The 70107-nt window shown below is 36.9% G+C and overlaps 9 protein-coding genes and 1 pseudogene across 13 annotated transcripts; 8 read left to right on the forward strand and 2 right to left on the reverse strand.

Annotated features, from left to right (window-relative positions):
- Positions 1-4872: 4872 nt before the first annotated feature.
- Positions 4873-7319, forward strand: LOC121261431 (annotated as a pseudogene).
- A 3319-nt stretch (positions 7320-10638) lies between these two features.
- Positions 10639-14639, reverse strand: LOC121261432 (isocitrate dehydrogenase [NAD] regulatory subunit 3, mitochondrial). Of its 3 annotated transcripts, XR_005939899.1 has the most exons (5): positions 14012-14639; positions 13314-13553; positions 12477-12555; positions 11669-11790; positions 11031-11116 (listed from the first exon to the last, which is right to left on the reverse strand). XR_005939899.1 is itself a non-coding variant. In XM_041163786.1 (4 exons), exons 1-4 carry the CDS (start codon positions 14543-14545, stop codon positions 10839-10841), a joined length of 1119 nt encoding a protein of 372 aa, XP_041019720.1. In that variant the 5' UTR covers positions 14546-14639; the 3' UTR covers positions 10639-10838. The 3 variants fall into 3 exon arrangements, 2 of the variants coding, with proteins under 2 accessions (XP_041019720.1, XP_041019719.1); XM_041163786.1 differs by lacking the exon at positions 11669-11790 and having other exon boundaries at positions 10639-11116; positions 13314-13541; XM_041163785.1 differs by lacking the exon at positions 11669-11790 and having other exon boundaries at positions 10639-11116.
- A 2463-nt stretch (positions 14640-17102) lies between these two features.
- On the forward strand, positions 17103-26106 carry LOC121261429 (pentatricopeptide repeat-containing protein At2g17670). Of its 2 annotated transcripts, none has more exons than XM_041163784.1 (2): positions 17103-18642; positions 25372-25524. In XM_041163784.1, the coding sequence occupies exon 1, from the start codon at positions 17239-17241 to the stop codon at positions 18637-18639; it is 1401 nt and encodes a 466-aa protein (XP_041019718.1). In that variant the 5' UTR covers positions 17103-17238; the 3' UTR covers positions 18640-18642; positions 25372-25524. The 2 variants fall into 2 exon arrangements, with proteins under 2 accessions (XP_041019718.1, XP_041019716.1); XM_041163782.1 differs by lacking the exon at positions 25372-25524 and adding an exon at positions 25548-26106 and having other exon boundaries at positions 17107-18642.
- Positions 26107-27930: 1824 nt separating this feature from the next.
- Positions 27931-28898, forward strand: LOC121259547. Its single transcript, XM_041161174.1, has one exon. The coding sequence runs from the start codon at positions 27931-27933 to the stop codon at positions 28849-28851; it is 921 nt and encodes a 306-aa protein (XP_041017108.1). The 3' UTR covers positions 28852-28898.
- An 887-nt stretch (positions 28899-29785) lies between these two features.
- Positions 29786-31472, forward strand: LOC121261434. Its single transcript, XM_041163790.1, is given in 2 exon segments — positions 29786-30762; positions 30765-31472. Coding segments are annotated over 2 exon segments (882 nt in total). The 5' UTR covers positions 29786-30470; the 3' UTR covers positions 31355-31472.
- Positions 31473-36866: 5394 nt separating this feature from the next.
- LOC121261436 lies at positions 36867-38305 on the forward strand. The gene has a single exon (XM_041163792.1). The coding sequence runs from the start codon at positions 37171-37173 to the stop codon at positions 38128-38130; it is 960 nt and encodes a 319-aa protein (XP_041019726.1). The 5' UTR covers positions 36867-37170; the 3' UTR covers positions 38131-38305.
- Positions 38306-39178: 873 nt separating this feature from the next.
- On the forward strand, positions 39179-43920 carry LOC121261435. Its single transcript, XM_041163791.1, has 7 exons — positions 39179-39429; positions 39669-39801; positions 42150-42253; positions 42332-42503; positions 42664-42804; positions 42907-42995; positions 43109-43920. The coding sequence occupies exons 1-7, from the start codon at positions 39206-39208 to the stop codon at positions 43713-43715; spliced, it is 1470 nt and encodes a 489-aa protein (XP_041019725.1). The 5' UTR covers positions 39179-39205; the 3' UTR covers positions 43716-43920.
- Positions 43921-44598: 678 nt separating this feature from the next.
- On the forward strand, positions 44599-47994 carry LOC121261437 (lysine histidine transporter-like 8). The gene is made up of 5 exons (XM_041163793.1): positions 44599-45151; positions 45248-45384; positions 45639-46063; positions 46831-46962; positions 47248-47994. Exons 1-5 carry the CDS (start codon positions 44736-44738, stop codon positions 47734-47736), a joined length of 1599 nt encoding a protein of 532 aa, XP_041019727.1. The 5' UTR covers positions 44599-44735; the 3' UTR covers positions 47737-47994.
- A 1783-nt stretch (positions 47995-49777) lies between these two features.
- Positions 49778-55867, reverse strand: LOC121261438 (protein S-acyltransferase 10-like). 2 transcript variants are annotated; one of them, XM_041163794.1, is made up of 11 exons: positions 55497-55867; positions 55219-55333; positions 54160-54234; positions 53964-54035; positions 53706-53843; positions 53262-53295; positions 52470-52579; positions 51665-51751; positions 51323-51406; positions 50429-50494; positions 49778-50193 (listed from the first exon to the last, which is right to left on the reverse strand). In XM_041163794.1, exons 1-11 carry the CDS (start codon positions 55594-55596, stop codon positions 50019-50021), a joined length of 1056 nt encoding a protein of 351 aa, XP_041019728.1. In that variant the 5' UTR covers positions 55597-55867; the 3' UTR covers positions 49778-50018. The 2 variants fall into 2 exon arrangements, with proteins under 2 accessions (XP_041019728.1, XP_041019729.1); XM_041163795.1 differs by lacking the exon at positions 49778-50193 and adding an exon at positions 50205-50348 and having other exon boundaries at positions 50415-50494; positions 55497-55866.
- Positions 55868-62276: 6409 nt separating this feature from the next.
- On the forward strand, positions 62277-68252 carry LOC121259552 (anther-specific proline-rich protein APG-like). Its single transcript, XM_041161180.1, has 5 exons — positions 62277-62656; positions 62746-62897; positions 64328-64552; positions 64778-65039; positions 68059-68252. Exons 1-5 carry the CDS (start codon positions 62290-62292, stop codon positions 68250-68252), a joined length of 1200 nt encoding a protein of 399 aa, XP_041017114.1. The 5' UTR covers positions 62277-62289.
- The last annotated feature ends 1855 nt before the right edge of the window (positions 68253-70107 follow it).

Genomic DNA, 70107 nt, shown 5'->3' on the forward strand with positions numbered 1-70107 from the left:
AACTTTTAACTCAACCAAAAGAAAGAAAGAAGTACCTTTGAGATTTTTATAGATAATTTATTTCTTTCAACATATGGCATCTGTTAGTGAAAGAAAGTTGTTATTAAGGACTAGTTAATACCGGCAGGAGTTATTTAAAAATTCATGCTTTGCAATGCTAAGGAGAAGTATTGCATAGCTCAATGAAGCACATCCATTAGACATAATAAAAGACGTACATCATGTTAACTGATTACATACATTAAGCATTCCACAAAACTACTACATGTTTCCATCAGTAATAACAAAGACACCTCTAAAAACCCTTATCAGTTGCTAAACAAGAACAGACTGAATCATGATACTTGTGCCCCATCATAAACTCTTAGGTTAGGGACGATTCACATAAAAAATAATATTTGCCTTCTCCTACTCATACGAAGCCTATCCCATAAGAAGTCATAGGCAATATCTATTATCCAAATCTGGAATAGTCTAAAAATTTAAACTTTTGGTTTTTTAGAGTCTTCAACCTAAAGCAAAAAACAATAATTGACCACCTTGGAGTCATTCCTTTTAAATTCAAAACAAGAAGTTAGCATTGTAAGGGCAGTATATTATCGATAGCAAACAATATTTTGACAGAAAACATGCAACAATCATCACCACAACAAAGGAGGGCCCATAGTCATGAAGACTTACCATCATTTACAGCACTACAAGCAATGACATGCAACGGCTAATTCTCTACTTTAGCATTTGTACTAGATGTAATAAACACTATATAATTAAATTGAAGACTCTGATCAATACACTCACGGCGAAAGGAACATTTTATCAAATAGTTTGTACTCTTACCTTCTTTATATATCTCATTACAAGACCAACAAAAAGGAATTATTAAAGACCCTATCGATTCAAAAAGGAATTGCACACCTGCTCTAGACTGAAATTATTGGGCAGTGAACTATCGATTTATTCATAAAACATGAAGACACTAATTAAAAACGATAATGCTTGAATATAACAAGAAATATTACAATATCCTTCAAACTAAATAGCAAAAACCATTAGGTCAAGAAACACAAGACTACTAGCCAATCACAACAGTCCCATGATAATAAAAATCTCTAATTCAATAAAAAATCAATAAATGATAAAAAAAAATCGAAATAAAAACAACCCTACAGATAACACCCAAATCCTCTTCTTGTAATAGAACCCATAAACTTTAATTTTTAAATTTCGAACAAGAAATCTCAACCACATGCAAAATCAACCTTCAAGTCTCGACTCACCACAAGAAATTTAAGTTTTATAGCATTAAAAACGAAATTGAGAGGGGGAGAGTGAGAGAAACGGACGAAGAGAGGGAGAGAACTTGCTAGACATCGGCGTCACGACAGTGGGGCAGCGACTCATCGACTAGACAGAGTGAGCGAGACGAGTGCGAGGCGGCGACGGACGGAGAGAGTGTGTAGGATGAGTGTGTGAGAGAGACAAAGGTGGGAGAAGAGGCGGCAGAAAACTCCAAGGGAAGAGAGAGAGTATCGGGCTGGGAAGATAAAGGGGAACAAAAATTCTGTATACAATCGCCGCGTCCCCATTGCGGCATCGCCATCCAACATGGCAAAAATTGAAAACGGCGTTGTTTCCAACCGTTTCAAGCACGACAAAATTTTCTCCTTTCAGTTGGTCTCCCTCTCTGATTTTGCCTAACATTTTCTCTCTCTCTCTCTCTCTTCTCCCTTCGTCTTCTCCTTTCGCATAGGCTGCCCTCTCTAGTTTTGCCCAACATTTTCTCTCTCTCATTTGGTCTTCTCCCTTCGTCTTCTCCTTTCAGAAGGTTGTCCTATCTGGTTTTGCCCAAAATTTTCTCTCTCTCTCTCTCTCTCTCTCTCTCTTCTTCTTCTCCCTTCGTCTTCTTCTTTCGAGAAAGCTGCAGCGACACCCCAAAATCCCCTTCCCAGAGCCCCAAAACCCTAACGCACGACCTGCGTCCCCGTTGCGTGAAATCCCCTTCCTTCCCACAGAGTCCTGAAACCCTAACCCTAACCCGAACCTGAACCCTAACCCTAACCCGAAACCCACGCACGACCTAACCCGTGCCCTTCCTAAGTTCAAAACTTCAAACACACACCATACCCTAACGCACGAAGACAGGTTGTCCCAGGTAAGGTTCCATGTCCGTTGTCCTATTTTTTTCTCCTTTTTGGCGCACATATTTTTTTCAAACAACCCTTAGCTAACCTTAAATTTTTTTTTCAATTCTTTGAATAGCTCGGATATATGTTCAGTGGAATCATAGTCTTTGAACAGCTTAGTTATATGTCCCGATAGAGGTGGAATTGAATTTTTTTTTTTTTTTTTTATAATTCGGTGGAATCATAGTTGCTGCAGATAATTATTCATTTGCTTGTTTCTTTGTTGATAGCTATGAGCTAAGTTCTATGAATAATTTGTCTTTTGATTAGTTGGGTGCCATAGCTATTAGGTTGTACTGATGTTTCAAGATGCACTCAGATATATGTTCAATTTGGATGTGTTAGATTGATTGGTGAACTCCTTGATAATTTTTAATATTTCGAAGAGATTTTTCATACTTATACACACTACACTCTTATATCATTTTTCATTATTTAATCTCTGATTGGTGAACATATATCTGAGTGCATCTTGTTTCTCTATTAGTTCTATGAATAATTTGTCTTATGATTAGTTGGGTGCCATAGCTATTAGGTTGTACTAATGTTTCAAGATGCACTCAGATATATGTTCAATTTGGATGTGTCGACTGATTGGTGAGCTCCTTTATGATTTATGACCTACATGGAATCTTGATGGTTTCTGATGTGTAAAGGAAAATGATGGTTTCTTATTTGTAAGTTGTATACATAGAGAATCAATCCATACAGAATTATTTGTGAATATGTGATTGTTTCTGCCTTTGCTGATTAAGTTGGTTGGCTTGTGTAGATTATTTTTTACACAAAAAAATTAATTTAGGGATTGTAGCAATATTTTGATAAGGTGTCTACTGCCAAGAGTTTGAAGCTTATAAAGAACATAAAAACAACTTCCAGGTTTCATGTCATGTTTCAAAGAACCTTAAGCTTTAGTTATCAAGAAGTTCATTTTTTTGTAAGTATCAACGCAAAAGGAAAACCCATTAATTCATAATGTTTTGCAAACTGAGTTTGGCTTGCATCTAGGGCAAAAAATTACAAGATGAATGCATTCTAAATTTTTCAAGCACTACAGAATTTTGATTAGCAAATGATTTCAATTTTTTTCAGCTTCTTTTAATAGTGTGTTCTGGGTCCCTTTTAATGCATTATAAATTTTTCAAAACCATTATAGAAATCTGCTATCTCCATTAATGCTATAAAAGTAACAATATGATAACTTGTTATTACCTAGTGCTTCGAATGATTTTTACTGAGATAATGGCCTGAAGCAGATCCGCCCACGAACTCTGCAGTGCTTGTGTCAAAGTACCCAACAACCTGTTCAATACAAAAGCCATCATTGACAAAAATTTTAAAACGAAAAATATCAATGTCTAAAGAAATTTTTGTTGATGAAATTCACCAAGAATGTTCGGAGGAGGACTGGGTCTCAACCGAATGTACTTGGTTTCGCTCTTTGCATTCGCTATACAGCAGGGTGCAAAATCTCAAAAATAAATCTCAACTGAATCAAGCAGCTCTTTTTTGTAGGATGTGATGCGAGAGGAACGACGGCGACCAAAGACGCACGACAGTGAAGACAGATCCAACGCACGACGGCCCAACCCATTGGTTTCACATGAAGACAGGTTTCCCTCTCTGGTTTCGAACGAAGACAGGTTCCCTCTCTGGTTTCGCACGAAGACAGGTTTCCCTCTCTTGTTTCGCACGACCTCTCTGCTTTCCCTCTCTGGTTTTGATCTACAACATTCAACCCAACGCAACTTTTTGGATTTGATTTCACTCCAACGCACTACGGCACTGCAAGTCGCATCCAATGCACGACGGGATCTCTTTCAGTTTCTTCCTCTCTCTGGTTTTAACAAACAGCAAGCGTTCGTTTTCGTTCTCTCCCTCTCTGCTTTCTTTCTATTTTTGGTTTTCCCTCATTTCTTCTGCATTTTTTTTCTTTTTTTCTTTTTAATATTACACGAGACTGTAATTTCAGCCGGTTCTGCACGCGGGTGTAAAACCCTGTTATATCTAGAATTATTTAAAGGGAAAGATTAATTAGGTCTTATATCGCTTGTTTTTGCGACGGTTTAACTTTGCTGCAAATTGAAAATGCATCGCGGCAAAAAGCCTTTTCATTTTACTACTCTAATATAAATTATTTTATTAACATTTAATCAAATTTTAAAGATGCACTGGCTGCCAGTGCTTTTAATACATACTTCTAGACAAATGGTTAATCTATCCTTTTTAATTTTGAGAATACAAAGGCGATGATTTTAGGGCCCTGTCCATCACGACCAGGCTGATGCATGCTTCGTTCCTAGCTAATTATTCGTAGATATTTTTTTTTTTGATAAATAATTAGAACAATTTTACGCATCAGCACCTAATCGCAACACATCACATAAATTTTTTTTTGTTTTTTCACCGTATGCTGCGTCTATGGATTGATACGAATAAATTTTCAAATAATTATTCGTAGTTAGTGTGGATAGAGTTGCAGTCGTAGATTGCCAGATACTCCTGTAGAAATAAATTCATATATTCTATTATAATAAGTAATATGTGTACATCTTATCATTTAATTATATTTTCATTCAATTATGGTCATCTTAATTCGAATGTGACACGTTATTATTATTAAATGATAAAAAATTGTAATAAATAATTATTTAATAGTTATTATAATATTATATAATACAATGCTCAGTAACCAATGTCAATGGCTCTATTTCTGGCCTCAAATGGCTCCCTCGAACTGATAATAATCCGCCATATCTGCTCCCTCTCTCTCTCTGTAACCGAGTAGCCGAACTCACTCCCCAGTCCCAATCATGGCCGATTCGAAGAACCCCCACTCAGCTTCACGAACCAAGGCTTCTAGCAGCGAAAAAGAAAACTCATGGTCTTTCACGGTTTTTATGGCGGTATTGCTCCCCATTTTTGCTGCCATAGTTCTTTATCAACTGGACTCGTTCGACCCGGCTCCTCTACCCCCGGACCTGCTGACTCGGTACGTTATTGCCGTGCCAGCAAGTAACAATCGTATGCTCCGAGGATCGGAGCCCTTGGGTGCGGGCTATTTGTTGGGACCGGAAGATGTCGCTTACGATCCCATCTCCGGAGTCATCTACACGGGCTGCGCAGATGGGTGGATCAGCCGGGTCACGGTGAACGACTCGACGGTGCAGAAATGGATAAACACCGGTGGCAGGCCTTTGGGAATCGCTGTTGTACGTGACGACGAAGTTTGGGTTGCTGATTCCGAAAAGGTAAACAACTAAACACTGACCAGTCGTTTACCGTTGCGAACTGCAGATCAGGTTATGGCTGCTTGCCGGTGGACACCTGCAGCCACGTCACTCCAGTCTTTGACCTACAAAATCTACATAGATTCCATGCCTCGAAAAGAAATTGGGTTAATTTCCATTACTAATAATAAGCTGTATTTTTTGTTTGTGTATTTTATTATGAAAAGTGTAAAAAATTTATTTATTTTAATGAAATATAATTTTTTACAAAAAATATGCAATATTTAAAATTTATCCATAACATTACTATTACGTATAATACATGTTTAATAACTTTTTTTTAAAAATAATTGGCATATATAAATATATCTAAATCATATCACATCATCAACTGATCAACACCTACAATATATCAAGAAATAATAATTAAAACGAAGAGTACTGTTATTAATTGTTTCACTTTATTTTTTATATTAATGAAATCTGGCTATATATGAATATGTAATTTGCAGGGCCTCCTGAAGGTGAAGGCTGCAGATGGGACAGTGGAGCTGTTGACAGATGAGGCTGAGGGACAGAAATTCGGAACGACAGACGCAGTAGATGTAGCAGATAATGGCATGGTTTATTTTACAGATGCTTCGTATAAATATAGATTGCATGAGTTCATTTGGGATATATTGGAGGGTAAGCCCCACGGTAGACTTCTGAGTTATGATCCAGCGACCAAGAGAACATAGGTGCTGGTTCGCAATCTCTACTTTGCTAATGGAGTGGCAGTCTCGCCTGATCAAAATTATGTCATCTTTTGCGAAACCTTTGCGTATGTACTAATTAATTGCTAATAATTTCCAGTACTCTTGCTTTAATTTCATGTTAGTTAGTCCTTAATTAAGTACAAGGCAATAATGCGCGCAGGAGTAGGTGTAGGAAATATCATTTACAAGGCACAGAAAAAGGAAAAGTCACCGAGTTTATTGATCATCTACCAGGCATGCCAGATAATATCCGATATGATGGAGAAGGCCACTACTGGATTGCATTTGCAACGGTACTATATATAAGTAATTCTTCGTATAGTTGTGAAGTGCATAAATATTATGTAATCGTTTTGAAAAAAAGAAGGATTCATCGTTAAAAACTTAATTTTTTTATGTGGATCTTATGTTTTATTTATTTTTTTCAAAATGATTACGTAGCGGTTACACAATTCACGATTGTAAATATATTTTCTCAATATATATATATCGGTTGATCTAATTAGTTTACATTTAATAATTAATAATAGCTCTGTTTTTTCATGAAGTAGTGTTTGTTTCTTGAAAAACAATATTAGGAGGATCATCGATCATGAGAAACACACATGAAGTTTTTGTAAATAGCATGTACCTGAGTATCGATAATCTTTTGGTTTTACTGTGGTTTTATCGATAAAATCCTTTTTTCTGGGTACGTATGATCGATCGTGCATGAATTTTAGTAATCAGGTGGTACGTATATGCATGGTTCTCATCATGATCGTGTATTTTGGGGTAATATAACATGCAGGGGCCCACACTTTCATGGCATTTAGCATACAGATACCCTTTCGTCCGGAAGTGTATAGCAATGATGGAGAAGTACATTGGGCGACCAAATATGGAGAAGAATGGAGGGGCTCTTGCCGTTGATATGGAAGGAAAACCAACTGCTCATTACTATGATCCTGGACTGTCAATGGTTTCAAGTGCGATCAAGATCGGACATCATTTGTACTGTGGATCCCCTGTTGCCCCCAACATTATCCGCCTCAATTTGAGACAATATCCTGCCACATAGCAACATCCCCCCCTAACAGAAGAATTACCGTTGCAATAATTGGCTAGATAATCTATTCTCTTGATAAACAGGATCTCGTTCTAGCTCTAGATCATCTGTGCTGTGTGTGTACCTGGTAGGCCTGTGCAGGAAATCCGATAACCCGAACCCCCTGATTGACCCGACCCTCCCAACCCGATACTATCGGGTTAAAATCAGAAGCGGGTCGCAACATCTGTTTAGCGGGCGAAATACTCCATCGCCCGATAACCCACTCCCTTCTTCTTCAGGCAAAAAGGACCTAGCATCGCAACATCTGTTTAGCTCAGCTTTGGGTCCAGCAAGCAGTTTAGCCAAGCAGTTGAGCTAAACTATGAAACAAGCCCGAGAAACTCTCCATCTTTGCAAAAGCAGAAACTCGTTCCGGACATACACGCCCTGTATGCAATAGGGAATTTTGCCTGAAACCGATAACGAGTGCTGGACGGGTTGCTCTGTTACTGGAGCGAAATTGCCGGCAATTTGGACTCTGGGATCGGCGGTTTTGGGAAGTGGGTGTTGGCGCTCATGCGAGACTAAAGCAGCCTTCAAGGCCATGGCCGCAGTTTTCTGTAAAAGGTTCCATTGATGGGGCACAGACTTATTGGCTGTCGAAGATGGAGGAGGAGTTGAAGAGTTAGCTGCGTCTTTTGGATGGGCAATGTTGGGAGCGGCAATATTATTCGAGGGTAAACGCTGCTTGGGAAATTGGAGTGTTTGAAGAGAGCAACATACGTTAGGCCTTTTGATGGGCCTCATCAAGGAGACGGTGGTTGAAGGAGAGCCCAATTCAAGGAATGATTAAGGGGTAGAAGAACCAAATCTATGCTTAAAAGATATGCATGAAGATGTTGCTGCTGAAGGTGAAGCCATGGTTACCTATTAAGGGGAAGTGGAAAGGGGCACTTCTAATACTAGTAGAAGAAGGTTTTGGATTGGTTTGTGTGGGATTTGAGAGCTGCTTGTCTACCTTTTTTTTGTTGGTTTGGTTTGGGAATAAAGAGAGCTTTGAGAGTTTGATGTGAATGTGAGGAGAGAAGTGCGAGTGAAGGTTGAGGAGAGAGATGGGGGAAGTGGTCACCAAGCGTTCGTCCGAATTCCTCTGAATTGGCTTTTACTTTGGCAATTCCTTTGAATTGTCTTTCCCGTTGGGCTTCTTTCCAATTATTACCTCTTATTTTTTGTCATATCTCATATATGGTCAACCATAATAGGGAAGAGTCAATCCGAAGGTAAATTTATTGTTCTTTGAGTTGAGTGTTTCCAAATTGCTTTGCTTTGTACCAGCAGGTTTTGACCGTTTCGTGCTTCATTTTCTTGTTCAACAAACTGTACAAATGCTACATGAAGGGGAAAAAAAAAAAAAAAAAAATCTGTTATTTCTGGATTTCTGGATGTGTTAGGGGTTTACAAGATTGGGCGTCTACTGTACAAATGGGGGGTTAAAAATAAATAAATAATAATTTAAAAAACCGCTTATTTTACCCGACCCGAAACCATTCGGGTCGTATCGGTTCATATTTGCCCTGTTGCGGGTTATGACGGGTCGGGCCAATGCACAGGCCTAGTACCTGGTGCTCAGGTGGAAGCTTGCATGGGGTATATGATATATCTAATTAATGAATCTATGAACCTAATTTATTTTGGCATCACTAGAGACGTATAAAGAATGAAAAATAACATTCAGTTGAAGACTTTGTATAAAAGTAATGTTACATATAATAATTATGGATTATATAAATATTGTGATTTATTTTTAAAAGAATAGAATTCATTATTAAAAAATTAATTTTCTTTTATATAAATCACATATGTATTCATTTTTAAAAAAAAATAAAAAATCTGCAACTTGCATATTCTATTAATGCAAATTTCATCTCTATTTAGTAGGAGTAGGCAGTGGGGGAAGCATTTTTTCTTAATGATTAAGAAAATAACTATTAGTAAATTTGTATTTTTTTTTTCTTAACGGTTAAGGATGTTTAAAAAATGCTTAAAAGAAAAAAAACCATTTGTATTGATATGCACATTTGGTGTGCACCCTGACATTTTATGATGTGCACCCTAACATTGTCCATAAACTAAGTATGACAGAGAATGAGTACTTATATTACCATAGATATGTTAAAATATTATAAATATGTTGTATCCTAAGTATGGTAATATTCTAACATCTTTTCAAACTTAGGATGATAATGAAGACGTTATCTTGAATTTGAAAATAAGACTATGTTGCCCACGGCTAGATGGATGGGGATCCGATTGACGACCCAATAGAATGTCTTTGTGGTGCGTGCCGTAAATGGATGGTGGGTTTAAAACTTTAGGCAGTACGTGGAGGGCGTGAAAGAAAGTCGATATAAGAGATTAATGATGATGAAAATGAGGGCAACAATCCTTTTTAGTGCGTAGAAAGTCTCTGGAGGACGTGTGGTAAACATAAAAGAACATCAAATAACACGTTAAATTTGAGACTCATTGCGAACAAAAAAAAAAATATTGTGAGAGATAACGGTGTGGAAGCAAACCAATTATGTGATTGATGATGAAAAAGAGATAAACAATTTGTTAACTGTCTAGAAAGTCTCTGAAAGACGTGTGGTGAAGGGAAAAGAACACCAAATAATACATTGAATATAAAACTTATTACAAATGAGAAACAAATGCTACGAGAGAAGAGACATGGAAGTAGGTGGCTTTGGTGCCAAAGGCAGACGACAACTTGTACGTTTGATTGGTGATTTGATAGGAGAAATACCGGATAAAAAAATGAACACAACTAGTGTGTAAAGAATCATACCTGTCAAGTGCTAAAAGGTTATTAAACTAACAGTGTGCTATGTAAATAGCAAAGTGAAAGAACATGCCTGCTAACAAGAAGATCAAGTAGGAATACAAACGATTCTATGAGAGATACCAAGATCGGGTATGTTCTAACTTCTAATACCAAATGAAAATAAACTATAATAGAAAATGAGATGGAAAAGAGAGAAGGAGGTGAGAAAATTTGAGAGTTACATCTTTGAGGGAAGAGAAATGGCCTCGTTTGGATTGAGAAGTGATTTCAACTCATCTCATATCAAATTATCTCATCATTACAATTTTCCTAAATTTTTTCATAAAATATAATAAACAATTTAACTTTTTTAAATTCTAAAATAATAATAATATTAAAAAATAACATTCTAATAATATTTTATTCAATTTTTAACTTTCATATCATCTTTTCTTAACTCTCTATCCAAACGACACCTTGTCATTGAATATAAGACACATCTCTCTATTTATCAGTGAATGTCTATTTATCTTGCCACAACTTTTATTTGCATTAGAATAAAATGTGGATTTCATCGCAGCAGAGAGAGCAAAGCTTACGGTCACTTCACTGATTTTTCTAACTTAAATCTCATCACTACCCCTTTTTGAGTGATGTTATTTATAATTTCAAAGGTGTCAGAGGAAAATAAATCACCAATGTTTATAGATTGAAAAGGGGGAAAAAAAAGGAATATAGGGAGATAAGAACTCCATGGAAAGTCACAAAATTGTACTTAGTCAGGAAAGGCAATGGTAATGAGTATGTATGTCCTCAGTCAGTCAAGGTGGCAATAACTGCATCGGCAACTTCTTCAGTCGAGCTGTGTCCACCAAGGTCTCTTGTCCGGTACTTGCCTTCAAATATGACTTGTTTGACAGCAGTTTCTAGTCGATCAGCAAATGAAGGAAACTGGAGATGTCTCAGCATCATGGCTGACGAGAGAAGCAGGGCTACTGGATTTGCTTTCTTTTGCTCCACAAGGTTCTCATTGCCCACGTTTCCTGCTGATGCGCCTTGCTCAAAGATTGCATGATCAGCGCCAACATTGCCTGCAACATTACCCATTCGTGGAACATAAGCAGCAAAATATATTTCAAACGCACGGGGGGAGTCCATTGCTTCTGGAGGAAGATCATTGTACGTTATCGCAACACCAGAGACAATCACCTACCTCAAAAGAATATACCCAAAAAGAAGAATCAATCCTCATCATATCTTGCCATGAGATGTAAAGTATATTCTCTCTAAAAAGAATTGGAAGTATATTTTCAAATAAAATGGGGAAGCTCACTGGATGAAGCTACATAAGAAAGCACAATAAATTCCTTTCTACTAAAAAACCCCAACTAAAATTTTCGTTTGTTGAAACTGGAAATCAAGATGAGTGCACAAATTCTCTTCTTTTCAGATCAGATGTAGTACCCAGGAAACAGTTTTTCCAAACTGTCAGCATTAATTTTGCTACATGCCCAAACAGCCTACTCCAAACATGTACTTCTCTTGATCAGAAATGTTTGTTACACTTAACCTTTAAACTTTATCTACATTTCTAGGATCCTTGCTCGCTTACTATACATACTGTATTCTAACATATACTATACCCGTTGAACTGGACTCAGGTGCAGTTGTCTGACACTCAATCTTCACACATATAGGGACTCCAATCTATTTGATGCAGAAAACTTTCACATTAATCTGCAAGCAGTCTAATAATGATATTTTCCTGTATTGCAAAAGAAGTCATGCATCACAAACTAAAGGCTTTATGGGACCTTACACTGCAGAAAAGGTTTCACTACCCATAATCAGGCAATAGGTTCCACCTAGCTAGGAGATCTAGGCACAAGTGTGCAGACACAAATGGAATAATTTTGCAGCCATTTTTTCGCTCCTTACATTTTATACAAATGTGCGCACACACGCACACACAGATATATATATATCTGTATATATATATATATGTACAGATATATATATATATCTGTACATATATCATATATGAGGCCATCCATGTGTGTCAAATAAGATCTTTTTCTAAAGTGCTTTGGAATGAATTTACAACTTTTTTAGAATTAGCTTAGCAAGACCAGGTTGTTGGAGGTTTCTAATTCTCATATGTTTGTAACAATTTGGTTGACCAGATACATCAAGGATAAGAAGAAGAATATATATATCTGTACATATATCATATATGAGGCCATCCATGTGTGTCAAATAAGATCTTTTACTAAAGTGCTTCGGAATGATTTTACTACTTTTTTAGAATTAGCTTAGCAAGACCAGGTTGTTGGAGGTTTCAAATTCTCATATGTTTGTAACAATTTGGTTGACCAGATACATCAAGGACAAGAAAGAAGAAGACAACTTATAGGAGAATAAGAGCTCTGAAATTAAAATATGTGGACATACCTCCCGGCATGACTCCTGTGCCACCGGCAATACCAGCGGCTGTGTTTGCAACTAGATTACCGTAAAGATTTGGTGTTACCTGCAAAATGTAAACCAGCCAGCATTCACAACAGAAACCATTTTGCTATTTGATAAGATAACTACTCACATGATACTTGGTTTAAAAAAAAAGAGAGATAAAATGACCAAAAGTTACTTATACCATTCTCCAATCCATGCAAAACTAAGTTACTAACTGAGACTAGCCCTGGTATCAATGAATAATACGCCATCCTCAACGAACAACCAAGCCCCCCCCCCCCCCCCCCCCTCCCCCCCCAAAAAAAAAGAGAGAACGAAAAAAAAATCATCTCGCTCAGGCATAAAAACTCTCCACAATTAATCCCCTTTGTCAAGATATTATCAGAACATAAGAAAGAAAACACCTTCCATTTTCTGATTTCAGCATTTGAGTACCTCTATATTCCTTAGGATTGAAAAAAGAAAATAAAACTCATCATCAATTTCTCTCAAGTCTCTCTAGTGTATGCCCCGTGAACTAGGGCTATTATTATTATTCTCGTTTATATAACCTTTTATTACTTATAAAAAAAAATCTCTAGCTCAAGACTTCTGCCAGGACCCAGGAATTACTTAGGCTAATGATTTGACCAAATTCTTGGCCTGCCCACCAAGAATCAAATTACAGTAGGTCATCAATTAGCAATCTTCAACAAACACATAAAACCAAAAAGGCTGACGTAGTGCACACTATTCCATCAGTACGACTAACAAAAACTAGACAGCAAGCAGCCAAGCTACAGCATTGTTTGACGAAAAACAAGAAAAATCACTTACCATGACATCAAATTGCTCCGGCTTTGAAACAAGTTGCATGCAGCAGTTGTCGACAATAATCTCATTGTACTGGATCCCGGGATATTTAGTTGCAACCTCTCTACAGGATTCTAAGAACAGACCATCTGCAAGCTTCATAATGTTTGCTTTGTGAACGGCAGTCACTTTCTTTCTGTTGTTTAAGTAAGCATACTCGAATGCGTACTTTGCGATTCGCTCCGAACAGAACTTTGTTATCACCTAACAAAAAATTTAGCACGATGTACAAACATAACATAACTTCCAACCACACCAAATATCAAACAATCACAATCACGCAGAAGTTTAAAATTTAAAAAATATAAAGTCAACATGTAATATCAAAATTTAATGCCAGTTTAGGGGGGAAAAAAATCAAAATTTACTGCCAGTTTAGGGAAAAAAAATCAAAATTTAATACCAGCTTAGGAAAAAAAACAAATTTAATACCAGGCGAATACTCGATGCGGATACCCATAAAATCCAGTAATTATAATGAAACAAACAAATAAATTTTAATTGATTGATTCCAATTTGGCTATTTTATCATACAATCTAGTGACCACTAATGAATTATGGAAAAATCACATATCAAAATCTGAAATTTTAATTCAACTAAAACAATAACTAGGATTTTTCTGCCAGGAGATAATAGAAAAAAATTACAGAAGAGAGAATACCTTAAGGCTTTCGACGACGCCAGGAACGACCTCGTGCTCGAGGCCCGAGTACTCGCCCTCGGTATTCTCCCTAATGACCACGATATCCACGTTCTCGTGGCGCGTGGGGAGCCCCGGGAGATTGAAGCAATGGACGAGCGAAGCGTAGAGATCGAGCTCCTTTCTGAGCTGCATGTTGAGCGAGCTCACGCCGCCTCCCATGGGCGTGGCCAACCCGCCCTTGAGGCAAACCTTGTTCTTCTTGATCGACTCGATCACCTCCTCCGGAACCTTCTTCATGTCCCCATGCACCTCGTAGCGCTCGAAGTACACAGGTGCGTGCATCGCCTCCATCACCCGCTCGACCGCGCCGGTCACCAGAGGTCCAATCCCGTCACCAGGGATCAAGGTCACGCCCCGTGGAGTGCCGTCTCCGGGTCGAGGCATGTAAGTTACCGACCGGGTCTGGCTGAGGAGCCATGGACACGGCGGTGGCGGCCGCGATCTCAGATTTGAGAGGACCCTGTTTAGGGCCGGTATCGATCTTTTCGCCATGGAGCTCTGAGATATTTCGGGTCGGATTTTTAGGAATCTCCGGTTGGGTGTTTTCTAGGGACTACGGTCGATTATGGAGCAATCACACGGGTAAGTGAAGCGCTGCGTAGTGCTTTTAAAAAACAAGAAAAATGAAAAGCGAGCGTGGTGGAGCTGGAATACATTCGAATGCTACGTGTTAGGGTTTCATTGGTGGGGTGGAGGACGGTCCAATTTTTGTTTATGGAAAATGATAAATGCAGGTGAATTGGTGCCGGAAGTTGCGCACGAAAAAATAGTGGCATCTACGCATAAAATGATACGGTGCATTTCAGTGAGATTTTTAGACGGTGCTTTTCCACTTACTCCCTCTTCTCCATCTCCTTTCTCCATCTCCGAAGCTTCCCGCCACTTGAGATGGATTTTTGAACATATCAAAACCCTGCATAAATCTGATACCCTCTTTGATGGATTAAAACATTGAGTAAGTCAGCAAGTTTTGAAATTTTTTTGAGAGTTCTTTGAGTTTTTGGTCAATTTGAAAACCTAGTTGGGAACTTAATGGTGGTGGTGTACTTGAACAGTTCTAGTAATTTATCTTGTTTATGTTTCATGAGTATAATCCATTTGATCAATTCTGGAAAATAATAAACCTTCCTACTGGAGGATGCCTTTGAATTTTGTATATTAGGTGAAATTTTCTTGTGGTTTGTTTTACCCAAAAGTGTCTAAAAAATTAAGAGGCAAAGATGTCGGATATTGCTTTGTTGGTGGCGGAGGAGTATGAAAGGAGGGTGAAGAATGCAAGGCAGCTGGTGGTGCTGAAAGTGGGTTTGAGATTGACCTGGCTTCTTGTGCTTTTGTCTTGGCTCGGAGCCTCAAGATAAAGATTGCTGGACTGGAGAAATTGGAGCTTCTTGATTGGGTTCGGGAGCCCAAATCCCAAATTTGTCTTGCTGCTTCTACTGGTTTCTTCTCTACTTAAAATTCCATTGCTTTTGAAAAAAATGTCTTTTTCTCAAAGATCATATGTACATAAATTTCAATTTCCTTGCCTCTGTACATCTTTATATTATAATCGAAGCCTGAAAAAGAGTCGTTGTTAATGATGTGTTGAGTTTATAATCTTGTGTTTTAAGAATGAAAATGGATAATTAAATTCATGGAATAGGGGGTCTAGAATTCACAAGGCATGGCTAAGATTTACATTTTGGGTGGGTGCAGGTTGAATCGATCTACAACTATGAATCAAATTTAGTTTTGGATTTATTTAATCGGAATCGACATTTCTTATAATTCGTGTATGAGGATTGACGTGGGTCAGAAATGGGTTGTGAAAATCAATGTGAGGGAGACGAACGGAACTCTCCTCAAATGGTCTAGTTTTGCAGCTTTTGTTCGTGTTTTCATCTTCCATTTTCTTTTTCTTTTTTTATTTATTAATTATAGCTGACATGGCAGGCGTGCGCAACTTTCTGCGGCAACTCTCCTACTCGTAGCGGTATTATTAAATATTTTTTAAAAATATTAAAATATTATCAAAAACTACTTCTTTAGTATAAAAAAACACTTATCGGAATCCACTCTTGCACAAACTCCCGGTGAGTTTAGTATTTTTCTTTTTAATTGTAATTGATAAAAGAAATCATTTTTAATATAATTTTCTAAAAGGATGGTGCCAACAGGCTGTTGAGTAATTATCGCTGGACGTATTGTTAGTATATTTTAAAATTTGTTCTTTTATATTTTTCAATATTATTTTAACGTACTTAATCAATAAAAAAAATATATAATTTTATTAATAGTCATATATTTAATCATTAAGTAAAAAAATAAAATACTGATAACTTTAAAGGATTACACTAATATTTTCCTTTATATTATATTTCACAACAATATTTATTGACAATATATATATATATAAAATAAGTAAAATAATGGTGATGAGTTTTTAAATCTGTGATTGGGGATGGGGAGGAGAGACTGGGATTTCTTATGACCGAAAGTACTTTTCGGATTAACTTAATTTTCTATCCCAACCAATCTAAAATCACATTAAAAACTAAAAAGTATCAATTTTTTTACAATCATCCTCTCAAAATTACCAAATCAATTTCAGTTTACTCATTTTCTCCGTGAAAGTAATGAACTATCCTAAAATTCTCAAAAATGAAAAATATATTTTTGGAGAAGCCAAAGTTAAATTTTTTTTAATTTTAATTTTTTTTTATAAATGATATTTATGTCTTATTTTTTATTTTATTTTTATTTTTTATGGAGGAAGTACCTAATAATTTTTTAATAGTTTGAGAGGCGGGTTTATTAAAACCAGTAATTAGAGATTTGGTTAAAGGGCTTTTATATTTTTACCAAAAACAATGAAACTTTTTGAAAAAACTGATTTTTATTAATCAATACTTATAAGAAGATTTTACGTTAATCAAAGAGATTAATGGGTCGGCCTCCTCTCAAGGCCGGCTTCAGTTGCTTCTTTTATGAACCAAAGCAGGCCATGAGAGGAGCCAGGAGGGGAAAAAAGGCCCAAACAAACGGAAAGGAGCCCGCAACCCGACCGAAATGGGGTCGGAGCTTCCATGTTCTTCTGAATAGCTCACTTGTGTGCACCAAAATCTGAAACCCTGCAAAACCCCTATAGAACTCTGATCAGCACCGAACTGAATCAGCAAAGCATTTGAAAGAAGAAGAAACCGGAAATGGGAAAGGTTCCACCATCGCTGCGTTCGGCAATTTCAACCACGCTCATGAAAAACCAATCTTCGCTCGTTCCCGTAGAGTCCCCAGTCCAACCTCCCAAACCCCATCACTTTCCCAAAAAACCTACCAGAAAAACCCCATCACAACTCTCCCGGAAAACCCACGAGGATATCCCAATAGCCCTCTTCAAAACCCCGAACCTCTCGGACGCCAAGAAGCTCTTCAACTCCGTCATCTCCACAACCAAAGCCCCAGTCGACCTTCGATTCCACAACTCTCTACTCCAATCCTACGCCTCAATCTCCACCCTCCAAGACTCCATCTCTCTCCTCCGTCACATGATTAAGTCCAATCCTTCCTTCTCACCCGACCGATCCACTTATCACATCTTGCTCACACAGTCCTGCAAAGCACCCGATGCCACGCTCGCCTCCGTGCACCAGACCCTCAATCTTATGCTCACCAATGGGCTCAGTCCTGATAAGTTCACCGCTGATATTGCAGTCCGGTCGCTTAGCTTGGCTGGTCGAATGGAGCATGCGATCGAATTGGTAAAGGAATTATCGTCAAAAGACACTAAGCCTGATACTTATACGTATAACTTTCTCGTTAAACATCTCTGTAAGTCGAGGTCATTGAGTATGGTTTACGATTTTATTGACGAAATGCGAAACAATTTCGATTTGAAGCCTGATCTTGTTACTTACACAGTCCTGATTGATAATGTATGTAATACCAAGAATCTCCGCGAGGCACTGAGGTTGGTGGGTGTGCTTAATGAGGAGGGTTTTAAACCTGATTGCTTCGTATACAACACTATTATGAAGGGTTACTGTATGTTGAGTAGGGGGAATGAGGCAATTGGGGTTTATAATAAAATGAAGGAGGAAGGTGTGGAGCCTGATATTGTTACTTATAACACTTTGATTTTTGGGTTATCAAAGTCTGGGCGGGTTAGGGAAGCTAGGAAGTTTTTGGGTATTATGGAGGAAAAGGGTCATCTCCCAGATGCTGTGACGTACACTTCATTGATGAATGGGATGTGTCGGGAGGGAGATGCATTGGGTGCGTTGGCATTGTTAGGAGGGATGGAAGCAAAGGGCTGTAGTCCAAATTCGTGCACTTATAGCACATTGCTTCATGGATTGTGTAAGTCAAGACTGTTGGAAAAGGCACTTGAACTTTATGCGGTGATGAAATCAGGGGATATGAAGCTTGAGACGGCGGCTTATGCTACCTTTGTGCGGGCACTTTGTAGGGAAGGGAGGATAGCAGAAGCTTATGAGGTGTTTGATTATGTGGTTGAGAGTAAGAGTTTAACAGATGTTGCTGCTTACACAGCCTTGGAAAGTACACTTAAATGGGTAAAGAAAGCTAAAGAACAAGGACATGCTATCTAACTGGTAAGTCTTTGAATTCTTTAAAAAAATGTTTCTTTTTTTTTTTGTGTTATGAGAAGGATTCGGGTTCAAATGAGATACCACAAGAATGAGATTGAACAAATGTGATTACTAATTGATAAATGAATTGGTTCAAATGCATTTCTAATCGATGCATATTATGATCCTATACTGAGATTGCTAATACCTTAAAAAGGAGTTTTTTTGTTTTCTTTTGGGTATTTTGGAACTTATAGTTAAATGAGTTGATCTGGAGATTTGACGATGGTTAAGAGTAGTGCACTTATTACCTCTTGACGTCCATGTTTTGAGTGAGTGAAGCTTGGATGCCATCCCTTTTATGTTTAATGCTATTCCTTGTTACTAGATGACCATTTACCACACTACTTTTTGTTTCCTCACCTAGGAAATCTTTATTGGATTTTGCAGTATAGTTTTCTATACATCATAAGCAGAAGCGGCAGAGCATATTCAAAGGAGTCAAATAAAAAAAAAAAAAAGCCTATCAATATGTAGAGACCTAAGTGGTTAAGTAAATCATCTAACCTCCAATCCAACAATTGGGAGAGAATCAATAGATTACTGACAAAAATTTGTGTCACTTCATAACTTTGTTTTGATTTTTGTAATGGTCGTTATTCTCTTATATAAGTTGACTTATGATTGTGGAAGCATGGTTCCTCCACCATAAGCGAGGACAATTAATAGAGCTGGGGGTACCATCCCTTTTCTCTAAAAAAAAAATTGAGGAGCATGTACATTATTTTGGTAAAGTAGAGATGCAAACCTCATTAAGGGCAAAATTGTTTTGTTTTTGTTTTTCACATCCATATTTTTTGTAATGAAAAAAAAAAAGTGACTTGAGAGAAAGTTTTAGAGAGAGAAAATTCTCTCCGTACACATTCTTTCTCATTATTCTTTTTCGAGTGAAATTAGTTTAGGATGGTGTTCATGATTGGGTGAAAGTTTGAGCTGTGATTGGTTGGAAGGAGAAATGGTTTATGGGAAAACCATTGTCATTGAACTAAAAGCCTTTGAGATTTCTAGGGAGGGTCGATGGCTGATTCTTACAGAGAGAGGGTGGAAGTTTGTGAAAAGCATGAAAATGGAGTTAGCAACAGCACGGTGGTTCTGCAGAGTCCTGGAGGATGGCGTGAATGCAAGGAGAAAGGGGTTTTATGCTAGCCATCGTGAAGGGGAGAGGGGCTTCATTGTGCAGAGGTGCTCAAATGTTCAAGGTGCATTCATGGCACTAGAAGAGCACCGAGGAGGTGGGTGGGCGTCGTAACTGTATTTTTGTCCCAGATGACAGAGATGGGAGGGGATGGAGGAAACTTGCTAAGGTCCTAAGGGAGGCTGCTCGTTTCGGTGGGCAGGCACCACCAACGACGGCTGAGAAACCACCTCAGTCGTATAAGGAGGCTCTCCAAATATCAAGGCCTATGGACACATCTCATCAGTTCGATAGGAGGGTGGCTAGTGGGGATGACAGTAGCATTGTTTTGGTAGGTACTCAGGGAGGTGAGGAGGTTGGCAGGAGATTTGCTGGTCTTCAAAAGGAAACTATCATGCGGGTTTTGTCTGATATGCAAACGCAGATGGGGAACTGCAAGGTAATATTATATGGCTGAAACGATGCGTAGAGGATCAAGGGTGGGATATGAGTTTTGGGTCGGGCAATGGGCCTGTTATTGGGCAGTTAAAGGGCCAAGAACTCAAGGGTCAGCCGAAGGGTAACGAGTCCAAGGCACTCCTATGTGGGCCTAAAGGTGATCCCTCTTCTGGGCCTGCTAAGGGTAAGGGCCCATCCAATGGGCCCAGGCCCTCTAGATTAGCATCTAGACCCACGGGGCCTGTGTGGAGGAGGCGCGGGGTTTCCCTTCCACCCGTAGCTGTGGCTTGCGTCTAGGGCGGCGGGGGCCTTGCTCCGGTGTTGGCAAAGGCTCAGGGGTCTCTGGCGAAGGTAGTGGCATCTCCGTCGGAGGGTGTTCAAAGGGGTGGCTCAAGCGATGCGACTGGCAGAAACGCTGAAGGTGGTGTGATCTCTTGCCATGACATGGAGGTGCTGGGTCATGCACAGACTTGGTCGACTGAGGCTATTGGGCCTTCGATGGTTGTCGCACCCCTTGTTCAACCGTCGGTGACTATATTAGCCTGATTGTTGGAGATGCCAAAACTGGTGTGAATTTATGCACCACCTCACGTGGCTTTGCCATGCTGGGTCATGCACAGACTTGGTCGACCAAGGCCGCTGGGCTTTCTACGGCAGTCGTGGCACCCTTTCCACCGCCGACGACCAGTCTATTTCCTCTTGAGGCGCTGTGTGAAGTAGTTTCTCTGTTTTTCCCCAACAAAACACACCAATGGAGCCACAAAATAGGTTAGGTGAGTTCTCATCGGTAGTAGTAGCCTTATCTCCTCCGTAGGTGGCTGTCTTACTTTCTGAAGGGGTGCCGATAGACATGAAAACTCACTTTCAGCCTCAGCCGTGGGATCAAGACTCGGCTTTGGTAGTGACCAGTCTAGACAATGGGCCTTCTGTTGAGGGGATGGAGGAACCAGCTCCTCTATGCACAATTTCCCCTAACCTGGATTTATCTGCATTGGATTGGGTGTTTGAGTAGGTGAAGGAGATGATTTTGCTCTTGGTATTTCTTGTGTAAGCTATGAGGATCAATTTAAAGCCCTTCTCATTGCTATTGAAAATAGCTGTTCGAAGTCGATCTCGAAGCGAAATAGGGAGCTTAGAAGGCTTTCTTGCACTGTCAACTATGAAGCTAAAGAAGGGGGGGGGGGGGGTGGAAGAGATAGACCGAAAGGGAGGGGCACTCTTTGTAACTATGAAGCCTAAGTTATTATCATGGAACGTGAGGGGGCCGAATGACTGCAATAAACGTCTTCGTATAAGATCTTTATTGAGGTCATGGAAAGTGGACGTACTGTGCTTTCAAGAAACTAAGTTGAGGGTAGTCGATAGAAGAATAATACGTAGCTTGTGGGGGTGTCCATATGTAGGGTGATCTTACTTGGCATAGATGGGTGTGTCGGGGGGGGGGGGGGGGGGTTCTTTTAATGTGGGACAAAAGAGTGGTGGAGTCAGTTGAGGAATGTGTTGGGAATTTTTCAGTTGCTAGTCGCTTTAGAAATACGATTGATGAATGGGAATGGGCCTTTGTAGGTTCTTATGGTCCAAATTTGGATAATGAGAGGAGGCGACTATGGGAGGAGTTAGCGGGTCTTATTTATTTATGTGAGGTGCCGTGATGCATGGAGGGAGATTTTAATATTGTTCGCTTTCCCAGTGAGCGTTCGGGGACTCACCGCCACTCGACAGCTATGGAGGAGTTCTCGGAGTTTGTATTTGATTTAGATCTTATAGATCTCCCTCTTCTCGGGGGCGAGTTCACATGGTCTAATGGTTGGGGATGTTCGAGATTGGATAGGTTCCTTGTCTTCCCGTTGTGGGAGGCTTACTTTCTTGAACTTTCTCAGAAATGGTTGCCCCATGTGTGCTCCGACCATTTTCCTATTGTCTTGGACTGTGGAGGTATTATTGGTAAACCCAGACCATTCAAGTTTGAAAATATGTGGTTAGCTGCGGAGGGTTTTGTAGAGAAGGTGCATTCTTGGTGGTCCTCTTATATGTTTACAGGGAACCCCAGTTTCATTCTTGCTTGTAAGCTCAAAGCTTTGAAGCAAGATCTAAAGAAGTGGAATTTGGAAGTGTTTGGTAGCATTGATAATCAAAAGAATACTCTTATGGAGGAACTACAAGATTTGGAGAACAGAGAATTGATGGGAGACCTCTCGGAGGAGGCCCTTGCTAGAAAAAGAGCGGTTGTAACTAATCTGGAGAAGGTGCTATTGATGGAAGAGATTTCGTGGCGACAAAAATCCAAGGCCCTTTGGCTAAAAAAGGGTGATAAATGTACGAAATTCTTCCATAAAGTGGCGAATTCACATCGACGCATTAACACTATTGAGTCACTCCACTCAACTACCCAAGTGCTTTCATCCATTGATGATTTGGAAAATCATATTGTGCAGCATTTTGAGAACCTACTCTCGGAACCGGTATGCTTGAGGCCAAAACTTGATGGCTTGTCATTTGAGTATATTGATTCACAAAGTGCTAATGGGTTGGAAAGGGCATTTGAGGAAGATGAGGTGTGTAAGGTTATTAGTAGCATGACGAAGGACAAGGCACCGGGCCCAGATGGTTTCTCGATGGGTTTCTTCCAGGCTTGTTGGGATGTAGTAAAATGTGATATTATGCAGGTTTTTGCAGAATTCCACTCTTTCCATAAATTTGAGAAAAGCCTAAATGCGACGTTCATTGCTCTTATTCCAAAGAAACATGGGGTTAAGGTAGTTGAAGATTTTTGCCCCATAAGCCTGGTGAGTGGAGTTTACAAAATTATCTCCAAGGTCCTGGCAAATAGGCTTAGCTCAATGATGGAACATATTATTTCTAAGCCTCAAAATGCCTTCATTAGGGGGAGACAGATTCTGGATTCGGTGCTTATTGCCAATGAGTGCTTGGATCATAGATTGCGGGAAGGCGTCCCAGGTATTCTTTGCAAGCTTGACATGGAAAAGGTTCATGACTATGTGAAATTAGATTTCCTTCTTTACTTGCTTGGTAGGTGTGGTTTTGGTGACAGGTGGATTTCTTGGATCCTTGTTGTATATCTACCGTTTGTTTTTTAGTATTAGTTAATGGTACTCCTGCTGGGTTCTTTAACAGCTCACGTGGTTTGAGGCAGTGGATTTCTTGTCTCCCCTATTGTTTGTCATTTTTATGGAGGCATTGGGGTGGTTGGTGAAGGCTGCTATTGGTGGAGGTTTTTTATCCGGTTTTTTGGTGGGTAATGGCACAAATGGTCCTACTTCACTCTCTCATCTCTTATTTACAGATGATACCCTCTTATTTTATGATGCGGATACTTGTCAGATTCAATCTCTGCAAGCTCTCTTGCTATGCTTTGAAACAGTGTCGGGGCTTAAGGTTAATCTTAGTAAATCCAAGATGGTTGCGGTGGGTGCGGTGCCTAATATTAACAACTTGGCGTGGTTGTTGGATTTCAAGGTGTTGTCCTTGCCTATGAAATATTTGGGTCTTCCGTTGGGGGCCAATTTTAAGGCTCGAGCCATTTGGGATGGGGTGGTAGAGAAAGTAGCGAGGAAGCTTGCTGGGTGGGAACGGATGTATCTATCGAAAGGGGGTTGACTTACCTTAATTAAGAGTTCATTAACCAATCTTTCCACTTTTTTCCTTTGACTCTTTCCTTTGCTTGCAGGGTGACGACTAGAATTGAGAGATTATTACGGTCTTTTTTGTGGGGGTGAGGGGGAATGGGGAGGAAACCAATTCCATTTAGTTAACTGGAACAAGGTTTGTTCTCCTATTCCGAATGGAGGCTTGGGGATATGCAATTTGCAAACGTTCAATAAAGCTTTATTAGGCAAATGGTTAAGGAGGTACCACTTAGAGGGGAACACACTATGGAAGGAGATTATTGATTCTAGACATGGGAATGTTGGGGAGGATGATGCTCTAAGGAAGTAAGAGAGAGACATGGTGTGGGCTTATGGAAATTTATTAGGAAGGGTTGGCAGGGCTTCGAAAGTCACATACGAGTCGTGGTGGGAGATGGTTCTAGCATCAGGTTTTGGCATGATGTTTGGTGTGGAGAGTGCGCTTTATACAGGGCATTTCCAGCACTCTATAGTATTGTAGCTAACAGAGAGGCCTCTGTTGCAGATATGAGCGTATTCTCCCATGGATCTTATCAGTGGAATATTTTTTTTAATAGAAATATTCATGATTGGGAACTGTAGGCTGTATCTGATTTCCTTAGGTTGCTTATTTTATGGGAAATATTACGGCTCAAGAGGATAGGTTGCAATGGTGCAAAAAATAGGGAGAGTCTGTTGATCATTTACTTTTGCATTGTGAGGTCACAAGGGTGTTTTGGAATGAGATCTTTCGAAGAATGGATATTACTTGGGTAATGCCTCCGCGGGTGGTGGATCTATTGGCTTGTTGGAAGGAGCTTCAAGGCTGTCCCTAAGTGGCGGCAGTGTGGAAGATGTTCCCGTTATGTATCATGTGGTGCACATGGTCTGAGAGGAATGAGAGATGTTTTGAGGATAGGGAACGCACAATGGAGGAGTTTCAGAATTTTTTTATGCGCACCTTAATACTATGGTTTTCAGCCATTGTACTTGATGGAAACAATGTCCATGACTTTCTTTCCTTAGCTAGAATGTAATTAGGTGTTTTCTTGTGTATACCTCCTGTGTACACGGGCTATGCCTATTTCACTCATATGAACAAAATTTTTATTACTTATCAATTTTTTTTTTTTTTTTTTGTAATGACCTTGGTTCAATCTAAGTCCTAGCTTGCCTTTTTCTTTTTGTTTCTCAAATTTTGTTAGTGCCACTGTGTATTTTAGTTTCCCTACTCTTTATTCATTCCACTAGTTAATCTTTATTGTTCATCTTCTAAGGAAAGTCCAAGCCATGTCTTTGCCTATATTCCAAAATCTTGGTTACAATTGAAGTTATTTGGAATAATTATAAGTGCAAGAACTTCTATCTCCTAAGTAACATGGGATCGCATTTAATACATTCCTGTACTCAATCTGGGGTGTTACACCTTCTTTACTTCTCATGCTAATTCTTAGCAAAACTTAGACATGATTGTGGATTTGTACCCTATTGCAGTGACTGCTTTGAGGTTAAATTTTAGCAAAGTAACACCAGTGTATGTTGATGCACGTTGCCAATTTCCATCTCTGTTGTGCTTCAAGGAGAGCTGTTGCATGTTTCTCTTCCTGATAAAAAATTATTGAAATGTCCTCTTCCTCTAATTCTTGGCTGTCATGCTGAGGCTGTTGTAGGTTCTTTTGTTGATTTGAGTTGTCATGAGCATTTCTTGTCAAAAGAAGAAGAATGCATCTGTTTTACATTAGCATATATTCATGCTGTCTGTGGTGGAGCCCAATTCCTCTTTCAGCAATATTACACCTGGTACCTGTGGAAATAAATGCCCTCATTGGAAGTTACCGAGCTTGAAGCTGTTGTCCAGCGGATCTATGGTACTATCCCCTTGTGGAGAGGACTTGCAGCAGTATGGTTTAATGAATTGAGAGAGCAATTTGGCCAACTTGATCGCATGGTGCACAAGGAGACATTGCAAAGGTGGAGGGTCACCCTCTACAATTCACGTTACTGAATATGAACGGAAAACTTGATTCTTGACTTTGACCAAAAAGAGCCGGTGGTGTACATTTCTTTGGCTTCATTTGTCCAACTCCACCACAAGTGATTAAAGACTGTCTGTGTTCAATCGGTTCACACATTAGCATTTTATGGATACAGAAGTATCGTAGTAGATGCCATGCCAAGGTGGCGTTCCTGTACAATAGGCTTAATTTATGATAATTATAAGCTTTCTTAGGGATGAGAATTAAGAATATATATAACAATAAGAGAAATTAGCTTTGTCTTCAATCCAATAAACAAAAGCATTCCTGTCTCCCCGTAATTCCTTATGGTACACAGGTCTATATATACGGATTTCACTACCTATTATAAAACGGCTTTCGTTTTTCTTATACTTGTCATGGCAAACCTAGATTCTTGGTTCTAAGGTCTAGTCCTGTTATTTGCTAAATCTTGTCTAAGCCTTGTCGTTTTTCATTTTCTATAGTTATTTAAAATCACACAATCATGCATTGCCAGCCTTGGGTGTTCGTAAATAATTTTGGTCAACCGTATAATTGGGGAGGCAATGAGGCATACTCTGTCACAATGTATACGTGTCTAACTATTTGAGGACCATAACCTGGAATATATGGGACCCTTAGATGTGGCCAATTTCATTACCATAAGATCAAGGAAACGTTTAGTAGCAGGTTTTCGGCCGGAATGTTTACAGCATCTTTCATAAGGTAGAGAACAAAGGTGATCCAGATTTCCATCACATGCATAGGCTCAATTTTATTAACCAACCTTCGATCACTTGTGGCGTGTAAGAACATTATTATTCAAACAAGAAAAACCCAAAAATCAAGGTGTCAAAATAAAATCCTATATATGTCTAAAACAAGCAGCAAGACGAAACGCAAAAGACAGAATTAATTCACACTTTCGTTTGCATTGAATTTGAGGAGCGTCTTTGTATAGTAATTTTTGGGTATGCAGTAGAGGATGCTATCTTGACTCAAATGGCAGCAAGATCTTGTGAATTGATATCCTGCCTTTCTGTCTGCCAAGGAGAATGAATTCCATGTACTTTCAAGCGCAATCAACTGCTTGTTTTTAACTTGTTTTCATACAGAAATTTGTAGGGGACAAGGAGAATCATCAAGTCATGGATATAGAATGAGCATCTGAGGCGCCGGCTATCGTGCGTTTTAGTATGAAGTTTTGCGCCTCGATGATCCCACATATCTTCCAAACAAGCTAGCTGCAAACCCTACATATTTTCTGCAGTAGTTGTTTGTATTAGGCCAACATCAATTTCAAGGTATAAAATATATCTACTGCCTAATGCTTCCACGTCTCCCAAGGACACCAACAATACTGTTATTAGGACTAGATTCTTGGCCGAAGATAGACTCATAGTAATATGGCATCTTATTTCGAGCTAGCTAGAAAATATTTTTTAGTGGATGGCTGTCTGCGGTTCAATGTAATAAGACATGAGTTACAGACTTCTGCTATGAAAATTGAACTTCTTTCTTACAAATGCAAATATCAAAGGATAAATAATACTAAATCTTATTAAAGAGAATGGTTCGATCTGGTGATGATTGGGGAGGCAAGGGGGCAAACAGCATGAGATTATTTATTTCCAATGACGATTCCAATAATCAGCACTAAGTTATGTTTGAGAGAATGGTGGTGGTGATGATTGGTGAGGCAAGGAAGCACACAGCACCAATGCATGCCTACATTTTCAGAAAGAAAACCAAATTCTAACCAAAGTCATATTATGACCGTCTCATGACCATGCAGATTGTTGCCTGTTTCATGACCATACGCCATTAAAGAATGAATTGTGGGTCGCAGATTGTTGGCCGAAAACGTTACAGCAGTATCTGAGAGGTAGGGTGACCCACATTGCTAGCACATGCATGCGCCCTCTGGTTGCTGCATTTCAAATCGGAGCCTATCTAGCCATAGCTTCCTTCATTCTCTTCTTATAAATAGAGGTTCAATGTACAATGATAGTCTTTCAAGCATCGGGATTTGCCTGCATTTGAACACAAGTGAGATATGGCAGCCTCATCTGAACTGCATGGTGTGCATCAGCCTATTAGGTCAATTAGCTTGCCCTCTAGACTACACCCTTGTTCTGTTAGACTCGAATCAATACGAGACCGCCTAAAGTCCTGTCAAATTTCGTCATCTTCAACGACGATCCCATTCAAAACTGAGACTATTCAACCTAGTCTAGCTGGCCTTGCTGAGTTGTTTAGTTGTCTGGAGGAAGTCATTCACTCTCCTCTCACTCAACAAGCTCTTCTGCGCCATGAAAATGGAAAGTTGGTGGAAGAAGTTCTAGACGGTTCACTCACATTGCTGGACACATGCGACACCTCAAGGAATATTGTCTATACAATGAAGGAACATGTCCAATCCCTGCAGTCGGCTTTACGTAGAAAGGGTGTAGATTCAAGAATTGAAAGTGACATTCATGCTTACATGCGCTTTAGAAAGAACGTGAAAAAGGACATTGCTAAGTGCCTTAAAGCATCGAAGCGAATGGGAAACACAGTTGATTCCGCTCCAGTACTCTTACATTTTGATCACCATCTATCAATGGTGGTCAGAGTTCTAAAAGAGGCAAGCGCAATCTCCCTCTCCATTTTCCAATCTCTTTTACTGTTCCTGTCCGTTCCCAGGATGAAGACAGATGGACGGTGTTCGTTGACTTCAAGATTAAAGTGCCTGAGATTCTTGCCTTCCGAGAAAGAACAGAAGATTATCAATGTGGCGGGATGTGTTGACCTTGCTCTTTCTTCCCTCCATGGGCATCTAAGACATAATGATGACGCCAAGGCTGACGTTCAACTAGCGCAAAGGAAGTTGGAGACACTCCATCTTAGTCTTGACGACATTGAGGACGGATTAGATTGTATATTTAGGAGTTTAGTCCGAAATAGAGTGTCTTTCTTGAACATCCTTGCTCATTAAGGAGGCTATCAATTTTTTTGTAAATATCTCAGAATGGCCATATTCATTGTTCCACACTTCCCAAACCCAACTTCTATGAGAAATTACAGTAATAGAGAAGTATTTGGAGAACAAATTACTCTATTTTCATTCAATTTTTCGCATTTCTCTTTCTTATTTTTACATTTGTTACTGCTGCATGTGCAAGATCTGCATAAATTCAAAACTATCATCTTTAGCATCCAATCATAGCAAGTATTTATGGAAGTTAGAAGTATGAAAATCTGTCGAGGAATGAAAATTTCCCATATTCTGATGGCTGTGCGCAAAATGTTTTATAATACTGTGTAATCACTTTCTGGGAGATGGTAATAGGGACACCTTCAAAATGATCCAAAATAGTTGTTGTAATTGTGTCATAGGTACTACGCCTCAGAGCCGTCAAGGAAATGAGATTTGCTTTGGCAAGCTGTCTTACTACATTACTGTTAAGACCCTGATAGAACTTGATGCACCAAGAATTATGGAAGAGCAGCAAAAGTACATTCATGCTTGCAGACTCTGTTGATGCCCATGAAAGAATAAATGCCCACAGCAATATATTATGTTTCAGCCATTACCAAGATGAGTTCCATAAATGTTTTGTCTTTGCCATTCAAAAAAATAGATTTAAAGATATTATCTTTCAGCCATTAATGCTTCAAGTTCATGATTCTCTGCATAAAAAGCCAAAATGGGTGTCTCTTTGCATGCTTCAACTCTGCATGCCTCATCATATTTTTGTTTGTTCTGTAAATCTGCCACAATGTCCCAGCAGTCACATGCCAAATCATGGTGCTCTAATTCCCATAATATCCAAAGATTATCAGTACCACACGCGTAACCATATCCAGTATGATACGTGTCCTACCTTTGCTTAACTTTTGATTACTGAGAACAACGAAGACAAGAAATAAAATCATGTGAACTTTTCGATAAATCAAAGAGCATTAGCCAAAGACAATGGAGGCAAAAGCACTACATGCCACTCGTGTATACACAATATAGAATAGAAAGTTCTGTACTGATGATTGACCTATGATATATTATATTATATGCCGATCTTGGAAGACTAATCATTATCCATAAAACCATCAATTTTACATTTTCTTAATCTCCACAGATCTGGATCTCGATTTCCCTAAAGCTTTTCTTTAATACATTGTCAGAGCAAAGTTCTTCCAGTCGAGACAGCCCAGACAAGGCACATCTTTGGAGGTGAGGCAGCTTCAATTTTTGTACTTTAAACATGGAGTGCAATGTGGCTGCAGGGGAGGCAGAGTGGGTGATGAGTTATGCTTCTTTCTTGCATCACAAACACAAAATGACAAAATAGTAGTTCAACTCATTGCCCATTTCACAACTTTGGTGGCCTAAATAATGAACAAATTATTGAAGCCATGTTGGCCAAAGCTGCGACAGGCAACCGAATACAATGGGAAAAGCCCACTCTGGCACCACATGCTGATCACATTGAAGTGAACAGTCCTATCTCTTTCTAATCTCTGTGCACTTTCCTATATATAGAGAGAATCATAGAATTGGTAGAAGCACCTCAAAGTTGAGCTTTAATTCACTGCAAAACATTAACAAGAGCAGCCATGGCTGGTAAATATCATGTTCGATCTATTAGCTTGCCTTCCATATCTCATCCCTGCACTCTCAGACTCGAGGAAGAGCTGAACAAGCTCAGAATATGGGAGGCAACATCTCCATCAACATCCGAGTCGATTTCACATGGTCTTGTTGGTCTATACGATTTGTACAATTGCATGGATGATCTTCTCAAAATGACATCGACCCAACAAGTCCTTTTCCAACATCAACATGAGAAATACGTCGAGGAATTGTTGGATGGATCTGTAAGGCTTTTGGATATCTATGGCATTACAAGGAGGCCACATTGCAAATTAGAGAACTCGTTCAAGCTCTTCAATCTGCACTCCGGAGAAGAAAGGGAGATTCAAGCATTGAAAGCAGCATCAACAACTACACTTGTTTCAGGAAGAAAATGAAGAAGGATGCCAAGAAACTGATCACTGCTTTAAAGCAAATGGAAAACAAATTTGGGGCATCACCTGCCTTGGATCTAGATCATCCCCTGTCTGTGGTGATTCGGGTTCTTGGACAAGTTTGTGCAATGAATGTTTCTATCTTTCAATCCCTCTTGCTCTTCTTGGCAACGCCAGTGTCAAAGCCAAAGCCAACTGGGTGGTCACTGGTCTCAAAGATGATGCACAAAGGTGCAATAGCATGCGAAGAGAAGCAAGAGAAAGTGAGTCAGATGCAAGTTGTTGATGCTGCAGTAGGCACCCTACGCAGAGATGCTTCGAGTAAAGAGTCTGATGCTGAGAAGACACAAAGTGCACACAGAAGGTTGGAGGTTTTGGTGATTAGCATTGAAGATTTGGAGAATGGTTTGGAGTGTGTGTTTAGGCGTTTGATCAAAACAAGAGCCTCTCTTCTGAACATAATTTCTCAATAGAGCATTATCAAAATTTCATTTTTCATCCTCCAAATCCTGGAAGGCGTCCAATTTTTAAGAGGACCGCCAAAGGATTCACATTTTCCTATTCAACAACTATGTGTACATGTGTATCGATTGTTATTACGGATATTCAAATGGGTACCCGGGTATACCCAGCCTGGAATCCGGGTTTCCAATATGGATTGGTTTCTGGCCTAGATATACCCCCGAGCCGGAACTCGGATTAATCCGAATTTTTACAACTCGGAAAATCTGGGTTCTGGACTATAACCTGTTTATTATTATTATTATTATTAATTTATTTATTTATTTTTATAAAAGTCCATATTTCAGATTAAAAGCCTTTTTTTTTTTAAATGCCTATATTATATTAAAGACTTTTTAAGAAAAATCCATGTTGAAGAGTATAATTCCCTTTATGTAAAAGCCTAAAAGCCTATATTTATTAAAAAAAATGTTGAAAATCATAATTTTTTTATAAAAGCCTATATTTTTTGAAAATTTTTTCTAAGTCAAGTTAAAAAGCATAATACTGACATTGTCTAGAATAATAAAAATATATAAAAATGAAAACTAAAATACATGCAATTCACTATATATTACATTATTTGTTATTTATACATTACATTACAAAATACAAAATTATAAGATATGAATTACAAAATCATTAGCATGGTCTTCCATCAATGATTTAATCTCACACCGAGTAGTAACTTCAAGTGATCTGACTGACTGAAAGATATACTGCAAAAAAACAAAAGTTTTGAATACCTGGAAAAGCTATGTAGTATTTTAATCTCACACCAAAATTGTAATGCCAAAATTGTTGATGAGAACAAAACTCACATTGAGATAAATTCCAATTCTTCTCTTTATGGAACAGCAAGATAAATTACATTTCCAAGCTATGTTCCTCACAGTTCATAACAAAAAGAATGACAAGTCAACAACTTGTCCCAACACTTCATCAGAAACACTAGATAACAAAAGGAAGACACTCAAATAATAAACCAAAGATGTCAGATCCAAAGCTTTTGGAAAGAAAAATGCTACCACCAAACAATACATTTGATCTCTCATAGCATGCTTAAAAAGGAAATCCAAGTCACCACACTTGGACATGTTTATGTCAAATAAACAAAGTTTCCCCTTCAAGTTCAAGGTGCTATTGCATTCCATATCATATAAGCAATGGAGTACCAAGGAAATTTTTGAGCTTATTAGAGCATAAAGCAATGAGTATCAAGCATAAAGCATAAAACAAAGCAGAAGTTATATAAATTAATAGAAGAGAATCGACAATGGAGCCAAGGAAAAGAGCCAAACTCTGTAAAAGCTAAAAAGTTTCTTTAAACTTAAAAGCTTACAGTCCCAGTTGAAAGGAGATAGTGTCATAACCAGATCTAACCCATAAAAATACTCCTCAAACATTGTCATCAAAACAGGGAAACATCAAGCATCTATTTATATCATAACTCATTGCTAAACCAATAATCTGTTTCTATAATGTAAAAAGAGTAGACTGAGAGTGCATGTGATACCCCATATGATATGGATAAGGATAGATGGTGTATGGGACCCCACATTACTTGGGAATGAGAAGTTCTTACTCTTTATAAGATTCCAATGGGACTCTAATTGTATCATTGACTAGTCCTATTAGAGTATAGGTTATGTAGTTTGGGCCATTTATTAGGGCGTTACAAATGGTAATAGAGCCAGTCCCAACCAGAAATGTGGGACTTGAGCCGTACCAGCTACAACGAATAGGCCTGACGAGGACATCGAGAATTTAAGGGGGTAGATTGAAATACTCCATATGATAATGATAAGGATAGGTGGTGTATGAGATTCCACATTGCTTGGGAATGAGAAGTTATTGCTCTTTATAAGGTTCTAATGAAGCTCCAATTGTATCATTGACTAGTCTTTTTTGGAGTATAGGTCATGTGGTTTGAGTCTTCTATTAGGGCTTTACAAATGGCATCTAATGCCCTAATGGAAGACCCAAACCACATGGCCTATACTCCAATAGGATTAGTTAATGATACAATTGGAGCTCTATTGGAATCTTATAAAGAGCAAGAACTTCTCATTCCCAAGCAATGTTGGATTCCATACACCACCTACCCTTATCCATATCATATGGAGTATCACAATCTACCCCCTTAAATTTCTGACGTCCTCGTTGGGCCTATCCATTGTAGGTGGCATGACTCAAATCCCACATTTTTGGTTGGGATAGGCTCTGATACCATAAATGTAAGACTTAAGCCGTGCCACCTACAATGAGAAGTTCTTTTGTATGGGATCCCACATTACTTGAGAATGAGAAGTTCTTGCTCTTTATAAGGTTTAAATGAGGCTCTAATTGTATCATTGACTAATCTTTTTGGAGTATAAGCCATATGGTTTGGGCCTTCCATTTGGGCGTTATAGTACATACTAGAAACGTCGGCAGATAATGAGAAACAGAAGAACCAAAACGTAAACCCTAAAAAACTTAAAAATAAAACCCATGTTTTACAAAAAAGGGCACATCGAGCAAAAGAACTAAGTATTACTTATACCCGCATAAGATTTGTTCAAAACCCGTATCATGTGAGAACTGGAAAGAATGGAAACATAGTTCCAACTATAATATGAGAAGAATATAAACATAGATCCAACCAGAAATTTTTTTTTTTTAAAAAACACAAATTTATGATGAACAAAATCTTACCCAAAAGCCATGTCTTACCTAAAGAATAGGAAGGCTGAGTTGTGGGAGGCTAGGGTCTCCCCATTCCATATATGGATTCTGCATTTATTTTTCCATAACTCTTATTAAGCTTTGTTTGTTTTGATTGAAAAATATAACAAAAATGAACGAGAAAGAAAACACATAATATATTGACCATGCCTTATCCCCCTTTGGCACACTAGACATTGGGGATCTTCAAAGATCGAACACCATACCACTCCGTAAGACTAGCTTTTCCTAAAATCAAGGCCCCGACCCTTTTCAAGCGGTCGACCACGCGGGCATACCCATGACCCTACGTACCTTGGATCCCAGCAACGCGTACAACCTAGTCGCATTGTTGAAGGCAGCTAAAGCTTGATCAATAGTTTCTCTTCAAAACTCGAATGGGGCTTAGGAGAGAGAGAGAGAGGGGCGGAAACAATGGGTATTTGAGAAAGAGAGGGTTTTAAAATATAGGATTTTGTTTTGTCAATCTGGGTATCGGGTTTTAAACTACCCGGATTACATAACGGGTACCTAGACCGAATAGGTCTGGGTTTTGCAATCCAGGTTCAGGCCCGGATCAACAGTCCTAATTGTTATAGAAGGAATACAAACAGAAAACTTAAGCTCTAATTAGAAATCAAGTTCATAGCAATTGATTTTGCTTCTGGCTTTGATATCCTTCTTATTTATTTTTTTATTTCATTTTTTTTTTTTATCTCAAATCAGTCATATTTTATTTAATTACTTACTTTGGGAAATCAGGAAAGGCTACAATATGTAAATCCCCTGGTCCTATGTCCCATGAACATGGTCCTCAACTAAAGAGTCCACGGGCTCTTTATATCATCTTTTGGACCTCGAGAAGACAGCAGATAGATCAGGTTGAGTGTATGTATTTCTCTTCATACATCAAATACAGGTGGAACTTTAACCTTCATTAAAAAATCATGTGTGAAAGAATTAAAAGAGAGCAATGCTACAGAACTAACACCAGCCCAAAAAAAGAAGAAGCCAAAGGATAAATAAAAAGCCTCCAAAAATAAAGAACAACTTGGCAATACATTTAATATCACTCACAAAATGGTGCAAGATGGATATATTGAGAGAGAGAGAGACACACACATCAATGATTAAAATGAGTGAATGTAGAAACGAAAAGACATGCACTTGAATGCTCCAGATTAATTGAACATGAGCAACTTGTGTTTACATTCCAAAGATTTGCACTTTATATGTGCCTTTTATGAAATGCTAATAAGGTTGTCCCATTTCTTCGAGATGATATGATGTTTAGTAGTCTAGTGAAAAGACTAGCCTGTTTGATTTCCCATGAGCAATTCTACTTCAAAATTATCCTATTTTTTTCACTTTATTTATTTATTTATTTTACCAACTAAGAAAATAGGTAACATGGATTAGTGCACACCTTTGTCATTTATATATCCTTAATGACATAATGAATTAATAATTGGCCTATGGCATTCATTAATCGATTAAGTTGAAGTGAGTTGAGTTGAGTTGATAAAATATTATTAAAATATTATTTATTATTATTATTATTATTATTTTAAAATTTAAAAAAATTGAATTTTTTATTATATTTTGTGTTAAAATTTAAAAAAATTATAATAATGAATTGAGATGAGTTGAGATAAATTGTGTTTCTAAACGAAATCTAAAGATTTATTAATGAACACGACATAGCTTAAGCTTAAAGTCTCAATTAATTTTTTTTTTTTAATTTTTAAAAAAATTCTCAATTATTTTTTATTTTAGTGTACGGTTTTTCGAAAATCTCCATAGGTTTGTCCACCTCCACGTGTAGCCAGTCAGCCAGAAGGAAACATGGAACAGGCTATTAAGAAAATTACACGTATGTCGACCAGAGTTATGTTTAAAACTCAATTATTATTATTATTATTTTGTAAAACTCAATTATTATTATTATTATTATTATTTCTTGATTATCCTTTACGTACGGCATCATCAGATTCTATCAGATCTTGTGCCGAAAATTAACAAAGTCGTTTTTTATATATGCTATATATAAGTAATAATAGTTAAATTTATTTTATATTCTGTGTAATTAAATCAGTATTTTTTATATTAATCTGTAAAGCTTGGGATGTGTATCTCAATCATCTGACTTAGAAGTGCTTAAAGATTAGCTAAAGTGCAATATATATATATATATATATATATTTTTTTTTTTTTGAGGAATGGAGAGCGGGTTAAACTCAGAGGAATGATTATTAAAATAAGTTTTTTTTCTGGGTTAATTTTAATAAATATTGAATATTGTGAAAATATAAATTATTATTCGTATTATTTTTATTAATGAGAGAAATCAGTACTGTACCTCTAAAATAGAGCACTACTACTCTGTATCCTAAATTTTAATGACAAAATTCAGATGAAAAGCATCGATTCTGTACAAATTTCGAGTAAAACATGTGATGTGTAACTGATAATGGCAATATCAAGTACTAAACAGATATCTTACATTGGCAGGTTGCAAGCCTCGAGGGGAACATGCCACTCGTGCACCTATATTTTAATAACATATAAATTTCTCGTTTAAACCACCAACCATAAGTTTCAGGATCTTTCAAGATCTTGATTTCTGCAGGCCCAAAGTTCTGATCCCTATCCCTATTCAGATAACTTTGGCCGGCTGGCTGAGCTTCTTTAATGGCCACCAACTTCCATGAATATTGAACCGTGGTGATGTGGTGACGGTGGCGGTGGTAGGGATCAGATGAGATGGCGGAGGAAAAGCTCAATGAATCTAGTCCTCGGTGCAAAGCAAAACCCCCCAATGATGAGATGCACCGCACCCAGATGACCCCAAATGTTTTGTATTAAAAAAGGAGTGTTTTTTTTTTTGATTGAAAGACGTGACAGCATAACCTACGCCATCGAGAAAGCCCAACAATGCCTCCACATGTTGATCACATTGTCATTACAGGATCTAAGATTCGTTTGCCCATTCCCAAATTCCCTAAATGACTTGGTATAAATACCTGATTATGAATCATAGGACTCCTTAAATCCAACTTTAAATTGCAACGTTTTCTGTGAGATGAAGAGAGCAACCATGGCTGCAGCTTTCTCCCCCAAGCCATCTAAACGCTATAGTGTTCGATCTATTAGCTTGCCGGCTAGATCTCATCCCAGCACACTCAGGGTTGAAGAAGAGCTAAACAAGCTTAAATCTTGGGAAACATCAAGTACTACATCGTCGTCATCATCAAAGGTAGAAACAACCATATGCCTTAATGGTCTATCCCTTCTAAGTGAGTTGTACAGATGCATAGAGGATCTTCTTAATTTGCCATTGACCCAACAAGCTCTTGCCCAAAATCAGCACCAGAAATTTGTCAATAACTCGTTGGAAAGCTGCTTGGGATACTTGGATGTATGTGGCAACACCAGGGATGCCATTCTATTAATGCAAGCTTCCATTCGAGAACTTCAATCTGCTCTTCGCAGAAGAAAGGTGGGAGATCACTTGAGCATTGAAAGTATTTTCACTGCTTATAGTTGCTCGAGAAGAAAGATGAAAAAGAAGATTGCAAACTCTCTAGCATCCAACTTGAAGCCATTAATGGATAACCAATTCGAGGACTCTCCCATGTTAGCTCTAGATGATCACCTCGCGGCAGTAGTTAGAGTGCTTAGAGAAACAAGTTTGACTACTGTTTCGATCTTTCACTCCCTCTTTGTATTACTTTCTCAGCCAGTGTTGAAACCAAAGCCTAGCAGGTGGAAATTGGTTTCCAAACTGGTGCAGAAAGGTGAAGCTTTACGTAAAGAGCAACCGGCCACGAATGAATTGGAAAGCACGGATATAGCACTCGGCAACCTCTTGTTGCAAAATTCAAGCGAAGATATGATCATCAAGGCACAAAAGATTCAATCTGCACAGATTAGGTTGGATGCCTTAGATGTTGGCATGGAAGGCATTGAGCAAGGTTTGGAATGCTTGTTCAGGCACTTGATCCGAACAAGAGTCTTGCTCCTGAATATAATTTCTCACTAGATCCCGTACAGAAATTTGTTTCATCCACAGAGGGTTTTCACCTTTCCATTTTCCATTGTGTAATGTAATTAGAATGTATAGTACATTGTTCCATATTTCACCAATTGCTCATTGGGACCTGAAAATCTATTGGGAAATTTTTGGGAAAAAATGTGCAGTGTCTCTTGCACACTTTAACAGTCTACAGTCTAGAGTCTAGACTGCATCTGCATACACCTTTTGTGCCTCCAAGTGGCATGTTTATGTGGCCGACAATTCGACCTTATTACAACATCTGTTGTGCAGTGTGGGTCGAGTGTTCAGTTTTGTAGGTTTTTGGATTTTGTCGGTCAGTTGGGCTTATTTTGTTTCGGAACCTGTTTGGGCCTATTAGTCAGGTTAACCCAATCAAGTTAAGACTCAATCCGATCTGTTGACAAATATTATTGGGCTAAATATAATAGATAAGAGGTATATAGAAAAGAGAAATGATATTTACGATCATAAAGTATATAAGTATTGTGTATTTCTTTTATAAAAAGTGAATAAATATATGATTCACATAAAAAAATTAAATTTTTAATGATAGATTTTACTATTTTTAAAAAAGAGTGTGCGATGCTTGTATAGCTCATAACTATTTGAGATTTATTATGCATCATCTACCATTCACTCTCATATTTCACACTATAATTTTTTTATAGGATGTAGATGTATTTTTTATAAGATAGAGAAGTATTTTTAATAAGATATAAAATATAAAATTGTGAATAGTAACTGATAAAAAAAAATTTCTAAAATATTTATATAACCTTCTCTCCCTTAAAAGATGCTCCTTTCGCATTCCTTTGTAAAACCTTTTATCTTTATTGATGACATCGGATTCTGGCTCAGGAATCAGGATCGTCGGCTCCTTCACTCTTCTCGCACAAGCGAAGTCAAATCTCCCAACGGCTATATGTATATTGCCTTGCCTTTTACACCAACCAGATACTTACCCATACCATACCATAGATGTTCCATAACTCAGGAAAATCAAACCTTAATTAATTAAAATTTAAAAAGCGTAGTCGGTGCCTTCAGTGGGCCACTCCGAATGGGACCATCTGATCAAGAACCCCATTTAGATACTTCCCCAACTCAGGCGACCGTTGCCTCTTCTTCAAAAGGCTTCAAAATAAAACACCATTGTCTGGCTCGAAAAGGCTCTCACTCTGTCTCACACGCTATGACCGTCGCAAGTGTAGCCACGACCCACGCCAGGAATCTCATGAAGCTCAGCCTCTCTCTCTTCCGCCGGGGCTTCAACTCCTCCAAATGGTACTTTCCTCTTTCTCTTACCCCTTCTGCTTTTCTTTTCTGGCTTTCTTTCCCCTGTTGATCGCACTCTTTTGTTTGGCTGCCAAGCAAATGTACACAAGTTTTTTTCTTTTCTGTGATTAATTCTGGGTAATGAGTCTCTTGGCAACCGAATGGAGCAGAGGGTAGTATTTTCAGTCTTTCTTCTTTCTTTTTCCTTTGGAATAAAATGGAAAGTGAATGTGGGGGGTTATAAACAGCAAGACAGCGGCGAAGATGGCGGTGGCGAGGATCAAGCTGCTGAGGAACAAGAGACAGGTGGTGGTGAAGCAGATGCGGCGAGACATTGCGCTGCTTCTACAGTCTGGTCAAGATGCCACTGCTCGCATCCGGGTAATTTTTCATCTTTACTTTCTATTTTGGGCATGACATTGAACTTCGAAATGAAACAAACCGATTGTTTTAAACAGTGTTTTAAACATACATTTGTGGATAACTATTTGTGGGTTTTTCCAATGTAGTGCGCATTGATGTTATTTTGGCTTTGGGGTTTCGTAGTATCTTGTTTATCGTGTATTGTTGAATTGAGGTTGGTGCTATCATATTGCTGGTGAATTTATGATCACGTTCCCTTGGGCCGCTGTCAACATTGTAATTTATGGATGCTGAAGCTGTGAATCTGAAACATAATGAGAGAGCCATTTGAGAATTAACATTTGTCTTTTAAGCTTTGAAAAAGGGATCGAGCTATTGTTGGGCATTGCCTAGTTTCATTCTATTCAATAAAGATACTTATTTACTTATAAAAAAAAAAAAAAAAAAAGCTTTGAAAAAGGAATCGAGCTATTGTTGAATTTCTCTCCTTGGCCCTGTCTTGGCTTGTTTGGGTCAAACTCTCTTATAGTGTTTGGGAATTTGGTTTGTACTAGCTGGTGATTTTTGGAATTGGATATGAATTGAGCCTGCTGCCTTTGTTGGTTTGACATAACAACATCTTTGTAAGGTAGTAAGTGAAGCAAAATGGATCCTGTTTCTTTTCTAGAATTACCTTTTCACTTTAATGTGTTCAGAGTGACTGTGTCTTTGATGCCCTTCTATCAATGCCTTGAAACAGATATCACAGAAATTGTTGGTAGGAGGATGGGCTTCCCCAAATTAAGTTGCATAACTAAACATGTCATCAAATTCGACGTGTTTTAACTCCTACAATCAAACTTCTTTGATTTGCTGTTTTGAAAACAGAATGTGTATCAAGCTCACCTTATTGCTAACTCTAAGTTATGCTTTCCCTTACCAAATTTGTTTTCTATTACATCTGCCACGAATTTCGTCAATGGCATATTGGATTGTGTCGGTTATATAGTATAGCTTATGCTTTGCTGTCTTTGCAAACATTGGAAGTTCATATTTAAATAGACAGTTTGTTTTGCTTTTTATATCATATAAAGAGATCCTAACTAACACCCCAGGTCTGCATTTACAGAGTAATGAGGCTTATAGGGATTTCAATTTTTCCAATTGGTACATGATTGGGTGGTTAACTCTGTATCTTCTTTTTTCAATGCTTTATATTATGTTCAGAGAAGTTGTGGAATTCAAGATTAGTTTTTTTTGGGTCCCCTCGAAGAGATGATCTTTTGAGGTTAAATCATTTTCATTGATTACTGCTTCCTAAAGTTGACTTTGCTTTCCCTTGGAAGAGCAATTGGAGGTCTAAAGCTCCAACGGGGGTCGCTGGACTGCATCCTTACAAAAAATCCTTACTTGGTAAAATCAGCGCAAGCATCATATTGTAGTGATAGACTGATGTCTTATGTATAAGAGAAATGGGGAAACTGCTGATCATGTAAGTCTCCATTGTGATATTGCAACAGATTTTTGGTGTTTGGTTCTTAAGATGTTTGGAGTTGACTGGGTTATGCCCATATGGGTGGGTGACGGAGCTTTTGACATGTTGGAAATGAAAGTTTGGTTGGAATGATCTTAATGCTATTTGGAGACTGGCCTCCTCCCATGTTTATTGTGATGCAGTTGGAGTGAATAAAATGCCAAAATTTCAAGGACTGAGAAGACGAGTTTGGGTTTACAACTTTGCTTTCTGAAGTCACTTTTTGGCTGATGTTTTATTAATGCTTGATGTTTATACTTTTGCATATTTTTGTGCTCTATTTTTGTTTTTTTACTGGTAAACAAAATTTTATTGGTAATAAGGATGGGCAATAACCCTTGTACACAATAGCACAAAATTTAATTGTGCTCAATTTTTGTTATCTCTAGTTTTTGTATGGTTGCTTTCTCTTGTACACATCATGTATACTCGGTTGCCCCTTGCGCTTGCCTTTACCAATCCAACAAATTAGCTATTTGTCGATATGCTATTCTTATGTTCTGTTTTTAAAATTTTATGTTATTGTTTTCTGTGTACTTGGTATACACCTTTCATATTTATTAATAAAATTTCCAATTACTCAAGTCCAAAAAATGAAAAAATCATGTTATTGAAGGCTTGGAACCCTCCTTCAATGTCCTTCTTTTTCGCCCATTTGCTACTACCTTCTTCAATGGTGGAATCCAAATTTTTTGGCTCATAATTGTGAATCGTGATTAAATATGGAATTTGTAATTAAGGATTTGGCATCCAAGAATAGAATATAATAAATTTCAATGTCAAGTGTAATTATATTTTCCGCACAATGGGACAATAAATTTTCAAGTACCAATGACTTTTTGTTGTTTTGTAGGTTGAGCATGTCATCAGAGAACAGAATGTTCTTGCTGCAAATGAGGTCATTGAACTCTTCTGTGAATTAGTTGTGGCCAGACTTACCATCATTGCAAAGCAAAGGTGAAAGAATTGATAAATATTTATTACTTTGTTAGGCTTGAATACATGTAATTCTGATCTGGTTCCCAATTATTCCAGGCAATGCCCAGCAGATCTGAAAGAAGGGATTGCTAGCTTAATATTTGCTGCTCCAAGGTGCTCAGAAATTCCAGAACTATTGGCAATTAGGAATATTTTTGAGAAAAAATATGGGAAAGATTTTGTATCTGCAGCTACTGATCTGCGACCTGACGGTGGTGTAAACCGCATGGTAACTACCGTCTTCCTTTTATTAGCCAGATCTTATACAACAAGATCTATATATTGCCTCATTGAATGGCTTATATGTGAGTCAGATACTAGTTTTCTTTTCTCTCAAAAGTCTGATTGTTATGTACTCTAATAACTTCTGTTTTTCCAATTTCTTATAGTTAATTGACAAGCTCTCTGTAAGAACCCCTACTGGTGAAGCAAAGTTGAAAGTCATGAAGGAAATAGCGAAGGAATACCAGATTCAGTGGGATACAACAGAATCCGAGTTGGAGCTTCTCAAGCCTTTGGAAGAGCGTATAGTAAGTTGCTCTCACTCTCTCTCTGACATAGACTGACACAATTTTTGACAGCCAAGAATATTTTTGTCCTCTTCAAAATCCGTGTTTTCTTTCACTGATCAGGAAGGACCAAACACTTTCGTTAGTGCTACCAGTCTACCTGTGAAGCCTGGACCAACTCAGTCTGCTGAGCCAAATAAGACAATTACCAGGTAAGTCATCCAATCTATTCAGCTCCAATTCACCATAAAAGACTTGAGTTAAACTGTTGTTTATTCATTTTTTTGATATTTTCTTCTGGTTATTTACCTGGATCAACATGTAGCCGCCAAAATGGCAATATGCATTATGAGGACACTGCATCAGCTGCTGAAGCAGCTGCAGAATCTGCCAAGAAAGCAATTGCTGCTGCACAAGCTGCTGTATATTTGGCGGACAGAGACTTCAATCAAGCTACTCAAGCATCTGGTCTTGATAATAAGTTGAATACTTCAGACCATGGATTTGACATCCTTTCAGGCAAATCTACTGGTTACTTCATGCCGAATGACCTTTCCACAGTCAATTCACAGAATATGGGTCATCAGCTAACTCACATATATGATTCTCAGTGGTTCGGAAGGTCACATTATATAAGCCGTGAGGGAACACGGGCTACCAATGTGAATGGTGGCAATGTTTATAGGAGGCATAGCCACAATACACCTTCTGTCCATTCAGACATGAAGTTTGATGAATCCGACTGTGACGAAGAAATAGAGACAGAAGAACCTCCTAGTGGCATTTATCCGCCACCCAAGCAGCCCCCACCGCCAGATCCATCATATCATGATAAACAAGTTTCAGCTCATCGTATTCATCCCAAATTACCAGATTACGATACACTCGCCGCTCACTTCGAAGCACTGAAGAATCGCAAATCACTACCTTAAACGCAGATTGCTTGGCTCTATCAATTTTGTTGGCTTTTATAATTCATATGCATACATATGGTCTATGCATGTTATCATCCTATCGTATAGAAACAAACGCCTATGCCCGGATTATTTTACGTATACACTGCCTTGGGTAAAGAGAATGTGTCATTTTGTCAACTTTAGTGTCATATAAAATGCAAATATTATGTTATTCTTTTAATTTTGTTGTGCTGTGTAATAATATTATGCGATTCTTTGACAGAGAAACCTCAACAACCCCCTAACCCAACAACCCAACAACCAATTGGAAAAAAAGAAAAGAGAATCTCTCTGTGATCGCTCATTTTTTGTCTTTTGAAGAGGACTGAAATTTAGTAGGAAACCTGAAACCAACTTGATGCCCCACAGCCTTGGACTCAACTCCACCTTATCCTGTTTAGTTGACACCCCATATATATATATATATATATATATATATATATATATGTATGTATGTGTGTGTGTGTGTTATGTCGTTTAAACGAGGATTACAACGTTATGACGAAAAACTAGAGTTTGTCAGAATTCATCGCTTTTACATTGGCCTTGTTTTTCTACCTCCCAAGTTCCAACGTTAGTGTTACGTTCCGATAGCTGACCAGACTCATCACTTTTGGAATCATGAAAACAGAACACACATATAATATGAACTTAACACATGCCACATAGCTTTAAAAAAAATTCCAACCCACGAGGAACTTTCTGATATTTTTCCAATAGTTCAGACAAATAGCCAGCCACAATTTTCCGTCAAACAATACCTTAAATATTTTAGTTACAGTTTCTCTCAACCGGGTCCTCAAAAGCGATCTGAAACGAACCTCTCTTTACACACCTATACATTACTGTTGATCACAAAGTCCATCTACTTTTACTTTCCTTGAACCCCACCTACCTATATATATATATATATATATATATATATATATAACGTATTAGGCCGAGTAGTTTTTAGTGCAAGATCGAGGGAGAGAGCCGAAAGGAGGGACAGGCAAGATGAGCGAGCAGAATGAGATTAGATCGGCACCATTAACGCCGAGACCACGATCAGTTGCCCCAACACCCCCGCTTGTGTCGACGCCGCCTGTATCATGTCCACCCTCTCAGTTCCACTCACCTTCTTTGTCAAGGTCGCCGCTGCTTCATGAGGAGCATGCAGCAGAGGCGCCTCGAAACAAGACACCCAAAACGCCAAGGACCCCCAGGCTATCTTTGACTCCAAGGTTTATTACTCCCCTTGGAAGCCCAATGAGGAAGGCTCTCAGGATGACCAAGCTTGATCCTCAGGACGCTTGGCTACCAATCACTGAGTCAAGAAATGGTAATCAATACTATGCTGCTTTTCACACTCTTTGTTCTGGGATTGGAGTCCAGGCTCTTGTGCTTCCTGTGGCCTTCACAATCCTCGGCTGGTAAACCACTAAAACCTCAAAAATAGAACTGAACTCTCATTGGCTTCTTATTCAATATTGGTTTTCAACTATGTATTTTTGTGATTGCTTTTTCAGGACATGGGGAATAATAGGTTTGACTCTAGCATTTGTCTGGCAGCTTTACACCCTATGGTTACTCGTCCAGCTCCATGAATCGACTGAAACTGGGATGCGCTACTGCCGATACCTCCAACTTTCTTGTGTCACCTTCGGTATGCATAAATGTTCTTACATCGCTCGTTAAGGGGTATTTAGGACCATCACTTTAAGCCTTTTGCCACACACCACACAGAAGCTTAAGCCTAGGAGATAATATCATCTTAACCTCCCACTCTTGTTGTTTCCAGTTGACATGATATTCTAGCACACCTAAAAGCTCCAATAATTGCTCTATGTTTTCTTTTCTCTGATTATTAGTCTAGATGTATTAACTATTGGTACTTTTGCAATATATCCAATTAAACAGGGGACAAGCTAGGAAAGTTGCTGGCTATGTTTCCAATCATGTATCTCTCTGGTGGTACATGTGTGGCTTTAATCATTATTGGTGGATCAACCTCTAAACAATTCTACCAGATTGTGTGCGGGCCAACATGCTCGCAGCCGCTAACCAGCGTCGAATGGTACTTGGTGTTTACGTGCGCAGCCGTGTTGCTATCACAGCTGCCGAACTTGAACTCCATAGCTGGAGTGTCATTGATCGGGGCCGTCACTGCAGTCGCATATTGCACGATGATATGGGTTGTATCCGTGGCAGAGGGCAGGCTTCCTGGGGTGTCCTATAATCCTGTTAGGGGAAAAACCCAGATCGAACATATTTTTGATGTGCTTAATGCACTTGGGATCATTGCTTTTGCTTTCAGGGGCCACAATCTTATCCTTGAGATTCAGGTACGTACATGGTTAATTCCCTGATCATATATATGCATGCTATTTTAAGTTTTGGAGATAAGTACGAAGACTAAAATGACAAGGGATTTAATACTGAGCTTAATTAGCGCATACACTCACAAAGTTGCTACCCACTTTGCTCAAAACTTGGCTCTAGAATTCTCAAAAGTTTTTCATGATACTAGCTTGTGTGTAAAGTATAGACAGGTCTATGCTTTTTGTTGTCAGAAAAGGCTTTCCTACCTATTCCGTCCTCGTTTGTCTGATAGCGGGCAATGAAGTTAACAGTCTACGTAGTACGTTTCACATTTTACTTTCTCTTATTTATTTTTCTTTGAAAGAAAGCGACTGTTAACTAGAATGGAAAAAGAAGAAGAGGCATGTGGTCATCTTGACCCTTAGTTTGTCTGATAGCAGCCAATTAAATGAAGTGATGATCAGTCTTCAAGTTTTCACATTCACTCTCTATACTCTTATTTATTTTTCTTCGAAAGATAGGAAATTGTGATTAGGATGGAAAAAGAAGAGGCACGTAGTCATCTTGACCTACCACAAAATCCTTTATCTGATCATTTGTCGCTCTGTATACAGTACTTCCCCAAATTGTCAAATTTTTAGGTAGATCTTTGTCATTGGCTTGGTCTTTGATAACATGAGATCAGTAAAAGACATTTGCTCTTGTAGCCCCTTAACAATAGGTGCTATTTTCGCACTTGCATGTTACTGTATGCTCACATAATTAAAATCTCGATATTGGTGTGTTGCAGGCCACTATGCCATCAGATGAGAAGCATCCCTCTAGGGTACCAATGTGGAAAGGAGTCAAGGTTTCCTATACAATGATAGCTGCCTGCTTGTTTCCTCTTGCAATTGGTGGCTATTGGGCTTATGGCCAGAAGGTATATAAGCACATCTCATAAACCAAAATGACTAAGGAGAATGCTACACATTGCTCATACCTCACTCTTTATCCTATTGTGTTGATGTTAACTATTGAATTCGCTTATTATGAGATGTTTTAATGATTGGTAGACAATGTTTCATCAGCACAAGGTGATAGAAGTGGGATAAAGTATGGTGTATAGAGGAACTTCTAAAGTTAAAGCATCATAAATCCATTAACGTAAATTGTTTCAGATTACATGTTATATGTATTTAAAGAAAGAGAATTTGTTTCTGAACAGATCCCAGAAAATGGAGGAATGCTGACAGCACTCTACACATTCCACTCAAAAGATGTGTCACAGTCTGTGCTAGGCCTAACAAGCCTGTTTGTCATAGTGAATGCAGTAAGCTCATTCCAAATCTATGCCATGCCAATGTTTGATGACATGGAGTCCAAGTACACAATTAGAAAGAAGGAGCCATGCCCATGGTGGCTACGTGCAGTTTTCCGGGCAATGTTTGGGTATGGGTGCTTCTTCGTGGCGGTGGCGATTCCATTCTTGGGAAGCCTTGCCGGATTGATTGGAGGCCTAGCACTGCCCGTGACATTGGCGTACCCATGCTTCATGTGGCTCAAGATAAAGAAGCCTAAAAAGTACAGCGGAATGTGGTGGTTGAATTGGGTACTAGGGGTGTTGGGTATGGGTCTAAGTGGTATATTGATTGCTGCTGGGGTTTATGTTGTGATTGACACTGGTATTGAAGCCAGTTTCTTCAAGCCTCACTAATAAGCTAGCGTTTCAAATCCCCTAGAGAATCCCAATCATCAAGGCGATCGAAGCCAGACACATATAGCTATTTAATTGTTTTCTTCTTCTTTCTTGTTTGGGGTATTGTATATGTAAGTTGTGATTCGATGTTGTATGGCTGCATACCTTCAAGGAAATGGTGACATGACGTCATTTCTTTTTGTGTCTTATGAAAATATAGAATTCTCAAGGCGTTTGTAATGACACTCAATTTGTAAGCACTAGAACTCTTACCTACATCTCTCTCTCTCTCTCTCTCTCTCAATTGTCCGAATTTTTCAAGAAGTTTAATCTCTCAATTAATAGCCCAATCCTAAGCAGCCATCCGGTGTTAGGCTTGAGGCTCTCATTTATGATTGAAGGTAGGGAGATCTTAATAGATTGTAGAGTTGTGTAGTACATGCAATGGACCACAAAGGCTAAAAATGCACCGAAATGCCTTGATGACATTGACGTGCCTCTAACTTAAGTACTGTACATTTGCTTCTTAAAGTCGTGAGTTGGACAGTTCGTATTGGATGCCAGCAGCTCTTCGGGGAACCCTATTTTTGAATAGCATCAAAAAAATCTGACTTCTGACCTTCAAACCACAATGATTCTAACCTTTTCTTTGTAATCAATGAAAGGGATCACTTCTTAACGTGATTTTCTTTTCCTTCTTCTTTTAAAGGGAAAAAAAATAATTATATTCAGTATAGCTTAATTTCTAATTTACTAGGATTAATAATTTGATGTCTTAGACTATTGTAATTACTCATACAAACATGAAACATGTATATATTTATCACAATCTTTTTTTTTAATATATATAAATAGAATCTTTATTAAAAGACCCTCGCTAAGACGGATGAATAACTATATACAAGCAAGCAAGCCACTAGAGTTTATTTACGTAAATAAGACATTTCCAAATAATCCATTCGCAAGAGGCCCCGTAATCTTCCAATCCCAATGTCATCCCCGTATATATTTATTACAATCTCAATAATGAAATGTGAAGATTTCTTGTTGTAATTTACTCCTCTTGTGAAATTTTCATATGGTATCAAAGTCAAGTCTTGAATTCGAATCCTGACTCTACACTTTACTTCATTTAATTAAATATTACACTTGTTTGGCTCATTCATTAAGGGAGAGTCTGATCTATATGTGAGGAGGAGTGTTAAGACATAAAATAAATCTATATATTTCTATCAATTTAAACTTTTGGAATAAATATTAGATCTTGATGGAATAATTAAATGAATTATTTTAGAATACCCTTGATGCAAATTTAAAAAAAATTATATATTTACCCACGTGGCCACCGAAAACCCTTTGTCCACTAACGTATTAGATCTTGATGGAATATTTATTATTTAGAATACCCGTGATGCAAGATTAACAAATTATTATATATTTACGTGGTCACGATAAACCCTTGGGTGGCCCAGGTGGTGGCCACTGGCAAACAACATCTCTCTTTTTTTTTTTTTTTTTAATGATTAAGAAAGTATTTTTAATGATATTATGAATTTTTTTATTTATTTTTAAATATTTATGATGATTAAAAAAATACATAAAAAAAATAAAAAATAAAAAATAAAACATTTAAATATACTATTCGGTAACTCTATTCGAAACACTATTTCGATGACTGGAGCACCCTCAGAAAAGAAAAAGTGTTTTTCATTCTTATAATTGCTTCATTAGAACAATGAATGTACTATTTTACCCTCCGTTTTTTCATTTATATATGCTTTTTATCTGTGCATGTATCACGACGCTTAACGCTTTATTTGACTTGTTCACCAAATTATATAGTGAAGGCATTATTAGGATTTCGAATCACGTGAAAAAAGCTGTAAATTATTGATTTTGATAGTTAAACACCCATAACGACGTGTCAAACGAGAGAAAGGAAGACATGATTCAGGCATCGGCATTAAACGTCTTTGACAATCATCTTTTCTAGTTGGAGAAAATAGGGGTCTTTGACTAGAAATTTCACTTGACAAAAACATGGGGATGGTTTTCAACCTTTTTCATGTGGAATCATGTCGACTGTTTAATTGGGATTTAGATAAAGAGTGAATATCATTCATGATCATCTCCAACCATATCACCTCAAAATACCCCTCTACTACAAGCCTACAAACCCGGCAAAAAAGTGCAAATCTAAAATCCAACAAACAAACAGCTTGAGAATCAAACAAATGGATATGCAATCATATTTCTTAATCAAAGTAAATAAATCTGCAGGGGATGAATGTAAGCAAAGGTCAGCAGCAACGACAGGTCACAACATCGTAGCACGTGTAGGGCCTTGACTTTTCTTCAATCTCCTGCGGTGTGGGTAGCGATTCCTTGATGAATATGCTGCTTCGAACGCAGCAGAAGCCATACAAATTTCTACAAATTCCTTTGCTAAAAGGATAAACTCTTTCAGGAATACCCCTGTGCAGATTATTAACACAAACTATCAAGTACTGAGCAAGCCAAGAAATTGAAGATGTGTAACAAATGTCTTATTATCTGCCTTTGATGTCTACAACCTGTAACCACATACTTATTTGCCTTTTATTTATCTTGTTCTAGCATCTAAAACCACAGACTAGCAAAACCAAAAAAAAAAAAACAAAAATTGTCGAGTTACAATCTTCACTTGAGATTGAAAAAGGAATCAACCAACCTTAGATATGGGATGCGTCTACGTCTCACGAGTTCGTAGGTAGTCTGATTTGTCAAAATAAGATAACTGCATCAAATCAAAGTCCAAACCAGAAGACTTGAGCTACCAATCATTATGGGTGTTTAATATCATCACCACCTACAGCTACTCATCATTGCAAAAGAATACAGTACTTTTAAAATTTCACAGATATATACATATTCATCCATGTACTCTGGCCAAGATTTCTGGAAATTGCCTTCTCTGACACCTCAGGTTTGTCTCAACAAACAACACTTCAAATCAATTTACACTAATCATGGAAGTAACACAACAAGCCAACTGTATTGGACTCAGGACTAATGGCTTGGTCAGTAATTAGTTGCATTGGTTCATTTTCTTTGAAAGCCAGTAGGGGCTGGGGAAAAGATGCTCGTCCTTTGCATCTAATTCTCAGGTCACAGATTGCCTAGCCTGCACAATGTTTTCATAAACAAAGCATCTTTTGGTCCTGGATTATGTTCAGTAAGTCGGCTTCCTCAATGTTTCCAATCTTTTTTCTTTATTGGGGGAACAAAGTCCCAAATAATCCAGGGGGAGCACAGGCCCTCAGCAAAACATAAGTATCGCAAAATATGGAACCAGTCCAACTTCACAAAAAAATGTAGGATGTGATCGTTTTCTTCTATATTATGAATGATGAAACCTAACGCCAAGTCTACAAAAGCAAAACTAAACTTATGAAAGCATCTCAATGAAAGGCATTAGATTAAAAACAAAAAGGTTAAAGAATTATAAATTTAAAAGAATCACCTACTCTAGATTGTAACCATGGGCAGGCACAGGAGGCAAAGTCATGAACATAAGAAATTTGATGCAGAAATAACTATGATAGTATACATACTCAACTCTTACCTGTGAAATAGTAGTAGGAGAAGCAGAAAGATGAGGGAGATTGACAAAGTAATCAACAGCACTATCATGATTGCATCCTTCCACCTGAAAAATACACCCTTCAACATAATTACTCAAAGGAACTAAATGCTGACTACTGCTGTCTGACTAAATTGTCACAACAACAAACACCAGCACCACCACTGTCACAACTAACTGACCAATTTCTCCACTTCCTGTTTTCCTCTCTTGGTGGATTCTTAACAGTACAACACCATAGATATTAATTCCATCAAGAGTTGGAGACCAACCAAACCCAAACTTTATCATCAAATAAGAACCCCAAAACAAAAATATGCATACCAAGCCCTTGATATATTAGCCTTCAGGTAGGTAATGTACAAAATGCCAGTCCAGAGGCAAAGTGCTGTCTCTTCGCAAATGTACCACCTAAGGTTTTCAGACAAAAAGCAGAGAGGCTCTTAGCTAGGAAACCATATTAGATATGCATGTAAACAAAATTGAGTAAAGCAGAGAGGTTCTTAGCTTGCAAAAATATATTTCATAGGCACCTAAACAAAATTGAGTAAGGTGTTTATATAATTTACAATCTTTCATGGAAGGTTGAATTGCGGAGCCCTAAGTGGGAAATAAATATTAATTTGACAGACTTGTGGAAAGCTTTATATTCTCAATGATCAAGTAAACAGCCATGCTCAAACAAAATCAGACTGCAATGCAGTAAGAAAGTAACTTCAAATCAAATTAAGTTCAGATTTTGACAAGCCGCCTAGCTCAAAGGATGCCTCGTTGTCCTGTAAGAACATGGTGGAGGTGAGGTCAAAACTCAGCTAGCTGCATATGCATCTTACCACTGAGATAAAAGAACTTTCAGGTTTGAAAACAACATATACACACATACTGTCTAGTGTATAACTTTCAAATTATCATAGAAAAATAACGATAGATAATGTCTCAGAACGTTAAGAATCTAAAGACAAAGACTCACCGAAATGTGCATTTCCAAACTCATCAAAAAGCACAATATCTTAGCATATTATATCTCTTCAGAAAGAGCACAAGAAACAGATACTTAAATATTACAAAATCACAATTCATGCTAGGGAAAATTATGTATCAACAACATATCGCAAAGTAATAAACTCACCAAAATCGGCAATGATTACCCTGGCCAATGCATGTTCCAAGCCAAACGCAATGATGATCAAACTGAAGAACGCATTTGTCACAGTCATGACAATGCTTAGCCCGTGGAGGCTGCATACAGAATAAATAGTCACCAAAATCAAGATCAAAACTTGAACAGAGAGCAGAGTAGTATACACAAAACATAAGCTAGTTAATAACAAAATCCGTATCCACTTCAGTAACCATATGTGAGGAAACAGAGACAATAAATGCTACTGTTTTGATACATAAGCTGTCTAAAAAGTAAAATCTAAGCAGCTGAGGGTTGGAACTTTATCTCCCACAGTTCCAACACTTCTACTGGTAGAATCTATTTTACCATGAACATCCAATGAAAAGTAGCCAAAGCTTCTCAAGCACCTTCCATACTGATCAGAGTTTACTAAATGATATCCATAAACTTCCTTGACATATATGTGACATTCCTAATTAATCTATAAAAGATGCAGGGGTTGAAAGGAGAAAAGGGTATGTTTTAGTGATAGAAAACAAGTCTGAAGAATCAATCACGTTTTCCACTTGTGTTAGAAGATCAATTGTGTTAAGGTTTGGACTAGTCTATCAATAATGATGGTTTAGAAAAGATAGGTTCCCATGCTTTGGTGCTAACTCATAAGCATTTATCACGACCTCTAATGAAACCATAAAAGATAAAAAAGAAAAACTCAAACATAAGGTTAAAGATGCAGCATTGTTAGGAGAACAAGCACTCTAGAAGTTGGCAATAGATGTAAACAATTGATGGTATTACCTGCTCAACATTACAGTAAGGGCAAGTCCAATTTCTGCAAGAGTCAAGAGGAAGCAGTTAGTAACAGTGTGTATTTTGAAAATTTTCAAATTCAGCTTCCCTTTCTGTATTTGCTAAAATAATTCCATATTGAAATGAAACTAATGGGCATTGAACCAAAAACTTACTGGTATTAGTTAATGTGGAAGACAGGACAGAGTTTATCCTTGTCCTTTAGCTTAACAAGTTTCAATCGAAAATTCACAAAAATTAGCACAAAATCTTGTCCCTTTAATACCCCCTCAATGTAGTTTTCACATATAAATATGCACGTACAAATACAACAAACTTCTACAGAATAAGTTCAAATAAGTTCTTGAGAGAGGAATCAAATAAGTTCTTGAGAGAGGAATCACCAACAAATACAATAAATATTCTACAGAAAACTATAAAAAAGTTACCTACCTAGCAGATGTTCCAGGGGGATACATGTCCATAACCAACTTCGACCATGATGTTGCGTTATTTCCTAGAAGATTTCTTTCCAACTGACTTCCATCCACAGTAATAACCAAGCTTCCATTTTTGCTTGAAGCAGGTTGTCTTTGCTTAACCATTGTTCAAATAAAATAAATAAGAAGATGGTATTAAATGTAAACTTCACTAATTTGATCCTTGTCTTTAATAGTAAACCTTTAGTATAGAAATCAAATTATTGCTTACTTTGAGGTTACTGGTGTCTTTTGAATTATTGGAATTTTCTCAGTAACAGCTCTCATTGCATCAATTACGTATCTTAAAAAAATATCAAGAGAAACAAAGAAAATCGTGTTAGACTAGAAATAAACTAGAGAGATCATGTGTTCTAAGCACAACCCAAATCTCAGTCTTGAGGCAATACATTAGAATTGATATTTACCCAGGAGAAGAACCAGAAGTAATAAAGTATTGAACCAGTGTAGCAAAGAACAACAACAAATATAAAGCAGTGTACCTGGACAACAAAGAAATTATTACGAAGGTTAAAGAAATAATAGAAATCAGCATAAAACCATTTTGAAAATAATGATGAATCACTTTGGCATATTCATTTTTGTTTTGATAAGTAATAAGATATTTTATTCATATAGCATAGGACTTTGGCATATTCATAATATCATTAACAGTCAAATCTTGAAAATTAGGTTATCATTGAGAAAGAGCAATGCTAAATCACAGTTCCATTTTTTAACCCGAGACTGGGATGTTAAAATGAACATTGCAGATGGGATGTGAATCTGGGAATGTTCAATAGCAGAATGTGGAGAAACACTTCTGATAGAAGCATGTAAAGTCCAAGGAGGTGATAGAAATTTCAACTAATTAGGCTAAAATTGATCAAATGACAACAAGTTACCTGCTTGAACTTGCTGACCATAACTAATTCCTAACATCAGCCAAGCAGCACCTCTGGTTCCTAGAGTGGCTCTTTGATCAGTTCCTAACTTTTGGCTATTCGTTACACAAGTTATGACATTCTACTCTCATTTTAGAGAAACCGAGTTTTTTCATAGCTCACATTAAACAATCCCCAGGAGATTCATTTTCAACAATACTCGTAGTAATTATCTACATTTGAATTTTTTTTATGACGGGAACCGCCCCACGGCAGAGCCCTTAGGACTCACCGATGGAACCTAAACCCCAGGGATACTAGCACAGCAACCCACCGGGTTTTAGATTTAGTAAGCACACTTCAGACCTTTCAATGTTTTTTTCCTTTCAGTAAGTAGCAGCACTAATTGCCAAAAAGCATACATTCTAGCAAGCCCCAATTTCTTTATTAATTATTATTTTTACTAAATACAGTTTATGAGCTAGATACAGTTTTGTGAAATGGTACACTAACATGGACTTAAACTAAGATAAGTTTTTTTAACCAGACGAGATCTTAAAGACCCAATTCCAAATTTGTTTGGGGGAAGAGGCAATAACATACCAGGGTTCACTTTTCGTCTTTTCTATTAAATCTCCATCAAATAGAAAGAGAATGCCGGCATACACCAGATGCAAAGTCACCAGCGCCAATTTCAGACCGAGCGAAGATCTCCGTGCTGAAAGCCAGCTCACAAACATCAGAACCCATTAAAGAAAAGTGGCGTGTCGTTTTTATTTTTATCATTTAATTTTTTGAAAAAATATACTGGTCTTATTATTATTATAATTACTATTTTTTGAAAATGTAGAGAAAATGACAGAGAATCAGAGTATACACACCGGGATCGGAAAGACAAGGAAAGAGACGGTAGCATCGGTCCATAGCTTGATCCCATGTATCTCGGACGGGGCGGCAAATACCCTCCATCATCATCATCATTAAGAAAAGCAAGAGAGTTATATCCGAAACATCTGGTAACTTGTTTCTTCTGCCTAGAAAGTTCGCCTCTTTGGGGAAAAAAACTTTTTCTCGAGAAAATTGACGGTAAAGCACCTAACTGGCTAGAGCAATCACTACTACGGACTACCAGTAGGTTTGAGAGAGAGAAAGAGAGAGAGAGAGAGAGAGAACTGAAGACGGAGCTGTGGATATATCTGCTCTGTTGGCTTACCACCGAAGCGCAATATAGTGCCTAAAAAACTCCGTTTGTCGGTCTACGGAAAACGTTAAATAACGAGATACGAACCCCTTAGCATCGACCCTGCCCATGGGCTCCCTATCCTACCCATTCGCCACCAGATCAGCGTTTTATGGAATTTTTATTATTATTTAAATTAAGAATTTTTTTAAAAATAAATTTATAAATTTTATATAATACTTTAGATTATAAAATTATTTTTTTTTTATAAAAAAAAATTTAATATATTATATAAAATCACGTGATTTATAAATTTTTTTTTATAATTTTTTTTTTTAACTATAACTCTTCTCTAAATTAAAATAAGAAATACACAGATATAATAATTAATATATTTCCTAAAACTGAAAAGAGAAAACAAATCTCTAGGAGGTGTTTATTTTGTAATAATCAGAGAAGTTAAATCTAATCTAATTTTCTTTATTGGGGAAAATATGTAACTTAAAATGTGGTATGGGTTTTTAAAGTTGATTTATGTTAAGGTATGAGATGATGTATAGACAGACACGTTGAGGGTCAGATACGGTTGGATGACTGTTAGCTGAGACAAGAAGCTGGTTCCATTTAATTTATTTCAACCAACAAAAGACGGGCCAGACCGGTTGTTAACGTGTTTGCCGGTCATGCTCATCCTTCCATCATCTCTTCCATGTATGTATGTATGTATGAATACATGGATTCTACGTTCAAGTTGATCAAATTTTGGAGACGAAATTAATATGGGGATGTGATTGCATGTATTGATGGTCTATAGGCGGCCATAAGGTATGAGATGTTATGAGATGTTAGGTAAACATATGGACAGGTCATCAGGTTTTGATGACATTATATATTTGGATAGCGATCCACACCATAATTTCAAAAGCCTATGGCTTTAAACTACTAAATTTGTTCACAACCACGGCTCCTAACTCATTTTTAAACAAACATGTGGCAAATTCGGTAGTTATTCTAAAAATTGTTGATAACTTGCCTTCTTTGTGCCTCTATTTAATGATAATAATAATAATAACAATAATTATATAATTATTGGACAGGAAAGAGGTTTTGCCCTTGGACTCTGGTCCTGAATCCTGTGGAAAAGGCTCGTCCGCATGTCTGCCCCCCTCCCCCCGATCGTTGGGTCCCAATAGACCCATTAGTCAATTGGGCCCAAAATCTATTTCTAGGTCATTTTGGACTCAATGCCATTCTAATTTCTTGTTTTGCCTAATTTAACAAAAAATAATTGAAAAACAATTAAATAAATAATACAAAAACTAAACTTAAAAGTTAAAGCATAAAACATAAAATACAATGACATGGTCTAATTAGCAACTTTTTATTTGCAACTAATAATTCAAGATATAACAAATTAATCCAAAAATATTAAAAACTGTCAATTAAATTGAATGAATATCAATGTTTCAAAAATAATTCCAAGTTTCTAAAATTGAAATACATCTTAAAAAAATTGTGATCAAGCTCGTAGTTGTAGGCTTGTAGGAAGATGGGATCATTGAGATAAGGGGTGGGCAAGTGAAATTTCCAAACCTGAAAAAAATAGGAAAAATATTAGAATTAGAAACATTATATGTATGTGTAAAAAAGTTAAAAACTTAAAACTACAAATACTTAAAAGACAAAGTTAATAAACCAATGTCAAGATGAGATCATAAGCTTGTAGTTGTAGGCCTTTCTATCAAGATGTGATCATTGGGATAAGGATTGGGCAAGTGCGATTATAAAAACTGAATAAAAAATAGAATTACAAATATTATATACATATATTAAAAACTACAAAGAGACAAAGTTAACAAACCAATGACAATAGTGGAACAAAGTCATATTACGGCCAATGTAGATTGAGATGTAGCATCATTTCTTGAAATTTTTCTGACAACAATTGAATTTGAAATTCAGTACGGTGAAATAAATATAACACAATATATTATGAAACAAAAACAAAAACAATGAATTAAGAGTAAGAGCGGTGCTACTCTGCCGCCTGAGTAGCACCGCTCGTTTCTACCGCTTGTTACCTTTTATTTTTATTTTTTTTACATTTTTTAATATATTTAAGTATTTTTAAAAAATAAAAAAATACACAAATACACTTAAAATCACTTCCTTAATTACTAAGTAAAAAAAAATATAAAAAAAAAATTTGCAGTGGTACACTAGAGCAGTACATTTTGGGCGGCATACAAGCTTTTCTCTAAGAGCAATTACCAGATACAAGGTGATCACCACCCTCTTCAAAGTCTACCACTTTCAGAATATGAATTAACTTCCATTTTATCCAATTTTGAGTGCAAATCAAAGTCTTCCTAGTGGTAGAAGACAATGAACTCCGGAATGGATCCAAAATGTGCCCCTTGGTGCTAAAGGCAAACTCTAAGGCTATGGTAGAAATAAAGATGACCAAAATACCATGGGCTATCTCTCCAAGTATGGGATACTTGACGGAATTGACCTTCCACCAAGTTAAGATATCAAATTGCCACGTAAATGGGTGCATCTTCGTTGTCAAATATCTATCCAACTACGATTGGTCGTTTGAAGCCTTATGAAGCTTGGAAACGTGCTCATACCTCTCAGTCCACCTACATATTTTCGCCATCTTGAGTTTGGAAGGAGGCGATGCAGTAGGTATAGGTTCCAAGATATTAACATCTCTAAATGCGGCAAACTCATCAAATAATCTACTAAGCCCTTCTTGCAATATGACTTGCCCATGTCTTCCCATTGGTGATTTCCAAGCCATACATTATGCCATCAATTTTGTACTACAGGTCAATAACAATAGCCACATATAGGAAAATATTGATCTTACTCAAATCTCTCAAATACTTCTCATACTTGGTCCTCATGCTTACTGCCATATTCCACAAAGTAGGATCAACACTCATGTATATTTCATCCAATTGTTCTTTCACCTAACAAACTTGCTGATAATATTCATTGAATGTAACGTATAAAAACCTAGAAATGTGCATGTCACCTTATAGAAAAGCCAAAATGATTTTACAAAAACCCACACTACATTCCAATTATCATCCTTGGGCCGCCCCAATCTCCCATCATTCTCAAAGTCTTTGACCTATTGCATCTCCTCGTCACCAATGAGGTCAAAAGTCTCTATATTGTCAGGCCATTTGCAACATTAAGAATGTTGAGTCCTATCTTGTAGGAATATCAAGACACAATCCCTTCTTGCATTCAATACCTACAATACAAGCAGACAACTTGAATTTCTCAAGCCTAGTTGGTGAAGATCTCACAAACCTCACCACACTTCCATTGAAGTCAAATCTCTAATCTAGATTGACTATGTGTTGTTCTTCTAAATGGACATTCAATTGAAATGTACTATGTCTTTTGTAGTGATATCCATACACCTTACTACAATGGTTGTTACACTTGGTTTATAGGTTATTTGGGTCACCATCCTCTAACTTGGTGAAATGATTTTACACAATTGAATCGGGTTTCTTCTTTGGTGGATGCATAGGTGTAGGGGTAGAGTACTAGGGGTAGAGGTAGGGGAGCTAGCACTAGTGTTAGTATTCGAATTTCACTCATCATCCATGGAGTTGGCTCACAAACTCACAAATACCTAACTTGATATAAAAATCACATAACAATTATAATTATACAATCATACAAATCAAAATTCATTGGAGTTTCAAAAGTTTCAAGATTGAAACCCCAAATCATATTAGGCTAAGGGTTTTAATATGAGACCCTAGCCTAATTTAAGATTCCAATCCGAAATCCTAATTTATATTCAGGTTTCTGATTGGAATCCTAAATTAGTCCCAAATTGATAAATTCCAACCAACAATTGAAATTATAACGCACAAATTCCAATCTTCCACAATACAAAAAACAATCTTATCTTCCAAATCCATTAAACAATACCATCCTCCATAGTTCAATCCATTGGAAAATAAAATAAAAAAATTTGAGAGGGGTTTCATCCAACGGATCACTATTAACCATATATACAATATAATTATTTAATATTCATTAACCATATATAAAATATTAAAGAGATCACTTAATCTTAATTTTTCTAATTTAATTAATTTTTTTATAAATGTTTCTGTCAAAAAAATAAAAAAATAAAAAAAAATGAGAAAAAGATTGCATTGTATGCAGATAGGGGGTTTGGATTAACCATTAACCATTAAGTACCATATTTTCGGTCTGGGACCCTTTAGGACCAGACCGATTACACCCCTAAATCAGATGGAGAGATGAGTTTCGGTACTATGGACGACAATGTCGACAACGAATGTGACGGTGATGGCGAGAGAGGCCAGCTGCTCCACTTTTATCGACATGTAAGGGGTACGACATGTAGGTGCACGTGCATGCTTTCTTTTTATGTAAGTGCTGTTAGCGTAAGTCAAGCAATTAAGTCCCGTAAATCAAGCAAAATCAGATCAAAGCACGCATGTTTTGCAGTGAATTCCGAGAAGCATAGTTGACGACATTTTGTTTCTTTCCTTTTTAGTTGTAAATATTCTGAAAGTACTTTCTTTCCTTACTCGGCTGATTCATTATGTATATATATATATATACTTAACTTCATATATAAAATGCCATCTTCTCGGCTCTAGCTCAAATAATAAATGAATATCAAACCTGGACATACGTGATCGTATTAATTAATAATGCCTGGAAATATGCATTCGTGTATGATTATTCATATACGTACGCTCACATAGTGGATTAACCTAGAGAAGTGATAGCAACATGTTGACAAAATTAAGTTGTTACAAAAAGTTGTACGTCAGATCCTACAAGAACTTACACGTATAAGATGAAAACCAGTACACAACTTAGTTTTCAGATGAGATTTTTTGATATTAAAATTAGAAGTTGAATAAAATATTATTAGAATATATATTTTTAATATTATTTTTGTTTTGAAATTTGAAAAAGTTGAATTGTATATTTTATTTTGTATGAAAATTTGAAAAATGTGTAATGATTAGATGAGATGAGTTGAGAAGTTTTTTAAAAACAATCGAGTCACCAGATGCGTTAATCTTAGGGAATTAAGTGATCAATGAATTATGTCTTTCAAAACATTATATATATATATATATATATATATATATGCGTTCTGTTTTTATGGAATCTCACGTGTTTTGATGGGGGAAGGTAAAATGGCATTGGCATCTGCAGTACTACTAGAAAGGTCTAGAGATCAAAGTGAAAAGGGACTATAATATTATACGTACATCTGTTAATTAGTTGGCTGGAGAGCTACATTTTAGAGAATGACATTGTGATAAAATAATTGCCATGATCCTCATTGTCAATTATATCAAGGAAAATGGGAATTACTTGATAAATAGCGCGGTTTATACTCCCCGCATCAGGAAAAAAGTGAGAAAAAAGGACAAAACATAAGCATAATGGAAAGGTACTACAACGACTGATTAATGTTGATAATCACGAACTTTGTCGTTGAGGCAGATGTCCCTTTTGTTTGGATGCGGGAATGAAATATATATATATATATATATATATATATATATATATATTAAGAAGAGGTGGACAATATCTAAGTTTATTAATAGCCTTCACTTGTGACAGAAAAAAACCGTGATTACAAACAGACACTTAATTAAGATTACAGATAATCATAAAGGATCAAAACCAGACATCCAAATTAAAGACCTAGCTAAAATAACGCAGCAACATTAGACATTATCGTTGCTCCTCAATGCTTTTGTCATGTCTCATGGCACTCTTTCATTAAGGGAAAAAGAATTTTGTTGTTAGTCCCATATAATGAAGTGGTGATTTCACAATATTTTATACTGTCCACATTTTATTTTTTATTATCATCTGAATAAAATCTTTTATAATTCTATAAAAGTAGACACATTATCGAGCCACGTAAATCTTGTGTTGTATGTGATTGATTCCACTTTTTATTACTTTTTCTCATATTGGTTTCCTAACATTTTGTATGTTTTGAAACGAGTAATGATCTGATTAAAAAAAAAAGCATTTGGTACAAGATAATTATATTAGATTTAAGATGGGTACAGGAAGATCATGTGGCCCTTTTTTTTGTCAATTTAATAAGCTATAGAAGATGGAGCCATAGTATCAAAGGGATTCACGCAAGAATCTGTGGTGGCTTCGAACAATCCGCCCAACAAATCAATCTCTTCTCCTCTTACGTGCCTCTATACAGACTGGAACTTTGGACAATGACCCCTTGGACAATTACTACTACAGTTCCTTCCCGTTTCTGTCATTTTTTTTTATACTTCCTACGTACGTACCTATAAATTAGCAGTGATAAAGAATAAAAGCAGATAATCAAGCTTAGATTGGAACTGGTTTGTAAGACTAATTAACAAGATTGACCCTAACCTTTGCCATATATGGCCAACACATTAATTTCATTCTCCGTTTTCCTTATCATGGCCATGGTTGGTCTGCATGTTTCCCAACCTTTACCTGCGATGCCCGGCCCTGCACCTGTGGTTTCTGCCCTTCAACCGACACTTGCACCTGCACCTATGGTACCCGCCCCTGAACCTGCACCTGTAATTGTTGTGCCAGCTCCTGCACCTGCACCTCATGTGGTGCCAGCACCGGCACCAACGCCTACCGGACCTGTGGTACCTGCTGTTTTCATATTTGGCGACTCAACCGTAGATGTTGGGACAAACAATTACTTGAATAAGAGTGGAGCAAAGGCAGATATGCCGTATAATGGGATAGACTATCCAGGATCAGTCTCAACGGGAAGGTTTAGTAATGGTTACAACACAGCTGATTGTTTAGGTAAGAGAACTGATTTGGTAACCATATTGAATATATTATTGTGCAAATTAAGAAATATAATAACTTTTTCTCTTTTCTTTTCCTATTAGTCATGTCTATGGGTTACCCCGAGAGCCCGCCAGCTTTTCTCCACATTCTTAACAAGCACAGGAAGTATTTAAGGAGCATCCAAAACTTCAGGGGCGTTAACTTTGCCTCTGGAGGATCCGGACTTCTCCTCGATACCGGAAATATTTCATACGTAAGCTCCCTGGATCCATGCATATATATATGTTGATATTTTTTAGAGTTCAAGACATCGGTCCATTTCCTACATTGGTTTACTGTTTATTTCTCCATTTCTTTGCTATTGCTACCATTAATTATAACTACTATTTTTTTTTTGTCTTTTCTTTTTAATTCAGTCGATCGATTTCCTAGAGTTTTATTTGAATTTCAGAGTTCAGAGCGAGAAAATAGACATGTAAATTCTAACGCATTTATAGATCATATCTTATTAGTGAATATCTCGAACATTTAATATTATATAAATAATGTAGGCGGCCTTTATTTTATATCATGTCCATCTCTATCCTATTTTAGATACTAAAGTTCAAATAGTTTAGTATGTTAAGAAAATTTCTTTTTCTTGAAAACATTTTCCTTCTTTCAGGTGTTTTATAAGGTCGAAATAATGATCATCAACCTAAAATATTTGTTAAGTCAACCCTAAAATAGTCATTTGAGATCTATTTTCTACTCAAAAATGATATTTACAGTCATGGAGTACACAGGTGCTACGTACTTCTTTTAAAAAAAATGAGTAAATATGAGATCCACATGAAAAAAAATATTTTCTTAATAGTGAATCTCACTCTTTTTCAAAATGAGTGTGCGGCGCTTGCACAACCCATGATTGTATTTAACATTACTCAATCCCAGCTATTTTCAGTATTGTCTTGAAGAACCTGTTCAACTGATCATTTATAGTCAAATCGGTTGATGTACTGCATTTTAAGTAGTTTTTATTTAAATGATGGACTTATAAAATTATTTAAAATATATCATACCATCTGATATGACCATTATCGATGATAAGATTCAGAATGGAGAGCAACATTACGCATGAATTTGATCATTCTATGTTTGCAACTTTAGTTAATAACTATTAATAGAGATCACTTGTAAGCATCTGATCCTATGGGGTTGAGAAACCGCATAAACCAGTAGTAGTACTTTAGATTTCAGTATTTTCCTATATATCATAACTTTTGTGATGCACATCAAGCATGCATGAACATATCATGAGATGTAGGCACGATCAAGTAATCCAATTGAGATTCCAAGTATTTAAAACAATATTCTAATTCTCCAGGCCGTCAAACAACTTGACAGGCCAGGTATGCATGCAAGCGAATTACAAGCTATATATAGTTCAAGCAGAACTATATATATAGGTGCTTATTTTAATATTTTCAATGTTTTAACTTATAAACAACAAAAAATATATAGGTGCTCCGTTTGATCTTAATGTAACCTGCATCGTGATAAAAGAAAGGGTTCCTCTAGTAATTAACGCACACACCCACCCACCCACAATAACTTTTGGGCAACTTGTGATTTAATTTGGACCGTGATTAATGAATTGAACAACATTTAATTTACTGATCATCAAGCATGATATATATACAGACAGAGGTTATTCCCATGAGGGAACAGGTCCAACAGTTCGCAACCGTTCACAGCAATCTCTCGGAAGCGTTGGGTGGATCTCCGGAGAACATCATTAGCAAGTCTTTCTTTCTCATCAGCGTGGGAAGCAATGACATCTTTGAATATTTTGTTGATCTCAACACTAATCAAACCCTGCAAGTGTTTATCGCCACTTTAATGGATAATTACCGAACTCATTTAAAGGTACGTATAAGCTCGCTCGATCTGCTTTTTTAACAACAATCTACTAGACAATTAATGTCACATTAATGGGCAAAGGTCCCGAGTAATCTGAAAGGTATACATGTTATTTACAGTACTTATTTGCAATTGTAATTGACTAATTGGAGCACCTTCCTCTCTCTTTTTTCTTTTTCTCTGAAATTTTTATTCTTTTATCCTGATTTAAAATCTTCCTTTCATTTGCAGAGTCTTCTACATCTTGGGGCGAAAAAAATTGGGATAATTAGTGTGCCAGCAATTGGGTGCTGCCCATACCAACGTACTTTCAATGAGAGTGGTGGTTGCATGGAGGCATTGAATGAGCATGCTCAAGTGTTCTATGAGGAACTGCGGGTCCTCATGGAGAATCTAACCACAGAGCACCCTGCGATGTTCTACTCACTTGGAAACGCATATAAAATGACAACTGATCTACTTCACTTTGCTGATCATGATCCTCAATCTCCAGGTAATTATTAGTTAATTTCATCTGATGATCTCAAACATAGTACATATATATAAATTAGGAAAGAGTTTTGAGGGATTTTGTTTTGTTTAGTTTTTTCAAAATAAATGAAGACTGATATATAGTAAGGTTTCGCGCGATCCAAATGATTTGTAGATCGATTGAAGCTGATAGTAGAAGCTTGTTGTGGAAATGGAACTCTGAATGCAGAATATCCATGCCGACCAAATTCCAAGTTGTGTGGAGATCGACAGATTTACTTTTTCTGGGACCAGTACCATCCCACTCAAACTGCTTCTCGGATCTTAGCTTCGATACTTTACGATATAACTTCAAAGGATTACGTTGTGCCAATGAATTTCCGTCAACTTGCACATCTCAGTTTATGATATGATATCTATGATCATCTGCAGGCTGCAACAAACCACTCTTTTGATGATTGTATCCTTATCATATGCTAATTATAATTTGGAATCATGTCAATATAATATAATATTGCTAGTTTATTTTTGAGCTTTAGTACTTTGGAAGATCGATCAAAGCTGGCAGCCATTTCATTTCTCTCGTGGATCCATTTTATAGCCTAGCTTTTCTTATTCATTTTATGGATGAATTAGTACCGTACATGTTATAATTTCTTTGTCTCAGTAGTACTGTAACTTAATACTATAATGAATAATGCTACATATAGTAATAGAGTGTACAAGCGTCATTTTGAAAAAGAGTGAGTTAACTATTAATTAATTAATTTTTTCACGTAAGTCTTATATTTATTCACTTTTTTCAAAATGATTGTACAGTACTTATGCATTCACGACTATAATTATCATTTCACTAGTACTGTAATATCCAAATGAGTACTATATAGGTGCCATTTTTCTTCTTTCAAAAAAAAAAGAAGAAAATGTGTCATTTTTCCTACATGGCAAAAGGAAAAAAAAAAATGAGAGAAAAAAAAAAGAAAGAAAAAGTTTAGAAAAGAGATAAATACAATCTCTATTTAATTGATACGGTGTGTTTCCAAATCAAATTAGCACGTGTTTTTCATGAAGTACAGGACAGTTTTCTTTTTGTGATTATAAGAGTATTAATAAAAATTTATTTATCAAAAGTAGTACCGTCATTTAAAAAAAAAAAAAAGAATATTACACCTATAAAGAGATTGTATAAAAATAATCTCATAAATTGATGTAATTTCATGTGAGTCGTCAGATTTGCATTACAATAAAAGTAACTTTACAATTTGACGGACCATATCAAGACACACTAGTTTGTGAGATTACTTTTATATAATCACTTTGTGACTAGAGTATTTATAAATAAAAAATAAAAAATACCACAAACTTCTTTACTAATTCTATTAGTAAATCATTAACTTTATTGAAGTAGCATGCCAAACGTTGAAAAAAACTAAAACCATATTAAAAGTATACTAAACTTAAATATGTATTAAAATTAAAATTAAAATTAAAATTAAAAAAGTGTTGACGAGGAGCCACAAAATTAAAGAAAATAAACATAAAAGAATAAAAATCTATAGAACCTCAAATGTAAAAATAAGAGAACAAAAACTTTATATAAGAAGATAAAATTTAACAGGAAAAAAAAAAAGAATATAAAAACCATTAAGGGTTGGTTTGGATTTAGAGATTAGATGAGATGATTTTAGATAAAAGATGAAAGTTGAAAAAAATATTGTTAAAATATTATTTTTTAATATTATTATTATCTTAGAATTTGAAAAAGTAGAATTGAAATTTGAAAAAATTGAATTGTTTATTATATTTTGTATAGAAATTTGATAAAGTTGTAGTGATGAGAAGAGAAATTTTTTGAATCCAAACGAGACGTAAATCAAACAACTGATGTGTCAACCTTCGGATAAATTAATGGTGTAAACAGAATTTTATACCAAGTCCAAACCAAAACCTTATTGATCTTTCCAAAATTAAGTTAAAGAGGGAAAGCGTGTTTAAGAGACGTGTGATTGCATATAGAGTTGATCTTTCTAAACTAGCTATATATATTAATCCATAACTAATTATTCAATAGATAGATAGATACATCATGAGACATGCACCACATGCATAAAAACAAACATGCTTTCATATTATATAAAGTAATATTGGACAGGGATCGATGCAGGTTCGTCCAATAAAATCAGACAAAGAACCTAGCTAGCTAGCAACATGCATCTTTCTAACCTAGCCACACGCACGTTTAAAATTATCACCAACATGCATCTTCTGTGTGTGTATATATATATATATATATATACACACATACACACACATACATACCAGCAAATAGAAGGTTAAGCAGCGACAAAAATAATATTACTATTTCGAGGAGATATTCTATGCAAAATTCTTGAATATACGTTGGTAGCGAAGCTTCCTAGGCTCTTAGCAGGCTGAAAACGACTCAAATCGTTCCTACCTAAGGCAGGACTTGTCGCCGCATAAGTTCTCAATTCACAAAATAATTCTCTCTCCCAATGCTCAATTAAAGATCGAAGGAAATATAGAATAGGGAGAGATTGCAAATTGCAAAATACAGCTTTAATTAAATTTAATGCTACTAAAAACAGAGTATATATATATATATATATATATATATATATATATATATATTATTGTACGTTGTGCCTTGCTTACATATAAGAAGATTAATTAATTACTAGATCAATCCGCCAATTATAAACAAAATGTAAGCTAGCTCACTTTCTAGGATGGGACAATGACACAGCCATGCATTAACCTTGCTTGCTTGTTCATTTTTTATACTTTCTATGTTATGCAAATCCTATAAAAGGTAGAATTCGTGAAAGCTAGAGATGCAAATTAAGAGCTGAGGACACACAGAGAGGGTACATGAGAAATTGGAACCTTGGGCGGCCGTATATACTGCTTTGTTCTTCTGATCATGATGGCAAAGATATGTAGGAATTATGTCGTCCCATTTCCTTACTTCCATGATGTCGGCCTTTGTTTGACGGCGCTCATGATTTTCATGCACGTAGGCAAGGCACAAGTGCCGGCCATCTTCATATTCGGAGATTCGATTGCTGATGTTGGGACAAACAATTTACTGAACAAAACTATAGCGAGGGCCAACTTCCCTTATAACGGGATCGACTATCCTTTCTACAAGCCAACAGGGAGGTTCAGTAATGGCTTCAACGCTGCTGACCAAATTGGTACGTACTCAATTTAATAATTATAAGCTAGCTCTTAATTAGTTTTTTTCTTTTTCTTTTTAATTTACTTGAAAAATGAGATCAGGAATATTGGATGCATTAGTCCATTAATTAATATTCATTTGATTTTCAATTGACAGGAATATATATATAATATATAAGAATTTATTGGACCATTTACTTTTTAATTAAAATGATATTCTGCTCATTGTAATTAACAGGTATGACAAAATATATGGAAAATTATTATATTCTTTTGAAATAGGAAAGTGGTATTTATACACCTTGTATGCACATGATCTCTTATGCAGGCCTGACCTCTTATTGATTGTAAGTATAATAACTATATTAATTGCGATTGCCCAAAGTACAGCTTATAACGAATTAATAACTAGCTATATTAATATATAATTGCCCAAAGTAAGAACAAAATAACAAGAAAAATTAAGAGGTCTAGCTTATACGTACTTTGAAGCTTGACACCAATCTACTTGAACACGATCGGAGTAAGTACTGATGATCATAAGCTTATAATTTCACATTATATATTGCTAGGATTTGTTAGCTATATTTAATTTGATACTATTTTTCCATGGCTTTTTTTATTCCTATATTGATCAGTGAGGCAATTCGGTTATAAGAAGAGTCCGCCACCCTTTCTCCTTCTTGTCAGCCGTCAGTACAGTTTTAAGCAGAACATACAGCGGGGCGTGAACTTCGCATCAGCAGGAGCTGGAATTCTTGACACAACAGGACTAAAAAAATGGGTAAAAGGGATATATTTGGTCTCAGAAAGATACACTTTTGACTTTTGGTTACCAAATTATCTCATCTATTTGATACACAATTCCTTCATTTTCGAATTAGTAAAAGGTTAAATGAGTTTACATCCTTAATATTTGATTAACATTTGGCCGGGACTTAGATTGACGAAAAATACATATGCAACCTTAATATATAATAATCAAATCTTAATTGAGAGTACGTATATAGTGCAATATTTCAAACTTGCTAGTTTAATTGGTACGTACTACAGACATGAGTACTGGTCACAATTTGGGATCTAAGATTCTAAAGTGTACAAAACCCTTTGATCTTTTGTGTTTCCTCTATTACACGAATTTAGGACTGGTTTGGATATTGAGTTAAGATAGTTTGTTAATAGTAGCTAGTGAGATATTTGAGTTGAGATGAGAAATGATTTAAGTTAGAATGTTTTATGGGGTTTTGGGAAATGAGAGAAAAAAAAATTGAATAAAAATATTATAAAATTAAAATATTGTTAGAATATAATTTTTTTAATATAATTTTTGTTTTAGAATTCTAAAAATTTGAATTGTTTTTCGTATTTTATTTCAAAATTTGTACAGTTGTAATAATTAGGTAATAATTAAATGAAATAGTTAAAGACTTGAAATTGAAAAGTGTGTGTTAATTGTGGTGTATTGTATATATATATCCTAACCAGGCCTTGGTCTTAAATCTCAACTTATCCTTATAAATGCCAATTGTACTTATTATTTGACCTCTGTAGACGATATTGTATCGTATCACATATATACCTAGGTATTTTGGGGAATTTTAGATAATACACATCAGTACTCTACATGACGTGAATATATATATATATGGAAATCTTGTAGAAAGAGGTGGTGCCAATGGAAAAGCAGATCCAACAATTTGGAATAGTTATGGGAAACATCACTGAGATATTGGGTCCTGCACAAACAGCTAGTATGCTTTCGAAATCTTTGTTCCTCGTTAATGTCGGAAGTAACGACATCTTCGATTATGAAGATACATATAGCAATTTATCCAAGCAAGAGTTCATGTCCACTCTCCAATTCACTTTCCACGACCAGTTAAAGGTCT

The sequence above is a fragment of the Juglans microcarpa x Juglans regia genome, chromosome 4D, assembly GCF_004785595.1.
Source record: "Juglans microcarpa x Juglans regia isolate MS1-56 chromosome 4D, Jm3101_v1.0, whole genome shotgun sequence".
Classification (NCBI taxonomy): domain Eukaryota; kingdom Viridiplantae; phylum Streptophyta; class Magnoliopsida; order Fagales; family Juglandaceae; genus Juglans; species Juglans microcarpa x Juglans regia.

What these genes read in the sequence shown, in the direction of transcription:
- LOC121259552 (XM_041161180.1), top strand. Translation starts at nt 62,290, where the DNA reads ATGGCCATGGTTGGTCTGCATGTTTCCCAACCTTTACCTGCGATGCCC. An exon ending in CAACACAGCTGATTGTTTAG is followed by an intron (nt 62,657 to 62,745) that starts GTAAGAGAACTG and finishes TTTTCCTATTAG; the next exon opens with TCATGTCTATGGGTTACCCC. An exon ending in TCATGATCCTCAATCTCCAG is followed by an intron (nt 65,040 to 68,058) that starts GTAATTATTAGT and finishes TCATGCACGTAG; the next exon opens with GCAAGGCACAAGTGCCGGCC.
- LOC121261438 (XM_041163794.1), bottom strand. Translation starts at nt 55,596, where the DNA reads ATGATGATGATGATGGAGGGTATTTGCCGCCCCGTCCGAGATACATGG. An exon ending in AAGACACCAGTAACCTCAAA is followed by an intron (nt 53,844 to 53,963) that starts GTAAGCAATAAT and finishes GGTTAAGCAAAG; the next exon opens with ACAACCTGCTTCAAGCAAAA. An exon ending in AGACGCATCCCATATCTAAG is followed by an intron (nt 50,194 to 50,428) that starts GTTGGTTGATTC and finishes TAATCTGCACAG; the next exon opens with GGGTATTCCTGAAAGAGTTT.
- LOC121261435 (XM_041163791.1), top strand. Translation starts at nt 39,206, where the DNA reads ATGGGACCATCTGATCAAGAACCCCATTTAGATACTTCCCCAACTCAG. An exon ending in ACCATCATTGCAAAGCAAAG is followed by an intron (nt 42,254 to 42,331) that starts GTGAAAGAATTG and finishes CAATTATTCCAG; the next exon opens with GCAATGCCCAGCAGATCTGA. An exon ending in AGCCTTTGGAAGAGCGTATA is followed by an intron (nt 42,805 to 42,906) that starts GTAAGTTGCTCT and finishes TTCACTGATCAG; the next exon opens with GAAGGACCAAACACTTTCGT.
- LOC121259547 (XM_041161174.1), top strand. Translation starts at nt 27,931, where the DNA reads ATGGCAGCCTCATCTGAACTGCATGGTGTGCATCAGCCTATTAGGTCA.
- LOC121261437 (XM_041163793.1), top strand. Translation starts at nt 44,736, where the DNA reads ATGAGCGAGCAGAATGAGATTAGATCGGCACCATTAACGCCGAGACCA. An exon ending in GCCTTCACAATCCTCGGCTG is followed by an intron (nt 45,152 to 45,247) that starts GTAAACCACTAA and finishes TTGCTTTTTCAG; the next exon opens with GACATGGGGAATAATAGGTT. An exon ending in ATCTTATCCTTGAGATTCAG is followed by an intron (nt 46,064 to 46,830) that starts GTACGTACATGG and finishes GGTGTGTTGCAG; the next exon opens with GCCACTATGCCATCAGATGA.
- LOC121261429 (XM_041163784.1), top strand. Translation starts at nt 17,239, where the DNA reads ATGGGAAAGGTTCCACCATCGCTGCGTTCGGCAATTTCAACCACGCTC.
- LOC121261436 (XM_041163792.1), top strand. Translation starts at nt 37,171, where the DNA reads ATGAAGAGAGCAACCATGGCTGCAGCTTTCTCCCCCAAGCCATCTAAA.
- LOC121261432 (XM_041163785.1), bottom strand. Translation starts at nt 14,545, where the DNA reads ATGGCGAAAAGATCGATACCGGCCCTAAACAGGGTCCTCTCAAATCTG. An exon ending in CGGAGCAATTTGATGTCATG is followed by an intron (nt 12,556 to 13,313) that starts GTAAGTGATTTT and finishes TACATTTTGCAG; the next exon opens with GTAACACCAAATCTTTACGG. An exon ending in CACAGGAGTCATGCCGGGAG is followed by an intron (nt 11,117 to 12,476) that starts GTATGTCCACAT and finishes GTAATGTTGCAG; the next exon opens with GCAATGTTGGCGCTGATCAT.